The following is a 72,089-nucleotide window of genomic DNA, read 5'->3' as shown; positions in this document are numbered from 1 at the left end:
TTCTGAGGTCACCGACTGTGACCCCTCTGTTCCAGATACGATCGTTCTTCTGCGGTGAACCCGGCACCCAGGCAAGGGCGGACACACACACCAGGTTCCCACCCGACCGTATCTTTCCACCCTGTGCGTCTATGGCTGGTCCCGCGACCAGACCTCCAAAAAACTCCCACCAACTTGTGGGGGGGCACACCGCTTTCAGGGTCTCGTTACCTCGTGGAGTCGTGTGTCTCTTGCCTTAGCGAACCTGTCCCTTTTTATCCCCCTGCTGGGGTATCGCCTGTCCATCAAACTTCAAACAGTTCAGGGTTCAAAGCCACCAGTCTCTGACAATACTCGGAACCGTGTCTCCTTTCGGTAATCTCTCTCGTCTCTCTCTTATTAGCACCTTGCACGTTCCCCCATTGTCCTCTTATCAGCATCAGTCTTCTGATAACTGGTTCTTTTGTCACATTCCAAAGAATAATGACCCAAGAAAGAAGTTCCTCCATATTGTCCCAAATGGATAGTGCCTTATTGTGAAACAAAGCCTGTTACTTTTAGATATTTCTGATAGGGGTAAGATCCTTTCAGCATCCCCTTCCCCATTTCCCTCAGAATCTTATTTTGCAATAAGACCACCTTTCATTCTTCTAAGCTTTAATGCTAATTGCTCCAACCTAAGCAGGATTAACTTATAAGGCATCCCTTTCAAAATTTATGAATCTTCCCTGAAATGCCTTCAATGATACCTTTACTCTCCTCAAATAAGGATATTAAAGCTGTTTCAAGTTTCCATATATGCTCTCACGTATGCCTTGTAGCACATTTCCCCTTTATATGCTACTCCTTTTTCAAGGGAAAAGAACAATCCACTTGACTTCCAAGTTACTCCAACTTTCTGTGTTTCATGTAGGGAAGCCAGATCATTCTGCTGCACAGCACTCTCTGGCTTCTTATTTGAACAATGTTCTTTTTACTATTCATTTGACTAAATTGTAAATCTCATACATTATTCATTGCCAAATTATTACCCTTTTGCCTCACCTATATATTTTTTCTAACTCCTTGTGTCCTCTATGCAACTTGCTTTCTTACCTAACTTTTGTATTACCTAAAAATGAAGTTACAATAACAGTCAATCACTTTACCTGTTATGAGACACTCCCAAACTTGCCAGCTTCTGGGATTTAGACACTCTAACTCCCTGGAGTACAGATAGCTGGCTAGTTTGAGACCATGTCTCAACCCTTGCTTCAGATACTTCAGCACTTGGGTCCAAACCATCCTTGTCAAGCACTCTCATCGCAGTACGATTGAGCCAACATAGACCCAGCGGGATATCAGAGTTTTTCATCAGCTGTGGCCAGCAACAGTGAGAAACTTTCAAGACAGAGCCTGGAGATACAGGACCTCCAGGTCGTCGTGTGCCAAGTATTGCAGGGAGGAAGCCAAAGTTGCTCAGGTGTGCTGTTGGTCGCTCTGCAGAGCAGGCCCATCTTCCAACCCTGAAAGAGATTCGATAGTGACCTGGGTTCTTGCCACGGATTCCTCATCCAATGCTCATTAGTATTTCAACTCCAGCTGTCCCAAGACCCTTCAGAGCGGGGAAAGGTGGCATTCATTATCTCTCTTTTGACTGGGAGAGCCCTGGCCTGGCCCAGCACACATTGGGAATGTATTCGGAGGAATTTATGGTTGCCATGAGGAAGGTGTTTCATCACCCTGCTGGAGCCTGCTGAGCCTTGGACCACCTGATAAAGATTCGACAGGGGGAAAGGTCAGCAGTCAATTACACGACTGAATTTTGGACCTTGGCCAAGAAGAGTGGTTGGAACGGGAAGGCTTTAGCCAAGGTATATCACCAAGGACTCCAAGATGAGCTGAAGGATGCCCTTGCCTTGGGAGAGCCAGCAGAGAATTTAGAGGTTCTGATTGACTAGTCTATCCGTCTTGATAATCCTCTGGCAGAACGAAAGTGGGACCTCTTCAGGAGATCGAAGGGAGCTGGTCCGAGCCTGGCCCTTACTCATTGCACTTCCACTCCCAGCCTTGGACCATGACCAGCCCAGAGCCTGTTCAAGATCCAGTTGAACCCATGTAAGTCAGTTGCACAAGACTCTCCGCCAATTAGAGGACCCGGCGTCAGAGTCAAGGCCGCTGCTTTTGCTGTGGGGAAGCAGATCACCTGCGGGCTGAATGCCCAAAGCTGCAGCCACCTGGAGAACTTCTATGACTGTCCAAAGTCAGGAAGACTGTGACGTTAGCAGCCTCTGTGTCCAGTCCCACAGATTCTTGTTTTGTGCTGAAGGTTCACATAAAGATTTTTGCGGACGCTGGGGCAGTGGGTAACTTCCTGGATTTAGGAACTCTCTTGTGATGGTGCCTACTAGCTACTGGGCAGGTCCAGCAAAAGTCTGTGGTCTTGCAGAAGAGGATAGGGGATCATGTGGAGGACATTATTTTCTACTTTATCGTCTCTCCACTCATACCCATGATCCTCGGCTACACTTGGCTGTCCCAGCATAACCCATCCGTGAACTGGAGGGAGGGGAGTATCCATGCTTGGTGTAGTCATTATAAGAGGTTTTTTTTGCAACCTTCATTTTGAGGTAACCTGAGGCCTTCTGGGGACCTAGTCCTGTCTTCAGGTGCGAACAAGTCGGTTCCAGCCATTGGGACTGTGCGATTCTCGACACTGTCTAGTCGGGATCCCACAGGAACTAGGGAGGGGGAAACTTTAGTTCAGGAGAAGTCCAAGGAGATGCCCAAGCGGTCTAGGAAACCTGCCGCTAAGCTTAAGGAATCCAGCTACCAAATCATGGAAGGGAAAGACTCCTTTACCCGATTCTTGAAGCCTATTCCCAGAGGGGCAAGAACCCTCTGTAACACCTCACTGCTGTTGCCTGAGGATACAGACAGGGATTTTGGACTTTTGATTTGGCCACTGTTTCTATGAAGGAACTTCTTGAGCGTAGGGAGAGGACTAAGGTCTGTCAAATCACCCCTGTCACCTAAGAAGTATTAGGAGTCATCCTCGAAGGATGGTCCAGAGGAGATAGCAACACTCAAACTGCTCCCTTCTGTCTACAAGGAAAAGGCCTCGTCTCTGCCACTTCACTGACCTTATGACTGTGCTATAGCCCTGCTGCCTGGTACTTGTCTCCTGCAGGTTCGATTACACGCACTCACAGGCCAAGAGAGAAGCTCAATGGAAGAGTATATAAAGGAAGCTCTTGCCACAGGCTTCATTCAGCCTTCCACCTCACCCGCTGGTGCAGGCTTCTTCTTCATACAAAAGAAAGATGTGAGCCCGCAACTGTGCATTGATTATTGGGGATAAAACCACATAATGGCCAAAAATCACTACCTACGTCCACTCATGAATACTCAAGAAGCTCCAAGGGGCAAGACTATTCACAAATCTAGACTTATGGAGTGCATAAAATCTGGTCCACATTAGGGAAGGGTTCACTATACTGAGATGGCACTACTGGTTATGCTTTTTGGTCTTGCGAACACACCAGCCGTTTTCCAAGCTTTTTTATAAGATGCGCTCCGGGATACTCTCCATGAGTATACCCTTATCTACTTGGACGATACCCTAATCTTCTCAAAGTCCATGGAGGAGCACATCACTCACATCAGGGACATTTTAAAGAGGGAAATAGACCATGGACTTTACGTCAAGTTGGAGAATTTCGTGTTTCACGTGATGACTATTTCATTTTTGTGTTTCATCATCTCCAATGGGAATCTCAAGGTGAACCCGACCAAGTCCCAAGCAGTCAGAAAGTAGCCACCACCATCCAGTATCAAACATTTCCAATGAATCCTGGGGTTTGCAACCTTCTACCAGAAGTTCAACAGGAACTTCAGCTCGGTGGCAGCTCTGCTGACGGCACTAAGAAATCCCATGGGTTCTTATGCCTGGATGGCTGAAGCAGAGGCTGCCTTTGCAGAGTTTAAACAGCCATTCACAGCAGTTTCTCTAACTCAAGCCTTCCCTTCATTGTGGGGGTGGACATCTCAGGCATTGGAGAGGGTATCGTCTTGTCTCAACGATCACCTTCGGACCGTAAACTGCACACACATGCTTTCTTTTCCAGATGACTATCCCTGGCAGAGAGGAACTATGCCAGCAAGCCTTTCTTCTGGGTTTTACCCGTAGTCCAGCAGCCAGATAGGGTGGACCAACCAAGACTGAGAATGCACCCAAAGACGCCTGTCCTTGGAAAGACCTGGGGAGTTCTGTGACTATTTGAAGTGGGCAGAGGTCGCCCACAACACCATATGGCACTTGGCTCACAGGATCTCACCTTTTGAGTGCCAGTTTGGTATCCTCCACCTCTCTTTCCAGAACAAGAAGCTGCGGTTGGGGTCCCTGCAGCCAAGAGTTCTCATCCAAAGCTGCAAGCAAGGATGGGTTAGGACAGGAGAGATTTTGCTGGCCTCTACCTGGAAAGCGGGACCAAGATGAACCAAAGGAAAAGTCAGGGACCCACTTTATAGCCTGGGCAACAGGTTTGGCTGTCCACTCATGATTTGACTCTCTGAGTGGAATCTAAAATGTTGGTGCCCAAGTTCATTGGACCCTTTAAATTCCTGAGGAAAGAAAACCCAATGGCGTACACCTTGCAGCTCCTCAAAACCCTGAAGATCAAATCCACCTCCCACATGTCTAAATTAAAACCTGTCTGCATCATCAGCCCTTTTGACACCCAGATTTATCAAGGGGGGACAGGTCTTCACAGTGAAGAGACTTTTGGACTCGCATACTGTTCAAGTTGTTTGACAGTACCTCATGGACTGGGAGGAATTTGGAACTGAGGAGAGGTGCTTGGTGACTGAAAGAAATATCTTGGATTGGCTGTCATCCACAATTACCATTACCGCTTCTCCGAGCAATCACAGGACTATCGTAGGGGAGAGGGTCGTTTTACGAGATCCGCCCAAACATGCCAGCTTCCGGGATTTAGACACTCTAGTTCCTTTTTTAATCTTTTCATTAGTTTTCAAGTTCATGTACATGATAACAATAGTGATATAAAGAGATTGGAGTTACATTATTAGTAATAAACATATACAAGAGAAACTACAAACAGTACAAGTGTAATAAACTTCCAAATTCCAAATATAATTAATCATGAAGAGAAAAAAAAATAAAAAGAAAAGGATATCACGAAGAAAAACCACCAAAAGCCGAAAAAAAACAAACAGAACAAAACGGGGCTGAACCAATATATTAGATCGAATACATTCATTAATGTCATCAACTACACTCCTCTATTCATATATTCTAAGTTAATAAAAAGGATTTGGAAAAGGTCAAACTACATCATATGAAAATGTTGAATAAATGGCTTCCAAGTCTCTTCAAATTTAACTGAAGGATCAAAAATGACACTTCTGATTTTTTCTAAATTTAAACATGATATAGTTTGAGAAAACCATTGAAATGTAGTAGGAGGACTGGTCTCTTTCCAATTCAATAAAATGGATCTTCTGGCCATTAATGTAACAGATGCGATCATACGACAGGCTGAAGAAGATAAAGAGCTATGATCCATCATCGGTAAACCAAACATTGCCGTAATAGGATGGGGTTGTAAATCAAAACGCAAAACTGTTGAAATGGTATCAAAGATATCTTTCCAAAATTTTTACAAGAGAGGGCAGGACCAGAACATATGAGTCAAAGAGGCCACATCAGAGTGACATCTGTCACAAATAGGATTTATATGGGAGTAATAACGAGCTAGTTTATCTTTAGACATGTGAACCCTATGCACTACTTTAAATTGTATCAGCGTTTGTTTAGCACATACAGAGGAAGAGCGAACTAATTGAAAAATTTTCTCCCATTTCTCTATAGGTAGGTGAAGTTGAAGTTCCATTTCCCATTCATTTTTAATTTTATCAGATATATCTGGCTGTATTTTCATAATTACATCATACATAGTTGCCATTAATCCCTTCCAATAAGGATTTAAGCCTAAATTTTTTTCCGTAATATCAGTTGGGTATGAAATCGGAAATGGTCGGAAATGTAGGCAGCATGGTATTTAAATTTGTAAATATCTGAAAAAATGGGATCTGGGCAAGTTATATTTATTAGACAACTGCTCAAAAGACATGAAACAGTTATTCAAAAATAAATCACTGAAACGTGTTATACCCTTCATTTTCCATATCAAAAAAGCTTGATCCATAACAGAGGGTTGGAAAAAACAGTTAGATATAATAGGGCTTGATAATATAAATTTGTTCAAACCAAAATCTTTACAAAATTGGAACCATATTCATAATGTGTGTTTAATTATTGGGTTAACCATTTGTTTACTCAATTTAGAAAACACAAAAGGCAGTGAAGATCCTAAAATAGAAACTAATGAAAACCCTTGTACAGAGTAATTTTCGAGGTTTACCCATTGTGGACTTGGAATTATATCCCAATCTTGTGTACAAAATATTAAATATCGAATATTAATTGCCCAATAATAGAATCTTAAATTCGGCAATGCTAAGCCACCGTTTTTCTTGGACTTCTGTAGATATTTTTGACTTAACCTAGGATTTTTATTCTGCCATATATAAGAGGAAATTTTAGAATCAATAGTATCAAGAAAAGATTTAGGAATAAAAATTGGTACCGCTTGAAATAGATACAAAAATTTAGATAGAATAATCATTTTAATAGCATTAATTTGGCCAATCAGTGATAGAGACAATGGGGACCATTTAGTAAGCTATTGTTTAACCTGACTAATTAACGGTAAAAAATTGAGGTTGAATAAGTCCTTATGCCTCTTAGCAATCTTAACCCCCAAATAAGTAAAATAGTCAGTAATCAATCTAAATGGTGAAAATCTATAAATGGGAGCCTGCATATTTAATGGAAAAAGTTCACTCTTGCTAAGATTCAATTTATAACCAGAACAACTACTAAACTGAGCAAGCAAAGATAATACTGCTGAAATGGATTTCTGAGGGTTAGAAATATATAATAGTAAATCATCTGCATATAGTGATAATTTATGTATCTCATTCCTACGGGTAATACCAAATATATTAAGAGAGTCACGAATAGCAATAGCAATAGCAATATCCATGGTGATAAAACTGGGAAACTACTGGCTAATCAACTGAAATTGGCTATGGTAATGCCAGATTGTTAAGATTCGTAAAAAAGATGGTACTCTGACGGTTGATCATGATGAGATAAATAAATCCTTTCAAGAATTTTATATTTCTTTATACCTATCAGAATTTCCTAATGATTCCACTATAATGCACGAATTTTTAAAGAAATTGAATGTTCTAAAATTACCACCCAATGAACGTTTAAAATTAGATGTACCTATTACGGTAGAAGAAATAAAGAATGTTATTTCCTCGATGAACTCAGGTAAAGCACCTGGTCCAGACGGTTATGCAGTAGAATTTTTTAAAGTCCTTTTCTACTATACTTTCTCCTTGGTTATGTAGAATCTTTAAGGATGCATTATCTATAGGTAAATACCACAATCTTTTTATCGAGCTTCTATTTCTCTAATTCTTAAAAAAGATGAGGATCTTACTGAATGTGCATCTTACAGGCCTATATCTTTGCTGAATGAGGATTCTACGATTTTTTCTAAAATATTGACAACAAAACTGGAGAATGTATTGCCTCAAATTACTTCTGTTGATCAGACTGGATTTATTAAAAATTGTTACTCTTTCTTTAATATTAGGAGATTAATGAATATTGTTTGCACTTCTTCACCTAGAACTCCAGAATGCATCATCTCATTAGATGCTGAGAAAGCTTTTGATAGAGTCAAATGGACATATCTGTTTAATGCGCTTGAGAAATTCAATTTTAGTCCTATATTTATATCTTGGATTAAATTGATATACCTTACTCCTTTGGCTTCGGTATTTACCAATAATCAAAGATCTCCCTTTTTTCAGTTATTCCATGGTACTAGGCAGGGTTGCCCTCTTAGTCCATTATTGTTTGATATTGCCCTGGAACCATTAGCTATTTCTATTTGTGACACTCTATTTCCTTGGAATACAGATAGCTGGTATGGCCCTTTTAAGGATTCAGGACAGTCCTGCAAATTTCTTAATTGTTTTTTGGGTGCCAAAGATTGACTATTTAAGGAACACTTGAACTGAGTTTTGGTGCTCAATTGTAAAATCTATTTGTGATTTCATCTAGCATTTGTTTTGTGCTCAGTTTTCAATCCAGTTTGAGACTGTGTCACAATCCTTACTTTGGATTGTCCAGCATTTGGGTCCAAACCATTCTCACCAAGGACTCTTGTCACATTATCTTAGTGATAAATATGGATTGTGAATAGTTGAAATATCAGCATTGATTCATGTGACAACATACAGTTGCAAATTGCAAGCTTGAAAATACGTCTATTCAACATTCTCCCTAAACATTTTTTCTAGTGGTGGTGACAGAAGACCCTGCAGATTGCAGATGCCAGAATCTGGGGTGTTCAGCATATTGAACAATACCTCTGGCAGAAAATGAATTGTCATAATTTCAGGTTGAAACCCTGAGTTCTTCCAGCAAGTTGATTGTTGATCTAATGATTATGATTGCATTCTGTTCCTCTCTTATTTTGCTATTGATGTAATAGGGATGATTTTAGTATTTTCTGCCAGGAAGGCAGATAACGTATTTGTTCAAACACTGTTAATTTCTTTATATACCACAATTAACCCCCATTATCATCATTCTAAGGGACCTTAATTTATCTTGGCTACTCTCTTTCTTGATGTATATTTGTAAAAGCTCAAAATTATATCTGGCTCCACCCAAAGTAAGACCATAAGATCATAAGATACAGGAGCAGAATTAGGCCATTTGGCCCATCTAGTCGGCTCTGCCATCTCATCACAGCTGATCCAATTTTCCTCTCAGTCCCAATTTCCTGCCTTCTCCCAGTATCCCTTCATGCTCTGATCAATCAAGAATCTATCAGCCTCTGCCTTGAAGATACATAAAGACTGGGACTCTACAGCTGCATGTGACAAACAATTCCACTCTCTGGCTAAAGAAATTCTTCCTCATCTCCATTCTAAAAGGGCACCCCTCTATTCTCTAGTCTTAGACTCTCACCATAGGAAACCATCTTCTCCACATCCACTGTATCAAGGCTTTGCACCATTTGATAGATTTCAATGAGGTCGCCCCTCATTCTTCAGAATTCTAGTGAATACGGGCCAAGAGCCATCAAATGCTCTTAATATGACAAGCCATTCAATCCTGGAATCATTTTTGTGACAGTCCTTTGAACACTCTCCAGTTTCAACACATCCTTTCTAAGATAAGAGGCCCAAACCTGCTCATAATACTCCAAGTGAAGCCTCACCTAGGCTTTATAATGTCTCAACATTACATCCTTGCTTTTATATTCTACCCCTCTTGAAATGAATGCTAACATTGGATTTGCCTTTCTCACCACAGACTCATCCTGCAAATTAACCTTTAAGTATTCCTGCACAAGGACTCCCAAGTCATTTTGCACGTCTGTTTTTTGTATTTTCTTTCCATTTAGAAAATAGTCAACCCTTTCATTTCTTCTTCCAAAGTGTATGACTGTACACTTCCCAACACAGTATTGCATCTGCCACTTCTTTGCCCATTCTCCTAATCTAAGTCCTCCTGTAGCCTCTCTACTTCCACAACATTACCTGTCCCTCCACCTATTTTCATATTGTCTGAAAACTTTGCAACAAAGCCATCAATTCCATCATCTAAATCAATGACAAAAACGTAAAAAGAATTAGTCCCAACATAGACCCCTGTGGAACACCACTAGTCACCAGCAACCAACTGGAAAAGACTGGGTTTATTCTCACACTCTTTGCCTCCTACTAGTCAGGCACCTCTGTATCTATGCCAGAATCTTTTCTGTAATACCAGGGACTCATAGTTTGTTAAGCAGCCTCAAGTATGGCACTTGTCAAAGGTTTTCCGAAAGTCCAAGTACACAACATTAACTGATTCTCCTTTGTCTTTCTTGCTTGCTATTTCTTCAAGTAATTCCAACAAATTTGTCAGGCAAGATATTCACTAGAGGAAACTATGCTGCCTATGGCCTATTTTAACACGTGCCTCCAAGTACCCTGAGACCTCATCCTCAATAATTAAATCCAACATCTTCCCAACAATTGAGGTCAGACTTACTGGCCTATTGTTTCCTGTCTTCTGCTTCTCTTCCTTCTTGAAAAGCGGAATGATATTTGCAATATTCCAGTCTTCCAGAACCATTGCAGAATCCAGTGATTCTTGAAAGATCATAACTAATGCCTCCACAATCTCTTCTGCCACCTCTTTCAGAACAGAGAGGTGCTCACCAACTGGTCCAGGTGACTTATCTACTTTCTGAACTTTCAGTTTCCCAAGAACCTTCTCCCTAGTAATGGTAACTTCAGACACTTCATCCCTGGAACAAAATTCCAGCAACTTACTGTGGGAAGCTTGTGGAAGGCTATCCAAAACATTTGACCCAAGTTAAACAATATAAAGGCAATGCTACCAAATACCAACAAAGTGTATGTAAACTTCTGACCCACTGGGAAAGTGATGAAAGAAATAAAAGCTGAAATAAATCATTTGCTCTACTATTATTCTGACATTTCACATTCTTATAATAAAGTAGTGATCTTAACTGACCTAAGACAGGAAATGTTTCCTAGTATTAAATGTCAGGAATTGTAAAAAACTGAGTTGAAATGTATTTGGCTAAGGTGAATGTAAATTCATGACTTCAACTGTACACGCCCTATCCTTGGATTTTATGTTGGCTTTGACTTCTTTAGTTAGCCATGGTTGTGTCCACTTGCCTTTAGGATACTTCTTCCTCTTTGGGATGTATATACCCTGTGTCTTCTGAAGTGCTTCCAGAAATTCCAGCCATTGCTGCTCTGCCATTATCCCTGCCAGTGTTCTTTTCCAATCAATTTTGGTCAACCTCTCTCTCGGGCCTCTGTAATTCCCCTTACTCCATTGTCATACTTATATATCTGACTTCAGCTTCTCCACAAATTTCAGGGTGAATTCAATTATATTATGATCTCTTTCCCCTAAGGGTTCTTTTACCTTAACTCTCTAATCAATCAGGTTCATGGCACAACACTCAATCCAGAATACACTGGCTGATCCCCCGGTGGGCTCAACCACGAGCTGCTCAAAAAAACCATCTTGTAGGCATCCTATAAACTCCCCCTCTTGGAATCCAGCACCACTCTGATTTTCCCAGTCTGTCTACATATTGAAATCTCCTATGACTATAGTACCATTGCCCTTTTGGCATGCACTTTCTATCTTAATTTGAAGACCACATCTTTACTTCTGTTTGGAGATCTGCATACAGCTCCCATCAAGGTCTTTTTACCCTCGTATTTCCTTACCTCTATTCACAAAGATTCTAAACCTCCTGACTCTATCTCACCTCTTTCTAATGATTTGATTTGATTTATTACCAAAAGAGCAACACCTCGTCCTCTGTCTTCCTGTCTCTCCTTTTGATACAATGTATATCCTTGGACATTAAGCTCCCAGCTATAATCTTTCTTCAGCCACGAATCAGTGATGCCTACAACATAGATAGAAACATAGAAAATAGGTGCAGGAGTAGGCCATTCGGCCCTTCGAGCCTGCACCGCCATTTATTATGATCATGGCTGATCATCCAACTCAGAACCCCGCCCCAGCCTTCCCTCCATACCCCCTGATCCCCGTAGCCACAAGGGCCATATCTAACTCCCTCTTAAATATAGCCAATGTACTGGCCTCAACTGCTTCCTGTGGCAGAGAATTCCACAGATTCACCACTCTCTGAATGAAGAAGTTTTTCCTAATCTCGGTCCTAAAAGGCTTCCCCTTTATCCTCAAACTGTGACCCCTTGTTCTGGACTTCCCCAACATCGGGAACAATCTTCCTGCATCTAGCCTGTCCAATCCCTTTAGGATTTTATACGTTTCAATCAGATCCCCCCTCAATCTTCTAGATTCCAACGAGTACAAGCCCAGTTCATCCAGCATTCATATGAAAGTCCTGCCATCCCAGGAATCAATCTGGTGAACCTTCTTTGTACTCCCTCTATGGCAAGGATGTCTTTCCTCAGATTAGGGGACCAAAACTGCACACAATACTCCAGGTGTGGTCTCACCAAGGCCTTGTACAACTGCAGTAGTACCTCCCTGCTCCTGTACTCGAATCCTCTCGCTATAAATGCCAGCATACCATTCGCCTTTTTCACCGCCTGCTGTACCTGCATGCCCACTTTCAATGACTGGTGTATAATGACACCTAGGTCTCGTTGCACCTCCCCTTTTCCTAATCGGCCACCATTCAGATAATAATCTGTTTTCCTATTTTTGCTACCAAAGTGGATAACTTCACATTTATCCACATTAAATTGCATCTGCCATGAATTTGCCCACTCACCCAACCTATCCAAGTCACTCTGCATCCTCTTAGCATCCTCCTCACAGCTAACACTGCCACCCAGCTTCGTGTCATCCGCAAACTTGGAGATGCTGCAGTTAATTCCCTCATCCAAGTCATTAATATATATTGTAAACAACTGGGGTCCCAGCACTGAGCCTTGCGGTACCCCACTAGTCACCGCCTGCCATTCTGAAAAGGTCCCGTTTATTCCCACTCTTTGCTTCCTGTCTGCTAACCAATTCTCCATCCACATCAATACCTTACCCCCAATACCATGTGCTTTAAGTTTGCACACTAATCTCCTGTGTGGGACCTTGTCAAAAGCCTTCTGAAAATCCAAATATACCACATCCACTGGTTCTCCCCTATCCACTCTACTAGTTACATCCTCAAAAAATTCAATGAGATTCGTCAGACATGATTTTCCCTTCACAAATCCATGCTGACTTTGTCCGATGATTTCAGCGCTTTCCAAATGTGCTGTTATCACATCTTTGATAACTGACTCCAACAGTTTCCCCACCACTGACGTTAGGCTAACCGGTCTATAATTCCCCGGTTTCTCTCTCCCTCCTTTTTTAAAAAGTGGGGTTACATTAGCCACCCTCCAATCCTCAGGAACTAGTCCAGAATCTAACGAATCAATCTAACATCATACATACCAATCTACAACTGTGCTACAAGTTCGTCTACCTTATTCTGTATACTGTGTACATTCAAATGGAACACCTTCAACGCTGTATTCACCCTTTTCGATTTTGTCTGCCTTTTACATTGTAACTCATCCTGTTGACTGCAATTTTTCCAAAACAACAGCCTCTCCTCACTACACATAGCCTCAGTTTGTCAACCAGCTGTCTCATCTTTGGCACTATCATCCGCCTTTCCTACGATACTTCTTGCCTTAAAATACTGTCTACGCAGTTCAAGACACTAGTCGCACCATGCTCAACCTTCTGATTCTTAACAACACACACAAAATGATGGAGGAACTCAGCAGGCCAGGCAGCATCTATGGAAAAGAGTACAGTTGACGCTTTGGGTCAAAACCCTTCAGTAGGACTGGAGAAAAAACAAGCTGAGGAGTAGATTTAAAAGATGGGGGGTGGGGTAGAGAAACATCAGGTGAAACCTGGAGGAGGAGGGATGAAATAAAGAGCTGGGAAGTTGATTGGTGAAAGAGACAGAGGCCATGGAAGAAAGAAAACGGGGGAGGAGCACCAGAGGGAGGCAATGGGCAGGCAAGGAGATAAGGTGAGAGAAGGAAAAGGGGATGGGAAATGGTGAAGAGGAGGTGGCATTGCTGGGAGTTTGAGAAATCAATGTTCGTACCTTTCTCAAACTTCCGGTAATGCCCCCACTTCACTGAAATATCAACTGTACTTTTTCCCATGGATGCTGCCCGGGCCTGCTGAATTCCTTCAGCATTTTGTGTGTGTTGCTCAGATTTCCAGCACCTGCAGATTTTCTCTTGTCTGTGTTCCTAACTTTGTCTGGGCTCTTACCAGCATCTGCCTCTCCAACCACTCCATTAACTGTTCAGGCACTCTGCTTCCGAACCCCCTCTAGCTGTAGCTTAAACCCCATTATGCAGCACTAACAAACCACCCTGTTGGGATATTAGTCCTCGGTTTGTGTTAGGTTTTCCAATCTTCTGGGTTACTATAGATGCTCTACAGGCAACAATTACTGTCAACTTCCTTTTACTCAAGAATTCTTTTCCTTTCCTGTTCAATGATGCTGTTTAATTCTGGGTTTTTCATGCTTTTTCCAAGTCTTACCTGCTGTATGTTCTCCTTTTCATTGTCTATTTGAGGCTGAAATAGGTAGATATTTAGAATCATGGGTAATGAGGATTATGGAAAACTGATGGCTTGACAGGCTCTTAATTCATATGATTTTTAATTTATTATTTATTATTCCTCTTGTCCCTGATTTTAATAGCTTAAAACCATTGCAATTCTGCTCACTTTGTAGTTCAGGTGATGCTCATTTCGGTTTACCTCTTTGTTCCAATATCAGTGTCAATACTTCAGGAAACGGACCTCTTTTTTCTCTTATTACCTCTTAGCTAAAGTCAAAACTTACTGTCCCTACGGTTTTCCTTTTTAATTCACCAAGGCTATCAAGCAGATCACTAGTAAGAGCTGTTTAAAAGAAATTACTGAGGCCCTAATCCAGAATATGTCAGAAATGCTTAGAATGTCCTGCAACATCTCTGGAGATAGAAACAGAGTGAACGTTTCTGGAGTGCAAAATGATCTCAGAAAATGGAAGGCCATCAGTTGGAAGCATTGCTTCTGTTTTTTTTTTCACACTGCAGCCTGACCTGCTGAGTACACCCAGCATTTTTATTTTTAACAGTTAAGGTTGTAAAGGGTAACAGCCCAATATCAATCCTCACTGTATTTCCAAACCAAGTAGAATTATTGTCATTAATAACAACCTTCTACCAACTTTTTCCTTCTTCATCACTTTCCTTTTTATTCCATAGTCTCAACTTTTGCAACCAAATAATATTCAGAAGTCCTTAGAAAGTGTATTTATATATTTGTATATACAAACGTTTGTACAATTTAGAAATTTGATTGTGATATATATATTTCTAATAACTAACGCAAAGTTAATTAGTCAATTATATTCATTCTTCTTTGCCCTCTGCCAATTAACTAGACTTTATAATTGTTGAGGATTTTTCATAAATATTGCTAGTCCCTGTACTGTTGTTTTCATTTATCCCATGTAATACTTTGGAGTCTTTTCTTTGGAGTTTTATGCTGGACATAACAGCTAAAAATTATATCTCTTCCCAGTGGCATTAACACTATGTTGTAGTAGCTCAGCTTCTGAAATTCAGCTCCATTTATAACTTGTAATGTTCTCAGTCCCCAGGAATTTTTTTTTCTGTTTAAATATATATCTGGAATTTGTCTTACTTCAGTATTTATAAACCCTTGTAGACTTCTTTCACTCTCCTCTGAAAGGACTGCAGCAATGCTGTTATTAAGCTACTCTGTCATTTCCTTTTCTATGACTAATGATCTAATTATGTTTATTTTGAGTGCTGTCTTCATAATGATTAACAAACAGAGAGAAATATAGCACAGAATGTAATCATTGTACATCACAACAATGGCTCTAAATTATTAGCTGTATTTATTAGTATTAGAATTATCCAAGGATCATGTGATTGAGGATAAATTCTGAAGGAGTGTGACCTCATCAATACTGCATTGCCAGACCGTTTTGCAAAATGAAAGATTTTCTTCAAGTGAAAAAAAAAGTGTGAAGCACAAAGCAGATTGCTGGTCTGTTACCGGCCAGGTTTTGGTAGCAGACGGATCAAATTCACTCCCATGAAACACAGTAGAAATGTAGACTATTTTTCCTATTCTCACATATTAGAAGCACAAGAGATGAAGAATGAAGTTAACATGTCACTAAAAATTACATCAACTTGTATTACCTGTATCTCCTGAGGAAAATAATTTACCTAACATAGGTAATTTTCCTCAGGGGACTGACTATTTGGGGAAAATCCTAGTAGTACATGTAATTATCATCTTCTACTCAGAGACCAGTGCCTATTTTCAGATTTAATCTGTCCATTAATTCATTTGGAAGGGGGATTAGCAGAGCAAATAACACAGCCAGCTCCAGCTGTGAATAAGGAAAGCCTGAGCCACAAAATCAGAATCAGAATCAGAATCAGAATCAGAATTAGGTTTATTATCACAGACATATGTTGTTTACTTGCAGCAATACAGGTGATGACAAAAATCATTACATGCTACAATAAATAAATAAATAGTGCAAAAGCTGAATACCATTTAGAAGTATGATGGCAGAGAGAAACAAGTTGTTCCTGAAACACTGAGTGTGGATCTTCCAGGCCCCTGTACCCCCTCCATGATGGCAGTAATGAAAAGAAGGCTAGTCTCGGATAGTGAGGGCCTTAATCACAGATGCTGCCTCCTTGTGGCACCACCTTTTGAAGATGCTCTAGAAGGTGGGGAAGGTTGTTCCTATGATGTAGCTGGTAGAAGCAGTATAGATCCTATGGCCACAATGTTATGCCATCCTTTTAGTCTACTCTTTGATCAATCTAATCCTTCCCTCTACACAGCCCATAACTCTCTATTTTTCTTTTATTCATGTGCCTATCTGAGAGTCTCTTAAATGTCCCCAGCATATCAGCCTCCACATCCACCCCTGTGAGTGCATTCCAGGCACTTGCCACTCTGTGTGTGTAAAAAAATACTCCTTCTGACATCTCCCCTAAACTTTCCTCCACTCACCTTAAAAGGGTTATTGTGGTGTATTAAAATTTTGTGAAATATTAGATGAAAGTGAACAGCTCCAAGTTGGCCTGCTGCGTTCACCAGCAACTTTGATGTGTGCTGCTTGAGTTTCCAGCATCTGCAGAATTCCTGTTGTTTAAGCTCCAAGTGATATGTTAACTCTTTGTGAGATCACAGCATGAAAGGTGTCAAGATGTCTGTTAAACATTGTTTAAAACTGGTAAACATTGTTAATGTCTAATGTTTGTTGATAGCAGCTGGAGACTTCCTTGGCCTCAATGCACAAGTGGCATCAGGATGTCTGGCAATGAACACAAATTGTTTGAATGAAGGAAACCATGCTGACTTAGTGGCATGAGAACAAAGACCAAACAGTTTCCCTGTCTCTGTGTGTCTCTCAATGCTTATGGATTGAACCATTAGTTAATAAGGCATCTTTCCCTTGGTTCTTGGGACTTTGCCTAGGCCAAAGTATTGTGATCGATAGGTGCCTAGGACGGACTCAGGTTGATTTCACAAGTCGAAGTTCGGAGACCTCCTGACAACAGCAATAATCAAGTCCCCCGACAACGGTGACAATCAAATGATGGCTGAGAATTGTGAACACTGAAATCTTTAAGGATATGATTGTAATTTACTAGGTAGTATTTTTTGTGGTTTATTTATGCTTTCTATTCTAATGATAACAAATTAGGCTTAAGTTACTTTGTTGTGCTTGTATGTTTATTGCTGCATTTCGTGAACATTCAAATTGTTTTGGGTCTTTTGGGTCTGATCAGCTCAGCCCATTACAAGATGTCCTCTGATATTTTGATTTTGCATATTGGAGCCTTCACACCAAGCAGTGATACAAAGGGTTAGAAGGTTTTACACCGAAGAAGTCTTCAATGATATACCAAAACTTTTCAAACTCCTGACAAATTAGTGCTGCACTTGAACATTGCAAGATGATGTGAATTCTGTCACAATCTATTGTCCTGCTAAGCAATTTGAGATCAGAACATAGCAGCACAGACTTGAACAAGCTAAGTGAATATTCTTAAATAGCTCTGCACTTTGGCTGTGGATTAGGAAAGGGAAAGGATTAGTTACTGATAGAAGTATATGCACAGACAAGAAGAAAGGATTGATCATGGAGGTGAAGTGATCCTTTAGGTGCCAATCTAATACTTCTCTGGTGATAGTAAAATTATGTTAATTATATAATTATGTCAATCCTCTTTTTGTCTTCTGCTGTGGATAATCAACCTAACTAACACACACTGCAATCCAATATAAATCATAGCTTTAATTTGCATAGATTAATGAGTATTCCACATGATTTCAGCAAATGCCTCTGCCATCCAGGGGAAGGCTACATATCCAGGAGAATATTGAACTCCTCAGTAATGAATAAAATAGCAGCAGTCATAGAGTTAGTACTTAAACAAGCTTTATGTTCATGCCACAAGCATTTCAATAGTCAAAAGAAAACATTCTGCTTTTTACCCAGAGGTCCAGACAAAATTTAAGAAGCTGTGTCAATTTTTCCCCTTGGCATTCAGATTTAAAACGAAATTTAGTCAATACAAGCTGAATCAAAATCACTGAAACAATCTTTGACAATACTTCAAGATTTTCTGTTTCTCCAAGCTATTTATTCTAAGTCTTTGAAAACATTTGGCGAACGTTAAGGGCCTGAATTTGATCTTGTGTGGTACTGCAAAATGGCCAATCATAAATAAGTAGTTTGTTTTCTCAGCTGATATTCTTCATCATTTATGTCAACAGTAGAGGAGATATAGTCAACTGTCAAATGGGTTTGCTGTTTCCATTTGCCTATTTAGTGCTTCTGACCAAGATCAAACACATTCACTGAATCCTCTGCTCAACTTGGGAATCTACTGTTACCAAATATGCTCCTAGACATACATTGGTTTCTCAGAGCAAATGACTGATACTTGTTTCTTCCAGTGAATTGCTATAATGTTCTTGTTCATAACAATGATTCAGTGTAGCGTTCCCTTTTCACAGTTCTCATACCAACTTACTGTAATACCTATATTTCTCACTGGACTTCATCCCAAAGTTCTTGCTTTTTGCTGTGTTGCAGCAATTTCTTCTACTGATTTGGTATGGCACTCAATTCACATAGCAATTCTGTGTCACTTCCTCATTATAAACAGAGATCCACCATCCTGGGCGTGGTTATTTGGCAATTCACAACTATTCTTGCACATCTCACTTGTACTTGTTCTGATCCTACTTTTCAATCGCAGGAATTTGACATATTCATATTTCTTAGAGAATTCATTGCATGCTCTTCTTTTGCTGGAAGACATTTCCAAAGTTCTTGTGTTTCTTGCAAAATTCATATTTGATTTGTATTATTCCATTTTTTCATTGAGCTTCCTCATACCTGCAACACTAAACAGTTCTGTTCAATTTGGGAAATTTGTTTGAGAAGGAAATTGGGTAGATCAGAAACTATTTTACACTTAGTTTGAGGCCTAAGCACAATGAGTTGATAGGGTCAAGTTGACGGAGTTAAACCATTGGGGATATATCAGATGATAGGCAGGTGGGATATGAGGAGAATCTAAGTAGTCTCAGTCAGAGGAATGATGACTGTCACTCAGGTATGTGGCTGGGAGGATTGGTAATAAGAGATCCACTTCACTGTCAATCAACACAGGTGCACCTCAGGGATGTGCTCTTAGCCCACTGCTTTACTCTCGCTACACCCATGACTGTATAGCTAGGTATAGATCAAATGCCATTTATAAATTTAGTGATGTTGTCGACAGAATCTCATACGATGATGAAAGGATGTACAGGAGTGAATTATACCTACTAGTGGAGTGGTGTCGCAGCAACAATCTTGCACTCAATGTCAGTTAGGCCAAAGAGCTGATTGTGAACTTCAGGAAGGGTAAGACAAAGGAAAGTAGAACAATCGTCTTAGAGGACCAGAAGTAGAGAGAGTGGGCAGTTTCAGGTTCCTGGGTGTTAACATCTCTGAGGATCTGACCTAGTCCCAACAGAAGCCAAGGCAACGGTTATGTTTCATCAGGAGTTTGATGAGATTTTGTTTGTCAAACGCTCAAAAATGTTTACAGATGTACTGTGGAGAGCATTCTGACTGGCTGCATCACTGTCTGGTATAGGGGAGATACTGCACAGGATTGTAGCAAGCTGCAGAGAGTTGTAAAATTAGTCAGTTCTATTATGGGTACTAGACTCCATTGTATGCAAGACAAATTCAAGGACTGGTGGCTCAGAAAAATTGCTTCCATCATCAAGGACCCCCACCACTCAGGACATGCCCCCTTCTTATTGTTACTATCAGGAAAGAGGTACAGAAGCCTGAAGGCACACACTTAACAATTCAGGGAGAGCTTCTTCTCCTCCGCCATCCAATTTCTAAATGGACATTGAACCAATGAACATTACCTCACTACATTTTTTTTATTTTATAGTTTCTTCTCGACTTATTTTAATTTAACTCTTTAATATACATATATATACTTACTGTAATTCAGTTTCTTTTTGTTTATTTATTATGTATTGTATTGTACTGCTGCAATTTTATGACGTATGCTGTTGATATTAAACCGGATTCTGACATTGTTGTCGAGGAAGGAATAATGAATAATGCCCAAAGGAAGTGAAGGAATAGGCAAGAAGTCCACGATATGAAATGTGAGAGGTGATAAATGGAAGGATGTGAACTTCAGAAGAGGTGCGAGAGTGGAAATCCAGAGTAAATAAGAAAATAAAGGGAAGGGTTGTAGAGGATGATCTGGTTAGAGAAGGAACCACAAAATTTAATAGTAAACGCAGGTGATTCTGCAGATGCTGGAAATCCACAGCAATATGCCCAAAATTCTGGAGGAGCTCAGCAGGTCAGGCAGCATCTATGAAGCAGTCAATGTTTCGGTCAGACACCCTTCATCGGGACTTGAAAGGAAGTGGGTATAAGCCTGAATAAGAAAGTAAGGAAGGGGAAGGAATACAGGAGATAGGTAAAACCAGGTGAGAGGGAAAATGAGTAGGTGGGAGAGGGGAATGAAGTAAGAAGCTGGGAGATGCTAGGTGGAAGAGGTAAAGGGCTGAAGAAGAAGGAATCTAATAGGAGAGGACCGTTGACCATGGGACAAAGGAAAGGAGGGCCACCAGTAGGTGCTATTCCTCCAAATTGAGTGTGGCCTCATCATGGCAGTAGAGGGATGGATATGTTAGAATGGGAAGGGGAAGTTGAATTGAAATGGGTGGCCATCGGGAAATCCCACCTTTTGTGGCAAGCAAGGAAAAGGCGCTTGATAAAGCGGTCCCCCAACCTATGTCAGGTTTCACCATTTTAAAGGAGGCCACAGTAAGAGCACCAGCTGACCCCAGCAAACTCACAGATGGAGCCTGAATTGTTGTGAAGGAAGATGTGTAGAGGCAGTTGTTTAAGTCCATCACCCCTACTGGGGCTTTGGACTGATGGTAGCTCACCGGAATCCTCTATCCAGGGCTAGACTTTCAAGTTGTTTCCAGGTGTAGCCTATGTTCTTGGTGTCTTTCTTTGTCAGGAATGAGGTCTTTGGAGCTCCTGGTGGCATTTCAGAGGCTCTGAGTTTTCACAGGATGGGTTTGCAAGCCCCATGCCCAATTCTCCTCCTTTCACAGCTGGACTTGGGACTGTCCATGTAGGGAAACATGTAAAACTTATCCCACTTGCAGGAATAAGTGCCAAGAGAGAGGCCAGTGGGTAGGGGTGAGTGAACAAAGGGGTTACATAGAGAGTTATCCCTGTGAAAAACAGAGTGGAGGGGAAGGAAATATATCTTTACAGTAGGATCCCATTGTAGATGGCAGAAGTTATGGAGAATAATGTGCTGGATATGGAGTCTTGTGGATTGGTTGGTGAGGACAAGGTAATCCTATCCCTTTTATGGTGCTGGGAAGATGGGTAGGAAATGGCGGAAATCCAACTGAGGGCAGTATAAATGGTAGTGGAATGGAAACTCTGTTCATTGAAGTAGGACATCACATATATTCTGGAATGGAAAACCTTGTCCTAAAAAAAGATGCAGTGGAAATGGAGGAGCTGAGAAAATGGACTAGCACTTTAACAAGTGATAAGGTGGGAAAGGTATAATTGAGATAGCTGAGAGAGTTAGTAGGTTTATAAATGTTGTCAGTAGATCATCTATCTTCAGAGATGGAGACAGAAAGATCAAGAAAGCGGAGAGAAGTGTCAGGGATATTCCTAAAAAGGTAGGGGTGAAAGATGGAGGAAAATGTGGTGAAATTCATAAGCTCAGCATGGATGCAGGAAGTAGCACCAATGCAATTGTTAATGTAGCACAAAAAGACAGGCACAGCTGAGGCTGAGGCCCGTGTAGATACACCTTGAGTTTGGAGAAAGTGGGGGGAGCTGATATACCTCAGATAAATATTATGTGGAGATTTGTGGCAAATATGATTATATGATATATATGTACAGTATCTGAAATACATCTTATGGAAATGTTTGTTTGATGATGAAATTCAATAGAAAATAAATTACACAAAAAAAATTGTTGAGGGTGAGGACCAGTTCTGCCACACGGAGGTGGTGGAGGTGAACTGGTCAGGTCTGTTGTCTAGAATGAAGTGGGGAGCTTTAAGGCCTTCCTGATAGCTGAACATAAGTTATAGGGCCTAGGCATCCACAGTGAAAGTAAGGCAATCAGGGCCAGGAAACTTAAATTGATTGAAGTGAATGAGAGTGTGTGAACTGTTAAGGATATATGTGGGAAGGGAATGAACCAAAGGGGGCAAAATGCATTCATGGAATGTGGACCCAAGTTCAGTGGGGCAGGAACAGGCAGAAACAATGGTCCTACTTGCAGAGTTACATAGGTTTGTTGGTCCTGGGTAGGAGATAGAAACAAGTAGTGCAGGGTAAGGAAACAATGAGCTTGGTGGCAGTAGATGGGAGATTGATAAGGTTGGTGATGGTGTGGGAAGCTTAATGGGATGGGTGTATGGTGGACAAGAATCCAAAGTCTGTAGAGAGGGAAGAAAATAATTGGGAAATCCATAGGAAGAAATTGGAGGTGGTTCAGATGTAGGAAATCCAGGGATAATGAGGGAGCAAAACAGTGGACAGAAGAGAAGAAAGAAGCAAGATTAAGAGGGGCTTAAACAGTATCTTCCTTGTGGGATCAGAAAATGAATGATTTGAGTATCGGGTGCACAAGAACAGAAATGTTGCAAAGCTTGGTGGAGCTATCTACAAGCCTTCAAAATCAGAAACTGTCTCAGCAAGAACAGATATCAATAATTGACAACTATTTCTGTTGCACTGATGGTGTAATTCAGTTTCTCCTTTATATCTTGAGTTATTATCATCACCTCAATATTCTATGCCTGGCATTCATTTGGTTTATTCATGCTGCTACATCCTATTAACATTGTTTCTTTTCATTTCTCATTTCCCTTTGTAAATAGATTTGTAGTTGTGTGTCTGTGTGTGATTAAGACTAAGAAAAGGATTTGCATATTAGAGATAAAGTGAAAAATAATTGACATACCTTTGCAGCAAGGTCCCCATCTGGCTTGTCACATTCAAGCAGTATTGTTTTACACCAAAGCATTTATTTTGCGCAATAACTTTTTCCTGCTCTTTCCAATCGATAGCAAAATCTTTGTACTTTCTTGTGCTCAATCATACTTTAATGTGCTTTGTTGGTGATATTAGATTCTAAAACAATTTCTTTTTGTAAGGATGTGGAATATATTCATAGTACTTTAATTAAAGGCCAGAGTCATCAATTTATCTAATTGTTAAGAGCGGTTTCCAGGATAATTTAATCCCAAAGGCACGATTAGAAAATGACTTAAAGGAATACACGGGGGCTTTCCAAGAGGAAAGATATAGCAACCATGCACCTAGCTGATTCCAGGTAGGTCATATGAAGTGATGAAATAAACCGTGAAGATATATCAGTACTATGGAGGTAAGGCTGGCAGCATCTCAATCTTTCTATCCATTGAGATCTAACTCTGCTTTGCTGAACTAAATATCAGTTCAGGTTATCACCAATGGGGGTAAAATGTTATTAGTCTGTGGGTTTGCTGATGCATGAAAACATGTCTTATCTTTGCTTTTTGATCAACAAGAGGCCACAGATCAATGGAATTCTCCAGCCATAATGGATTTCTAATATAAACAGAGTGTGAGAAAGTAAGATTTATGTTTGCATGCGTAATAAATTCTAAAAAGCAATTACCATCATAGATTCTCTTTAAAAAGTAACTGCTTGAGAACTGATTTATAAATCCCTTCGATTGCATTTCCATGCAGGATGTTCATGGATCTAAGTTGCAGTGCAAGGCTGAAGTGTGCAGGAGAAGCCTGTAATAAATAGCAACTTATCCACTACAAAAAGATAGCAACTTCTTGCAGTGAAAATTTTTATTGGCATTCTGACGAAAGCAGTTAAAGGTCAGCAGGGACTTACAACTGTCTTTATTTCTGAGGGACAAAGTCAATTAGGTTATTTGTCCTTGTCTTAAGTTTCTTTTATTTGTCACCATTACTGCATTTCACGTTTCCTTTCATTGCCGACGATGGGGGCGGTCATTTAATCATTTGTTCAATTGTAAATATCCACCAAGGAGTGTAATAAGAGTGGGTCTCATTTTTTTACCTGTATGTGTGATTGAAATAAATAGATTTTTATATTAGCATTACTTTTTATATTTCTCAACATCCAGACAAGAACCAGATTCAGGAATTTCTCCTTTCTACACTCAACAACAACACAGGATGTTGGAATTTCATTGATTGATTTCCTTCAGCCAAAACAGGGCAGTTAAAATTGCATCTTTTATTAGTATGCTCCTACTCCACAATTTTAAGCCAACTATCCAGAAGACACAGCTGCAGCAGACAGAACCTTCGTTACTGCATGCAATCACAGTGTCAAGATCTACATACAAGCTAAATTAATGGAAGGACAACACATTCATTTTTGCACTGTATTTCTGCCGTGTGTTCACCGCACAGTCCAGCTCGATGGTAAAGAACAATGGGATTCAAAACGTCTATTCTTATGAAACTAGCAATTCAGTCCACCACTGGTAAATTGCTAACTTCCCAGGGAGACTCTCTTTTAAAGAAGACCTTTAAGATTTAAAAATTAGCTTTACTTGTTACATGTACATTGAAACATACAGTGAAATGTGTAGGCAACCAACAAGATCTGAATATGAGCTGGGGGCAACCTGCAAGTGTCACCATGCTTCCGGTGCCAACATAGCATGCCCACAACTTGCTAACTATTACTAATCTGTACACCTTTAGAACGTGGGAGAAAACCAGAGCACCCAGAGGAAACCCACACAGTCACAGGGAGAAAATACAGCATTGGGAATTGAACTCCAATCACTGCCACTTTAATGTGTTATATTTGCTACTACGTTTGTAACTGTCTCAGAGACATGTTTCATTGAGATGGTTATTTTATATGTTTTTGTCATAAATTCATGATTTTTAAAAAATTTTACAATAGTGTTTGATTAAAAATTTTGTGCTTTTTATGTAAGGTTTTATTTAATGTAGAGTGTAATGGGTCACGTGACCAGAGTTTAATAAGAGCATGACTGTGGCATTATGGGTCAGAACTAACATGAAAGCAGAGAAAGACATATGGCCCTAAAATTTAAAAGAGAGCAGTTTGTGGAAGTCGGCCATTTTTCTCAGAGGTTGATCGGGACAGGACTACGCAAGCGCGTGCAAGTCAGTCTGTGAGGCAGCGGGAGTGTTTAAAAGAGAGCAGTTTGACGGAGCAGGCGACGCTGTAGCAGGTGACGGAGTAGAGCGAGAGAGAGTAGGAAGGCTTTGTCTCGAGAGGCTTCGGCGAACAGAGGCTGAGGACGAGCTTCGCTCCAAGTGAGGTAAGGCCGGGTAAGCTCCTTTAAAAGGAGAACGGTCTGCAGCGGTATTTTATTTGAAGCAAGGAAGGCGGCGAGGCTGTAGCGTATTGGGTAGGTCATGACAGCTGAGATCGGCCCCGTGGTTTGTTCCTCCTGCAGCATGTGGGAGATCAGGGATACTTCCAGTGTCCCTGACGACTATGTGTGCAGGAAATGTGTCTGGCTGCAGCTTCTGGCAGATCGCATTGAGCAGCTGGAGGCTGTGATCGGCTTCATACTGGAGCATCCGCGATGCTGAGAAAGTCGTGAATAGCACGTTCAGTGAGTTGGCCACACCGCAGGTAAAGGCTACACAGGCAGAAAGGGAATGGGTGGCCACTAAACAGCGTAGCAGTAGGCAGGTGGTGCAGGAGTCCCCTGAGGTCATCTCCCTCCTAAACAGATATACTGTTTTGGATACTGTTGGGGGAGATGTCTCAGCAGGAGAAGGCAGCAGCAGCCGAGTTCATGGCACCATGGGTGGCTCTGTGGCACAGGAGGGAAGGAAAAGGAGTGGGAGAGCTATAGTGATAGGGGATTCGATTGTAAGGGGAATAGATAGGCGTTTCTGTAGCCACAAACGAGACTCCAGGAAGGTATGTTGCCTCCCTGGTGCAAGGGTCAAGGATGTCTCTGAGCGGCTGCAGGACATTCTGGAGTGGGAGGGTGAACAGCCAGTGGTCGTGGTGCACATAGGTACCAACGATAGAGGTAAAAACAGGATGAGGTCCTACAAGATGAATTTAGGGAGTTAGGAGATAAACTAAAAGGTAGGACCACAAAGGTAATAATCTCTGGATTACTACCAGTGCCACGTGCTAGTCAGAGTAGAAATAGAAGGCTATTTCAGATGCATACGTAGCTTGAAAAATGGTGCAAGGGGGAGGGATTCAAATCTCTGGGGCATTAGAACCAGTTCTGGAGGAGGTGGGACCGGTACAGACAGGACGGTCTGCACCTGGGCTGGACTGGAACCAATGTCCTAGGGGGAGCGTTTGCTACTGTTGTTCAGGAGGATTTAAACTAATGTGGCAGGGGGATGAGAACAAGTGCAGAGAGACAGAGGGGTGTAAAAAGAGGGTAGAAGCAAAAAGTAGTAAGGTGAAAAGTAAAAGTGGCAGGCTGGCAAATCCAGGGCAAAAATCAAAAAGGGCCACTTTTCAACATAATTGTATAAGGGCTAAGAGTGTTGTAAAAGCAAGCCTGAAGACTTTCTGTGTCAATGCAAGGAGCATTTGTAACAAGGTGGATGAATTGAATGTGCAGATAATTATTAATGAATATGATATAGTTGGGATCACAGAGACACGGCTCCAGGGTGACCAAGGATGGGAGCTCAACATTCAGGGATATTCAATATTCAGGAGGGATAGACATGAAAGAAAAGGAGGTGGGGTGGCATTGCTGGTTAGAGAGGAGATTAACACAATAGAAAGGAAGGACATTAGCTGGGAGGATGTGGAATCGATATGGGTAAAGCTTCATAACACTAAGGAGCAGAAAACGCTGGTAGGAGTTATGTACAGGCCACCTAACAGTAGTAGTGAAGTTGGGGATGGCATTAAACAGGAAATTGGAAATGCATGCAATAAAGGAACAGCAATTATAATGGGTGACTTCAAACTACATATAGATTGGGTGACCCAAATTGGTAAGGGTGCTGAGGAAGAGGATTTCTTGGAATGTATGCGGGATGGTTTTCTGAACCAACATGTCGAGGAACCAACTAGAGAGCAGGCCATTCTAGACTGGGTATTGAGCAATGAGGAAGGGTTAATTAGCAATCATGTCGTGCGAGGCCCCATGGGTAAGAGTGACCATAATATGGTGGAATTCTTCATTAAGTTGGAGAGTGATATAGTTAATTCAGTAATAAAGATTCTGAACTTAAAGAAGGGTAACTTTGAAGGTATGAGACGTGAATTAGCTAAGATAGACTGGCAAATGATACTTAAAGGGTTGTCGGTGTATAGGCAATGGCAAGCATTTAAAGATCGCATGGATGAACTACAACAATTGTTCATCCAAGTTTGGCAAAGGAATAAATGAGGGAAGGCAGTGCACCCGTGGCTAACAAGGGAAATTAGGGATAGTATCAATTTCAAAGAAGAAACATACAAATTAGCCAGAAAAAGCGGCACACCTGAGGACTGGGAGAAATTCAGAGTCCAGCAGAGGAGGACAAAAGTCTTAATTAGGAAAGGGGATAAAAGATTATGAGAGTAAGCTGGCAGGGAACATAAAAACTGACTGTAAAAGCTTTTATAGATATGTGAAAAGAAAAAGATTGGTTAAGACAAATGTAGGCCCCTTACAGTCAGAAACAAGTGAATTGATCATGGGGAACAAGGACATGGCAGACCAATTGAATAACTACTTTGGTCCTGTCTTCACGAAGGAGGACAGAAATAATCTTCCAGAAATAGGAGGGGACCGAGGGTCTAGTGAGATGGAGGAACTGTGGGAAATACATGTCAGTAGGGAAGTGGTGTTAGGTAAATTGAAGGGATTAAAGGCAGATAATTCCCCAGGGCCAGATGGTCTGCATCCCAGAGTGCTTAAGGAAGTAGCCCAAGAAATAGTGGATGCATTAGTGACAATTTTTCAAAACTCTTTAGATTCTGGACTAGTTCCTGAGGATTGGAGGGTAGCTAATGTAACCCCGCTTTTTAAAAAAGGAGGGAGAGAGAAATCAGGGAATTATAGACCGATAAGCCTGACATCGGTGGTGGGAAAAATGCTAGAGTCAGTTATCAAAGATGTGATAACAGAACATTTGGAAAGTGGTGAAATCATTGGACAAAGTCAGCATGGATTTGTGGAAGGAAAATCATGTCTGACGAATCTCATAGAATTTTTTGAGGATGTAACGAGTAGAGTGGATAGGGGAGAACCAGTGGATGTGGTATAGTTGGATTTTCAAAAGGCTTTTGACAAGGTCCCACACAGGAGATTAGTGTGCAAACTTAAAGCACACGGTATTGGGGGTATGGTATTGATGTGGATAGAGAATTCGTTGGCAGACCGGAAGCAAAGAGTGGAAATAAACGGGACCTTTTCAGAACGGCAGGCAGATACTAGTGGTACCGGAAGGCTCAGTGCTGGGACCCTAGTTGTTTACAATATTTATTAATGACTTAGACGAGGGAATTAACTGCAGCATCTCCAAGTTTGCGGATGACACAAAGCTGAGCAGCAGCGTTAGCTGTGAGGAGGATGCTAAGAGGATGCAGGGTGACTTGGATAGGTTAGGTAAGTGGGCAAATTCATGGCAGAAGCAATTTAATGTGGATAATGTGAGGTTAACCACTTTGGTGGCAAAAACAGGAAAACAGATTATTATCTGAATGATGGCCAATTAGGAAAAGGGGAGGTTCAACGAGACCTGGGTGTCATTGTACACCAGTCATTGAAAGTGGGTATGCAGGTACAGCAGGCAGTGTTAAAGGCGAATGGTATGCTGGCATTCATAGCAAGAGGATTCGAGTTCAGGAGCAGGGAGGTACTACTGCAGTTGTACAAGGCCTTGGTGAGACCACACCTGGAGTATTGTGTGCAGTTTTGGTCCCCTGATCTGAGGAAAGACATTCTTGCCATAGAGGGAATACAAAGAAGGTTCACCAGATTGATTCCTGGGATGGCAGGACTTTCATATGATGAAAGACTGGATCGACTAGGCTTGTACTCTCTGGAAATTAGAAGATTGAGAGGGGATCTGATTGAAATGTATAAAATTCTAAAGGGATTGGACAGGCTAGATGCAGGAAGATTGTTCCCGATGTTGGGGAAGTCCAGAACGAGGGGTCACAGTTTGAGGATAATAGGGAAGCCTTTTAGGACCGAGATGAGGAAAAATTTCTTCACACAGAGAGTGGGGAATCTGTGGAATTCCCTGCCACAGGAAACAGTTGAGGCCAGTTCATTGGCTATATTTAAGAGGGAGTTAGATATGGCCCTTGTGGCTAAAGGGATCAGGGGGTATGGAGAGAAGGCTGGTACAGGGTTCTGAGTGAATGATCAGCCATGATCGTACTGAATGGCAGTGCAGGCTCGAAGGGCCGAATGGCCTACTCCTGCACCTATTTTCTATGTTTCTATGTTTCTAAAATAACCTTATTCCGCATGTAGTCCAAGAAGCGCACACAGTACTTGTTTTTATTTGTTTTATATTGTGTATAATGTTGTTGATGTGCCTTTACATGGACAGTGTGATATGTTTTTAGTGATTTTATTTGATCTCAGCACACTTCTGTTGTGCTGACGTGTTTTGGGCCTGTTTATTGGCGGACACTAGCTTGAGAGACTTTAGAAGACTGAGAGATATATGTTTCAGATCTTTTATGTCTTTTATTTTCTTGCAGTTTTCACGGTGTCTGCTAAAGAAAGAGAGAGGGAGATAAAAATCAGTATGATGCGTGGCCATTATTTCATTGGACCAGAGTAGTTATAGTGAAAACATGCAGCCAACATAGCCAAGAGTTCAAAGTAAGAAGCGCTGCCTGTCCGGGAAGAAGATAGGAGGAAGCACGGTCGCTGGGGCAGCATGTGGCCGGGGAAGTTGTTGGAGAAAAGGCTTGTCGATTCAGGGGAGAAAACGGGAGTGTCGACTCCTGACACTGTCGGGTTGAGAATACCGCAATTTCACCAAGACAGAACAACGTTTACCAGCGTAGGCTACAGCTTTGCAAATATCTTCTCTGCAGGCTTCACAGTGCAGTTTCTGTTTCATTCCCTTGCTGTCTTCAGGCAGGAAAGTGCGGCTCTGCGGACGGCGTCAGGTTTGACTGTGCTATCTTTACAACCTTATGGACATTTGTAAAATACTTGTTAAAATACTGGTTTATTGATGAGAAAAGTAATTGATTTATCATTATAGCCTAATTGTTGTTCCTGCTTCACTAGTGGTATTGTTATGAATGTTCTAATCGTGTTTTTGATCTGAGAGTTCAAACGCATAATCAAAAGGAGTATTACAAGGTTTATTGAGTAAACAGTTACCAAATATTAGTACTCGGATTGCACTGATAATTACATAGTTGCAAAAGGTTATATGCATATTCGGCAATAACTTGGTGATAGACACGGTGTTTTTTCTAAAACATGCTCAATGGGACTAAAATCTCCAAATCCACTGTTTGTAGCCACCACTCAAGCTGTTTATCACAACAGCAAAGCATTACAGTAAAAAAAGCAGAGTGTGCTGCACTGTTTGCTGCAAAGCAGGCCGAAATGGAGATGGAGGAGGCTCTCGCTATACAAAGGCAAGAACTTAAAAGACTGGAAAATCAGAGAGATCTTCAAGTAATAGCTGCAAAGCTTAAGGCTAGCTCTGAAGCTGACACAGGGGAGGCCTTGGAGGAAAATAGAACAGCAAGCAGTGAGCCGGTTAATTGTCCTCCAAAACCTTATAAAGAAATTAAAGGGAAACAAACATGTAAGAACAATAACAATGCACAAACAAACAATACTAACAATGAAGCAAAGTTAGTACAAGCCCTACATGACACAATGGTTTTCACCAGACTTCCTACACCCGAGCCTTCAGACTTCTCAGGGGACCCACTTAGATTCTTAGTGTGGAGCACAAGTTTTAAGGCATTGATAGAATGGCAATGCACAAATCCAGCTGACAGGTTGTTCTACCTTCAAAAATACATTAGTGGTAAGGCACAATCTGCATTGGAAGGAAGCTTCGACAGAAAGGACGATGAAGCCTACGACCAGGCATGGGAGGCTTCGAATGCTCGGTATGTTCACCCCTTTGTAACCCAGCATGCACTTAGAGAAAATCTGAAATACTGGCCAAAGATTGGCTCAAAGGAGTCAGTTAAACTGAGACAATTCAGTGATTTTCTGACAGCCTGTAACAATGCCATGCCATACATCAAAGGGCTTCAGGTGTTAAGTGACTGTGAAGAGAATCAAAGGATACTCCAAAAACTCCCTGATTGGGTAACCTCTCGCTGGAGTCGTCAAGTCACAATGCATTCGCGATAAACGGAGGAACTCCCTGATTTCAAGGAGTTTGATGATTTTGTGGCACAAGAAGCAGAAACCGCATGCAATCCTGTAACATCCTTTCATGCCTTGAAGCCTACTGAAGAAAAGTCATCTAGAGACGTGAAGCGCACAAAGGCTAACGCGTTCGTTACAAATGTGAAAACGCCGGATAAATCAAGTACAGCGATGGAAACATACAGTGCCGTGGAGAACAGCTCAAAGGATTCAAATAGATCCAAGAAGGTAAACACTTCGTTTTCATCTTCAAACCCAGTCACATGCAGGTGCTGTGGGGAAAGCCACTCCTTCCACAAGAGCCAGAAGCTCGCCTTATTGCCTGTGGAGGACAAGAGAAGGTTCATATTGGACAATAACCTGTGCTTCGGCTGTTTTAGGAGAGGACACAATTCAAAGGATTGTAAGAGCAAAGCTACTTGTGGCATATGTAAGAAGTATCATCCAACAATACTTCATGAAGACCGTCCTTCTGCTGCAGCAGACACATCTTCTCATATTATGCAGGCAGAAGAAAACACGTCTTCCCTTTCTTGCTGCGTAAACAAAGGTGATAGTGGGAGCACATCCATGATAGTGCTCGTATGGATTTCTTCAATCACCACCCTTAAAACAGAGACCTTAGTGTATGCCCTACTGGATATACAGAGTAGCAACACTTCTGTAGACCAAGAGGTATTTGAGAAGATGGGGGCAGGATCAGAGCCAGTCAAGTTAAAGCTTACCACTATGATGGGAAAAGATTCCATTGTTCAGAGTGGAAGAGTTAGAGGGTTTTCCTCGCAAAGTTTCATCAACTTGCCACCTGCCTATACCAGAGATTTCATCCCACTCGAACATTCCCGCATTCCTACCCCGGAAACGGCCAAGAAGTGGAAACATCTGAATAGAATAGCACAGGAAATACCAGAGCTGATGGATTGCGAGGTCGGACTCCTGATCGGCTGCGACTGCGCAAGAGCGTTGGCACCACGACATGTCATCACAGGAGGTGACGATGAACCGTATGCTATCAGGACTGACCTGGGTTGGAGCATTGTCGGCAGCTCACCAGGGGTCGCAAAGTCAACAGAAGTGACAGGTCTGTGCCATCGTGTATCTGTCAAGGAACTTCCACCATTGACACCAGCCACTGTCATTAGAGCCCTTGAATTAGACTTCAGAGATATAAACCCTGGGGAAAAGAGCATATCACAAAATGACATGCAGTTCATGCAATTACTGAATGAAAAGATACACATCAGGATGCAGATGGGCATCTGGAAATGCGCCTCTCCTTTAAGACGCGCCCTCAACTGCCAGAAAATAAGTGGCTGGCTCTGGTGCGGCTGAAGCACCTGAAAGGGAAATTTGAGAAAAATTCTAAATTCAAGGATGATTATGTTAAATTAATGGAAGATGTCTTCAAGGATGGTGATGTGGAGAGAGCTGAAGATCAAACCAAAGCAGGAGGTGTGTGGTATATTCCTCACCGAGGAGTCTATCACCCTAGATAGCCAAGAAAAATTCAGGTTGTGTTTAATGGTTCTGCTAAGAATGATGGTACGACTCTGAATGATCACTGGCTAGCTGGACCTGATCTCACAAATGGGCTGACAGGAGTGCTCTGCAGATTCTGTAAACACCCAGTCGCAGTCATCTGTGATGTAGAAAAAATGGTCCACAGGTTCCATGTAAGCCAAGAGGACAGAGATTACTTACTGTTCCTGTGGTGGGAAAATGGTGATACAAATTCCGAGCCAAAAGACTACCATATGAAGGTCCATCTTTTTGGAGTAGCATCCTCTCTTGGCTGGGCAAATTATGGAATGAAGTATCTTGTGAGCCAAAATGAAAAAGAGTATCCAGTAGCAGCAACTTCATTAGAAATTTTTTTTATGTCGATGATGGCCCCATCAGTGTAGAATCTGTGGACACAGCCATCAAACTAGTGAGAGAAGCACAAAATGTGTGTTCAAACAGGAGATTATATCTCCACAAGTTCATCTCCAACAACAGGGAAGCCTTGGAGTCAATTCCGTACAGTGAACGAGCTGGTGGAGTTCAGGATGTGGATCTCAATTATGATGAACTCCCAGTCCAGACCGTGCTGGGAGTAAAGTGGAGTTTGATCAGTGACACCTTCTCTTTTAAAGTCACCCTAGATGAGAAACCATTAACACAGTAGGGAATCCTCTCGACTGTAGCCTTTGTGTTTGACTCACTAGGCTTCCTAGCTTCCTTCCTCCTACTAGGAAAGAAAGTATTATAGGAAATGTGCCAAAAGGACATTGGATGGGATGAACCACTGCCTGGAGAATTAAAGCCATGATGGGAGAGCTGGCTAAATGATCTAAAGAATCTGCAAAAACTCCAGATTCCAAGATATTTCGCTCCTGAAAACCTAGGGAAGGTCCAGAGAATTGAACTGCATCACTTTTTGGATGTGAGTAGCTATGGGTACAGTCAGTGCTCATATATCCGAGTACTGAGTGAAGACAAAGTGCATTGCTCCTTAGTCATAGGTAGGGCAAGAGTTGCACCCACAAGAGTTGTAACCATACCAAGGCTAGAGTTAACGGTTGTAGTGGTCTCCTCAGCAGTTAGCAGTATGCTAAAGCAGGAGCTGGAGCTCAGAACTGACCAAGAGTATTTTTGGACAGATTCCCAGGTAGTTTTGGGCTACATTAATAATGAAGCCTGAAGGTTGCACGTTTTCTTTGCAAATCGAGTCCAAAGAATCAGAGAAGCAACTGATCCAGCACAATGGTACTATATCAACACTGATCAAAATCCGGTAGATCACACTTCCAGAGGCCTCAAGGTGGCAGTGCTGATTGGTACAAATTGGCTTACTGGACCCAAGTTTCTGTGGGAAAGAGAGATTGTCATATCAAAGTTAACTCCAGAGTTTCTGGTGGGCAATACTGAAGTCAAAATGATGCAAGTCCTACAAACAAAGGTGGTAAAAGAGGACAATTTCTTAAAGAGACTCAAACGGTTCTCAAAATGGCATACGGCATTGAATGTGGTTGCCTGGATCCAGCAACTAGTAAAGAGAGCTAAAACAGCAAAACCCATAAATATCGAAGACAGAAGAAGGGCCAGTCTCATGCTTGTAAATTGGCACAAAGGGATGCTCTCAAAAAGGAAATGCGAATACTGAGTCCTGGCAAACTGCCACACAGCCATCCATTGTTCCAGCTTGACCCAGTATTGTAAGATGGTGTCCTCAGGGTGGGAGGGCGATTAAAGAAGGCTTCCTTATCTCGCGACTTGAAGCACCCAGTAATCCTACCAAGAGCTGGTGTCATCCATTCTTGAACGTTCTATTCACAAATTAGTTGTACTTGTAGAAAACAACTAAAATGTGTTCCAATGGAACTAATTTCTAAACACCTACCTGTGTGGAGAGTTTAAAGTATCAGTCTTGATCTCAGAGTTTGTTACAAATACCAATTAATTGGTTCTGGAAATTACTAGATTTATTCAAATATTTGTATAAAAGTTATCATAAATCAGAGTAATTTGGTAGGAGTGTAACTGTCTCAGAGATATGTTTCATTGAGATGTTTATTTTATATGTTTTTGTCATAAATTCATGATTTTTTAAAAACCTTAAAATAGTGTTTGATTAAAAATTGTGTGCTTTTTATGTAAGGTTTTAATGTAGAGTGTAATGGGTCATGTGACCAGAGTTTAATAAGAGCATGACTGTGGCATTATGGGTCAGAACCAACATGGAAGCAGAGTAAGACATATGGCCCTAAAATAACCTTATTCTGCATGTGGTCCAAGAGGCACACACAGTAATTCTTATTTGTTTTATATTGTGTATAATGTTGTTGGTGTGCCTTTACATGGACAGTGTGATATGTTTACAGTGATTTTTATTTGTCTTCAGCACACTTCTGTTGTGCTGACGTGTTTTGGGCCTGTTTATTGGCGGACACTAGCCTGAGAGACTTTAAAAGACTGAGAGATGTATGTTTCAAACCTTTTATGTCTTTTATTTTCTTGTAGTTTTCACAGTGTCTACTGAAGAAAGAGAGAGAGAGAGAGATAAAAATAAATCTTCAAGGACATCTGTATGATGTGTGGACATTATTTCATTGGACCAGTGTAGTTATAACGTTACCAGGTAGCCGCAATGATAACATACTGTCCCCTAGACCAATACTAATGAATATAAATGGTCCCAAGACACAATAAATAAGAACAGAGAAGTTCTTCTGGATTCCTCCATGATTTTTATTCTTCAGTCTCCACTGCCAAAGCAGATTAAAGGTTATTGTTCGAGCAGCAACAAGTGAGTGTTTGTTGTATGAAAATTGGTTATTGTATTCCCCTGTATTTCTCTTATGATGACCTAGGACCTTTGATTTTAGTTGCCAATTTACCAACCACAAAAAACAATCTTCAACACATTAATAATGGGACCTTGAGAGGTTGGTGATGACTGAGAAACACTTTGGATCCACTCCAATTTGCCTACCTGTGCAACAGCTCCATAGTAGCTCCACACTACTGAGAGGAAACGTACATCATCAAAGTTTTCCATCATCAAAGCCATGCTTTTTTCTCTCAGCAACCATTTGGGCAGGAGATACAGAAACCAGAAGTCCCACACTGCCCGATTCTCAAACAGCTCCTTCCCTTCAACTTTATGCTTCTTGAAACAGCCTGCAAGACCCCAATGACACACTATGGCCACTGTGATCACTCTGCACTACAACAGATTTTTTTGTCCTATTGACATTCTTCCTTGGTAAATCTGTGTACAACTTATGTTTTATTTCTGCTTTCTTTCTGAATGTTGCTTATCTAATGCTGTGTGTGCCTGTGATGCTGCTGCTAGTAAGGTTTTGATTGCACTTGTGCATTCATATACTTGTGCATGAGACAATAAACAAGACATTAAGTTTGACTTTTCATGTCAAAGTCAAATAACAAGATATAAGATTTGTGGAACAATCAGTGTGTACGGTGAAGTGGCAATAAACATTTTATTGGTACTAAAATTATGGTTGAAGTATTGCAAATTTAATAGAGATGTTGAATGAATAAGAGATACCTGACTGTTGAGATGGAATCTGAACTATAGCAGAGGTAGAGATAAGGTGATTTATTGATGGATGACAATATCATCACCTGTTATCACATAAATCAATAAATCCAGTGTTTTGATTAGCTAAACTGCAGAAGTTATTTTCCTGCAACAAAATACCAACTTCTATGTTTGAGAAATGAGCTCTATACGTATTGTTATCATTAAAGCAATATCTCACACTAATTGTAAGTCTCTACCATTCTTGGCCGAATCTTCCACCAGACTTTTTCTGAAGGATGTGGATGGTCAATATATGCATGAAATGGCAGTTAAACAGCCAAATGAACAGACAGAGAATGGAACAATATTAACTGTGTGCAAGCAGATGAGATTAGTTAAATTTGCATGGTTGGTCCAAACACCATGGGCTGAAGTGTCAATCTTTAAGGACAATCATCATTCACAGATGTCCTCTTCTCATTACTACCATCAGAGAGTAGGTACAGGAGGTTGAAGAACCACACTCAACACTTTGGGAACAGCTTCTTCCTTGTTGCCTATCTATTTATTTATTTACCAATTATTACAACTTTTGTCTTGCACACTACCGCAGCCAGAAGGCAACATATGTCAGTGATAATAAATCTGACTGTGATTCTGAACAAAATTGAACTGCCGCTTTCACATCACAGGTTGAGAAGGTGAGATGGGAAGAACAATGTTCAAAGATTAAAGTACATTTATTATCAAAGTATGTATACAGTTTACAACCTTGGGATCTGTCCGCTTGCAGGCAGCCACAATACAAACAAACACAATGGAACCCATTTAAAAAAACCCACACAACTAGACCACCAAACACCTAATGAGTGAAAAAAGAATAAGTAGCACAAATTATGAAAAATAAACAAATAACGTTAACCGTAGAGTCCCCAAATGCATGCCACTTCTTCAGAGTCAGTTCACTGCTGAAGTGCTTTGCTCAAATTGCGCAAATAGTGAAAAAAAAGAAGTAAACAACAACACAGGGAACATGAACTACAGAGTCTCTGAAAGTGAGCCCACAGCTGCAGAGGTGGGTGGAGCCCGTACAGAGGCCTGATGGCTGCACCTTCTGCCCACCAGCTGCAGAGAGAAGAGACTAGTCAAACGCAGGCAGACAGCACTGAACATCAGTTCGTTTCTGCTCTTGTCCTTGTCAATTTTAAACTTGCTCAGCACTTTATAACAGGAACCAACCATGGATTCCTGTTCTGCCATTAGGAATCGATGCAACATACTGTACACCCCCAGAAATAGACATAGATGCACTCTCCACTGTCATCCGTGCTGAATCTCCCAAGATTGCAGGCATGCCAAATCGTTTATTCAGCTCAAAAATATTGTGGTTTTCCAGGGGGTGTTGGTCAATATCCCATCCCAGCATTCCCAGTGGCCAGCGCTGTTTATTCTTCTTGTTTTAAAATGCATTCATGGGATTATGGTGGGATGTTCAAGTTCATTTATTGTTACCTTTTAGCTCGGGTTATCCAGTAATTTGCTTGTGTGTTTGGGGGTCACCCTGACTATAACTGGGGGGGGGGGGTGCAATAATATCCTCCTCCATCTGTATATGACTGCATGGGTTCTCTCCCTGGTTGTAGTGCTCAATCTCCTTTTGTGGAGGAATTAAGGTGGGGGGGGGGGTACATGGGAGGCAGGGTTTGAGGGTCGGCACAACACTGTGGGCCAAAGGGCCTGTACTGTGCTGTACTATTCTATGTTCTATGTACTTAGTGCAATAAAGATGTAGTCTGAGATAAACAAGCTTTTCTTGTCTGTCAGTATGGACCAAATGCTCGCCACATTGGTGTCAGGACTGCGATTAGAAACTGACAGCGAGATTGAAAAACTATGCCATCTGATTGAGCGCCTTAACACCCTGGGAATAAGTTGAGGGGCTGAGCAGTATACCTCCTCCGCATCACTGGGCCAGACTTCCGGAGATGAGATGCCCATCCGGAGGGGGGACCTGGGAACCGGGCATTGTGCCTTCCCAGGGAACCCTGTCGAGGTGAGTGTACCCAGGCTCCCTAACCCAGTGGACTCGGTGGAGCACATCACCTGCCTCCCCTGTGGACTGCACCAGGAAACCCAAGACTCTGCAGTCATGGGAGGACAAGTAACTTGGCAGACACCACCGACACCACTAGAGCACGAGGAAGAACAAGGGGCCTCAACAACTCACACCACAATGTCTATCCTGAAGCTCCCCAAGTACAATGGTACCAACCGCCTGGAGTCTTACCTAGCGCAGGTCAAACTTGCTGCATGGCACAATGGGTAGAGCTCGTTGGCACCAGAGGAGAATGCCCTGTAGGACCTCCTCGACCTAACGCTGACTACAGGGCTCTCATAATGACAGTGGAGCGGTGTTTTGAGCAGAGACCATTGGAGGAGGCAATGAGGGAAGAATTGAACAGCAGACAGTTCCTTGTGGTAGAAAGCCTTAGAACATTCATAGAAGATCTCAGCCACTGTACTTGGCATGCCTGCCCCCAGTTCCCTCCTGCGGCCCAGGAAAAGCTGGTCCTCTACACCTTTGTAAAGGCACTGATGCCAGAGTGCCTTCAGCAGTATGTTCTCCTGACATCACCATCATTGCTGGCTGAGGCGCTGGCAGAGGCAGAGAGGGAAAGAAAAGTTTTAGCCCCACAAGGCACTTGACCATCACCCCAGACACCACGACCCCGTGCTTGTGTCACCGAAATGGAGGGGGAAACTCACGAGGAGAAGGCCCTGGGACAGGTCTGAACAGTGCCACATGCCTTGGAGCGATCTCTGTTACTGGTGTAGCGGGGCAGGCCATGTGGCCCAGGACTGCCCTGCACTGGCACCACACCACAGCCCAGCGCAGCCATTGGGAAATGGTGAGCAGGCAGCACCACCCAAGTCCTCCAGCAGAGTCCCTCTATTGTTGCCCCTCCAAGGCGTATATGTGGATTGCATTGTGGAGAGCATCAGATGCCGTGCGTTGGTGGACATGGGATCAACCATCACCATCATCCATCCTGGTGTCCTCCCCAACACAGACCAGCGATCCCCGCCTGTGTGTTCAACAATGGCAGTACAGCCCCTTCAGTCACCAGCGATTATGCAGCAATGAGATTGAAGAGGTGACTGCGCATTGCAGTGGGGGAAAGACAGTGGAGCACAAGGTGCGTCTAGCTGACGTCCGGGATTCCTGCATCATTGGCCTGGACCTGCTGTCCCGCTGGAGGTCTGTGTGGATGTGCTGCGGGCAACACTCTACCTCAGCACTGAAGCCATGGCTCTTTGCTGGGCAGCTCCAGAAAGTGGACCTGGCAGCCATAGCAACAACCACCACCGTTCTCAAACGGCCCACGGCAGTGCAGTGCACCCCTCAGTGGCCCAACACAACACAGCAGAATGAAGGGCAGACGGCGGTGGCAGCACCTCAGGTGGCTGTCAGCAGTGTGGTAATCCTCCCCACCTTTGACCAGTACAGTGAGTGATCCCATGCTGGCCCAGATGAGGGGATGGCCGAGTGCAGAACAGCCCAGAAAGCCAATATACAGGTTGAATCTGTGGTAAAGAAGTCAAATGCAATGTTGGCTTTTATTTCACGGAGAATGGAATATAAAAGTAAGGAGATAATGCTGAGCCTTTATAAGTTCGCACTTGGAGTATTGTCAACAGTTTTGGGCCCCATATCTCAGAAAGGATGCGTTGTTATTGAAAACAGTCCAGAGGAGGTTCATGAGGATGATTCTGGAATGAAGGGGTTGACATATTAGGAGTAGAGGAGCATTTGGCAACTTTGGGCCTGTACTCACTGGAATTTAGAAGAATGTGGGGCTCTCATTCAAATCTACAGCATGTTGAAAGGACTAGATAGGGTGGATGTGGAGAGGATGTTTTCATTGGTGGGGGTTTCTAGAACTAGAGAGCACAGCCTCAATATTGAGGGGCGACCTTTTAGAACAGAGCTAAGGAGGGATTTTTTTAGCCAGTGAGTAGTGAATCTGTGGAATGCTCTGTCACAGACTGTGGTGGAAGCCAAATCCACCGGTACATTTAAGGCAGTAGTTGATCGTTTCCTGATTGGTCAGGACATCAAAGGATATGGCGAGAAGGCAGGTGTATGTGGTTGAGTCGGTTCAGTGATCAACCATGATGGAATGATGGAGCAGAATCAATGGGCTGAAAGGCCTAATTCTGCACCTCTGTCTTATGGTCTTATGGACTACAGGCCTCTTCCACATAGTCTCCCTAAAACAATCAAGGTCAGGCAGGAACCTTGCTAGAGGAGAGGCAGTTATTTGTAAGCATGAGCATTAGGACAAAGAAGCAACTTTCTGTTGTGGTGAAGGAGGGATGGAGTGTCTTAACCATCTCTGCAAAAGACAGTGCGTCAGGTGGGGTGGCATGGTAGTGGTTAGCACAATGCTTTACTGTACCAGCAACCCAGGTTCAATTCCTGCCACTGTCTATAAGGAATTTGTATCTTCTCCCTGTGACCGTGTAGGTTTCTTCTGGGTGCTCTGGGATTTTCCCACAGTCCAAAGTCCTACTGGTTAGTAGATTAATTGGTCATTGAAAATTGTCCCTCGATTTGGCTAGTGTTAAATCGGGGAGGTGCTATGCAGCACGTCTCAAAGGGCTGAAGGGCCTATTCCACACTGTATCACAATAAATAAATAAATACCTACATGGCAAGAACCTTGGTGACCATGCAGTATGTTTTAATGCACCCAATGAGTGGGGCCCTCACAGTACGAATCATGCATGGGTCAACTTGCCAATGCTGAATTATAGACAAAAATATGATAGGTACAAAAGAGGAAAATATTAATTTTAGTCTAACAAACATATGTCTCCATTTTATCAGATGTCCTGCTTTGATAAGTATTGACAGTTCCTCTAAGAAGCTGCTATGAAAAAGGAAGAGGGGAAGAAAATGTTAACTTTATGTCATCACTAAGGCTCTGGGAGCTGAGATGACTCTTCAGTGCTGTGGCCCCTACTGATGGCTCAGCTTGGGAGTGAAATAATGACATCACTGCGGGAGCTATCTGCCACTAGATATCAGAGAAAAATACCGTGTGATTAGCCTCATTTCTTTCAGTGACTTGACCAGCCTGAAGCTAATTGCAGCAAATCAGCTGCTGATATGATCCGTTTGAGAACCAGCACCACAAGTCCTGATCGAGTGGGCAATTCATTACAGGTCTAGTTAGCTCAACACTAAATTTTACCTTATCCTGAAAACTTATTAAAGAGAAGCTGAAATCTATATTTCTTCAAATCGAATTTGTCAGTGAATGGGCAACTTGTAATTCAAACTGTAAGAATTTGAATGAGAATCAGGTTTAATATCATAGGCAAACATCATGAAAATTGTTAACTTTGCAGCAGCTATACAATGCAATACATGATAAATATAGAATAAAAATCTGAATTACTGTAAATATATATGTATATTAAATTATTAAATTAAGATAACAATGCAAAACTGGACGTTAAAAAAACATTTGTGAGGTAGTGTTCATGAGTTCAATTTCCATTTAGAAATCTGGTGGCAGAGGGGAAGAAGCTGTTCCTGAAACGCTGAATGTGTGCCTTTAGGCTTCTGTACCTCCTTCCCGGAGGTAACAAAGTGCCATCCTAACACACAACTCTAATTTAACAAACTATGTTTTACAATGCTCTCCTACATAATATATTTGTAGCAGGTTCTGTTTTGAAATGCTGATTATATCTTCCTTATGTTGATAAAATTAGATTCATCCTTGGAGAAAATTTAAAGGAACAGAATCTTTACAAAATGTAGACAAATTACTTTTGTTTATTAAAAAAAATGATGCAGTGCCACAAATCAAGTTGAAATTTAACTACTTGCATACATTATCACCACAATATAGAAATAAAACTTGGTGCTGCTTCTGTCCAAAACAAACAAGTGGGGATAAATATTCAGCATTACAGCATTCTTCATTCAGCGCTTTGTAGGACTTGTCAAAACTTTATCGTGTTACTCTAACTTTGTGGACCTGAGGAAGGAAGTGTTGATATTACAAGAGCAAGCTTATTTTGCCTTTTGCATAATAAAACAACTCAAGCAAAAAATTTTGGGAGAAAGATTAAGGAAAATAGCAGACGGTGTTGTCAGAAATGTGAAAATTGTCAGGACTTTGGTTAGAACTGAACATCTGGAATGCGTGATAAATGTGGAAGTGGGTGTATACTATGGTGACAATAGTCTTTCTCATAGGCTGTTTTGTATGCTTTGTTTGTTGGTGAAAAATGATCTTTTTATGTGCAATATTATTGGCTTTGCAACACCTTCACCCTATATTCCATTGGTAAATAGCCACACGTGACCTATTCTCAATAGAACCCGCTGCACTGGAAATATTCTACATCTTTCACAGCATCAGGAGCCATTCAGACAAACATTAATACTGCACATAGTGTCATCACAAGGAGACTCCAGCATTAAGCACTCACAGAGCTATCTGACAAGCGTGATAAACTGCAGGGAACTGTATAATATTGTAGAAAAAGGAAACATGAGGTACAGATCACAATTAAATTACATTTTGGGAAAGGCCTTTATGCATTGGTGAACTCTGAGTGGAAGACATCTGCTGGGTGCTGCATATATTTACACAGACTCAAGTTCAAGATTTGCTTACTTACAGTATACAGTATATCCGCCTGCCCGAACATGCATACAATTTGACTTAGTTGTACAAAGGGGTGTATGGTATGACAATGGTGAAATATTTTTGTATAAATGTGTACAAATTACAGCAAGTTAGCAACATATTAAAACTCTATAAAAAGGAGTATGCTTGAAATTTGATTCAGGTGCTCAGAAATGCACAAGGTTTTCAAAAGTTCTTCAACTATTTCTTCGTATTTTTTTAAAGTGACAAGCAACTGAATGTCATTCCCAATGCATCTAGGAGCAGGATCACCTGACGTCATCCAGATTTTTACATGCTAATTGACAAAAAAAGATTTGTTCAACCAAGATGGGTGGCATACATTTTTAACCACTGTCTATGCTATTACTTTTGGTCATTGCTGAAGTCTGTGGTACAAATATCACCACCACCTCCTGGGATATGTTCATTGAAGATACCTAGTCTTCTGCAGTTTGATTTAAAGCCACTCATTGGATCACAACAATAGGTCAAAAAGAACTTAGTCGCTTAGATGGTCGACTAAGCTCAACTTTATTGAAGATTTATTGACCAGACTGTATATTTTTTCCAGAAATCCTTTTTCTTTTGTTTGGGCTGAATGTTTTTCTCAGGATGCTGGAACACCTATGGTATGGCACCCCTGATATTGATTCATGGAGTGAAGATAGAGATCTCCGCCAGCATCACACCATTTAAATGAGGCTGGGATCATGAGACTGGCAAAGTCTGACAGGAAGGGTAGAAACAGCTACCTCAAGCAAAAAGGTGAGCAGCCAGCTTTGGATGGGGAGCATTGGCTCTGCACAATTTAGATGAAAAAGGTGGGATAAGACCTTGTTGCGCAGTAAAGAAAGAGAAATGGAAAGATGCAGCAAGGTAGGTGAAACATAGTAAAGTCCCAATAGTACGATGTCTGAAAGGATCTCGCCTCCTTTACATTGGTAAGGCCCCTCGTAAGTTGGGCAATTGCTTCATCAAACACCTCCACTCCATCCCCCAAAAGCAGAACATCTCGTTAGAACAACATTTTAATTTTAATTCCCATTGCTGTTCCAATATGTCAGCTCATGGCTCCCTCTTGTGCCATGATGAACCCACCCACGGGGTGGAGGAGCAACACCTTATTTTCAGTCTGGGTAGCCTCCAACTTGATGGCATGAACATTGATTTCTCCTTCCAGTAAAAAGACATCTCTACCCTTCTCCTTTTTTTCTATTCCCTACACTGTCCTCTTAGATTTACTCATCTGCCTATCATCTTCCCCTGGTGCCTCTTCTCCTTCCCTTTCTCCCATGGTCCACTGTCCTCTCCTATCAGATTCCTTCCTCTTCAGCCCTTTACCTTTCCCATCAACTTGGCTTCACCTATCATCCTCTAGCATCATTATTTCTCTCCCCCATCTTTTTATTCTGGTGTCTTCCCCCTTCCTTTCCAGTCCTGAAGAACGGTCTCAGCCCAAAATGACAACTGTTTGTTCATTCCTTAGATGCTGCCTGACCTGCTGAGTTCCTCCAGCATTTTGTGTATGGAACTTTTTAATATTTGGTGATAGGTTTGGAAAAGCCTACAGAAAATATTGTTTGACTTGGAAGATTCATTGGCCAAGAAAGGTAAGATTTCATCAGGACCTCATACCAACATAATCATATTGGAAATTCTTATCCTCCTTCACTAATAATTTCTTCACAGTCAGCCTATAGCAATTTAAAAAGGTGATATTCTTTACTTTCTCAAGGGCAATTATGAATGTCTTCCCTAACAGTGATACCACATCCCAAAATATGAATTGAAAAGCCCCCACAGTAAGGGAATGGAGCTTAATAGGAGGCTGAAATATCCCATAGGAGAAATTATAGTTAGTGAGGTGAATATAATAAGCTAGGAGGCAGGAGGGACCAAATGGAAGGCAGATGAATTACTGACAAGAATTGTAGTGGGACAACCATTTTTAGATGAAAGCTACAAAGTCAGTTCAGAATGTCTTATGATACCTGAGGATGCATCAGCATTTGCATTAAAATAACTAGAATGGCAGATGAGTTTCTGAAGTCCACATAATTTGGCACAACAGCTGATAAATCATTATCATTGATTTAACAATCTAGATGACCGTCCCTCTGCAAAGGCTATGTGAATCCAAAGGTCTTTCGAGGTAAAATTTTCCTTTAAGCTAATGTACTTATGTCACAAATGTTGTTGGTATCCCCATAATAAAGAAAACAACTGTGACCTAGTTTTGTGTAGCACCAGCAATTCAAATACAATTTAGTGCTATCAATTCCATCATTAATTTGGTTTAGGGGCAATAGATAGATTTGCTTACAGCTTTTTTCCCAGTTAATAGATTATTTGTGTTAATGAAACACCACTGTACTCAAAGGCCTTTCATTGCTGTGACCATATATGAAAAAAGTTCCCAACATCAAAGTATAGTAGGTAATTGTGGAAAGTGGTAATATATGAATATATTTTAATTAAAGCACGTGAGCAGTATTTCAATATCACAGAAAGATTAACAACATACACTATTAACTAACTGGGGCCTATTCTTATAACCTAGGAAAAAATATCAGTTTAAATCATACAAGGACAGTTCATGCTGAAAGCTCTCCAGCTCAGTTCTATTATTAGGTGGATAACAAGATGGCAGATCATAAAGGAAGCCCAGCACAATCTTTTCAGGGAAAGTTGAGTTGGGACGAAATGCCACTTTTGTCTGTTGTATCCACATTGTGAGGTGACATTGATTTTTATACTGGGGTCACAAGCAGACTCAGAAACAATACTTATTAGTGAATATCAATGGAGTAAATGAATGATGTCATATGTTGATTTAACAGTTTCTAATCAAGCTTAGACTACAGCCCTCCATTGGTTGGGGTTGACCATGGATGTTGCCCCCCAGCTGCCTATGTGATAGGCAAGCCAGGGCAGTACTATATGGAGAGCAAGCAGGCTTCCCCTCTGCATGCAGCTGATGAATCTAAATGAATGGCAGAGACCGATACAGTTTGGCACCAGGGCCTTGCAGGAGTTGCCAGTCAGCATTGAACTCAACATAAAATTCCCTTAGGGACCCCAGGTCTGGAAATTTCCTCCGGAAATACTCCCGTAGTCTTCCCATGATTGGGTGTAGCAGAATGGCAGCGGCGGTTTCCTTCTCCTAGATGAGCTGCTAATCACGGCTGACGACCCCCATCTGCCCAAAGTGACTGGTTTTAAAATGTCAGTAACCCGCCTTTGCCTCTTCTCCTGGCAGTAGAAATGGTTCCACCATGCTTAGTAAGTAAGCCGCAGGTGAAGGCCAGGAGCTGAACTTGATTGTTAGAGGCTATTTGAGATGTATGCCATTAGGAGTATTTAATAGGTAGTGGGAGCTTATCCCCACTACCTTCCCCAGCTCTGACAATCTTAAGGAACCAAACTTAGGCTACTAATTTTAAATTTGCCATTGACACAAGAGGTACTGCAGATGCTGTGTGTCTAGAAAAACACACACAATGTGCTGGAGGAGTTCCTCCATTAAATTTGTCATTGCCTGGTTTGCATCTTTTAAATTAATGTGTCTTTATAACTTAAATTATGCTTGCAGTAATAAGAAAACATTGCTTGACATAGATATTAAACTGCTTGAAGTTATTTTACTGCAAAAAAAAGTTCTCATATTCCATAAATAGGGATGCTTTAACTATTATATTCTTCAAATGAGGTAATTTATAGGAGAAACTATTTCCTTGAATTGTAAGATAAGACATTTTAATGAAGTACATTAGTCTTCAAGGTGAGCATTAGTGTCGTCGACTCGGTGATAAGACTTCTCCTATTTGTGTCTTTTTGTTATACTGACATCAATAACTGGAGGTATACTTGTTTTTTTAAGGAAGTTAACTTAATTCTAGTTGCAGTGAGAGAAGTAAATGAGATGATTCTTCTCTGTCTGAAAGGGATGACTTGCTGTTATGAAGAACAGCCAATTTCTAAATCATGTTTAGAAATTGGCCCTACTTGTGGAACATTTTTGGCACCAACCTCTTGGAGTACTGATTCTTTCTCAGCAGCTGCTTTGCAGCTTGTAATCCTGCTTCTTTGTCACGGATGTGCTTGCATGATGTTCTAAAATTCTATCAACTCTGATGAAAAGCACTATAGATTAATTAAGAGCGCAACCCATTGGAAGAGAACAAATAAATCCCCCCTCAACAGAAACACACAAATTCATTAAAAGGTTGTCAGAATGGACCCCCTTTGTCATTTTCTTCACTGCAATTTTTTACTTTTCACCTATGATCGATCTTGAGTGGATATCAGTGCTTGAATGTTAACTGACATTCATCAACCTGATTTCATAATTTACTTCTACTGTATTTAACAAATACAAATAAGCAGTACAATCGAAACATACTATTTTCTCATATCTAACTCTCCTGATTCTAACCCCTTATCTCCTGGATTTGATAGATAAAAATAACAGACAGTATAATATCTAAAATATGCAAATATTGCTGTTTTTTGCATAAATAGGTACATGGTGGATTAGTAATATATTCTGCTATTTGCATTTACAACAATCTTGTCCTGAAATTTGCAATTTCGAGGGCAAGATCTCTTGTGTTTAGGACTGCAATGGTGTGTCCACACAGACCAAACAATGTACTCTGGGATTGGAACCCTACAACCCTGAGAGGGAGCTTTTTTGACCTGATCACACTGAAGATATCCAATTTAGAAAATGGTTTTTAAACCTAAGCCAGTAGGTTCATGTTGGGAATAGACTCACTTCCAGCTGATATTTTGCCTCAGTCGGAACCATCAGCAGTCTAATGGGCACTTTGGAGAAGCTAAAACTCAAATCCCGGGTTTTCCCAGATACATATCAGACAAACCCTAAATATTAATGATTTGGATGCGAGTACAGGAAGTCAAATGAAATCATTTGCAGATGAAATGAAAACTGGATATGTAGTTGATGGTAAGGAGCTTTGTCTACTGCAGCAGCATAATATAGATGAGCCAGAAAGTCAGGTGGACTAATGGCAGTTTGAATTTAAACTTGACAAGTGCAAGATGATGCATTGTGGAAGGACAATAAAAAACGTGCAGGACATATACAAGGTAAGGCTCTAGTGAATACTTGGAAACTTGAGGACTCTGGGGTCCAAGTCTATAAATCCCTGAAAGTGGCTGCTCAGGTAAAACTGGTGATGAAGAGCGTATACAGGATATCATCCTTCATCAGGTGTGGTATAGATTCTAAAAATTGGGATATGATGTCATAACTTTAGAAAACATTTGGTAGGCCGCAGTTGAATTCTCATGGGTAGTTCTGGTATCCTCACTATGGAAAGCATAGGATAGTGTTGGAGAGGATGCCGAGGAGATTCACCATGATAATATATGCATTGGAGCATTTCAGGTATCAGGAGTGATTGGTTAGTTTGAGTATGTTTTCCTGGTGAGGAGAAGGCTGAGTAGCAACTTGATAACTCTCAAAATTTAAATCCCCAAGGCATAAGTGATTATGGACCTAAAGTCTGATGTGCCTGTTTCTATATTGTACAACAGTATGACTCTGTGCTGTTGGGATATGTGTCAGATATGGGAAGTTCAGAATTAGTCATTTCATATCAAAAAAAGCAGCAAATTTCTTTAATGTGGGTGGTTGGGATAGTTTACTGCAACAAGAGTTAGTTAGTTGCTTAACAGTGCATGAACATCTATAAAATAAGGATTATAATTAATCATCCAATTTAAAGTTCACATGCTAATCACAGCAAATCTGTCTGGGGAGGTATAATTAGAATGGAAGGAATAAAAGGAAAAAGAAAGATCCAGTGAAATAACGCACTCTGCTAGAAATTTGAAATAAATTCAGAGTGTTGGAAATACTCCAGAATCTGCAGATTTATTTATTTTTGCAAATTGATTGCTGGAATTATTCAGACCAGCCAGTGTATATATGAATATATAGAGAAAAATAGAGTTAATGTTTGCAAGTTGATTACCTTTCATCAGCATTTGTATTGCAGTAGAAATAGATGATTGCTTGAAATAGTTGAATTCAGTATAAGTGAAAAATAAAAAAAAATGCAGATGCTAGAAATCTGAAGCAGAAATAGAACTTACTAGAATCCTCAACAGGTCCTATACATATGTTTAAAGTGCCTGTCCAAAAGCAATCAGATTTAAATTCCTGCATGGTTTTTAGTGGCACTGGAATAAATATGAAACACTTAAGAGATGAAATTAATATGTGGACATTTACAGTGCCTTGAAAAAGTACTCAGCCCCTGAAGCTATTTTCACATTTTCTAAATTTAAAATATATTGAAATAGGATCTTTGAAATAATCTATAAAACTTTGTGCATCATGTCAAATCAAAAGAAAAATTCCAAAACCTGTTAACAATTTACTAAAAACCATGAGACTGGGAAAGTATTCATCTCCTTTGTAATTATGGTGCCAACTTTCTTGAAGTGTAATACTGTATATTGCCTTACCAATCACCCAATTTGTTGATGTAGAAAACTGGAGGATCACCTGAATAAATACCTCCTCTCTCTTTAAGGTTCAACAATATGGTAGGTTTTCAGCAGACCGAAAACAAAGTGAAGACAAAGGAGAATTCAAAGCAAGTCAGGGAAATGATAATAGAGAAGCACCAATCTGGGGAAAGGTATTAGACTATCTCAAAGGCAGTGCAGTCCTTTGTGAAATAGTGGAAAAAATATAAAAACAGTGCCATACTGTCCATGTCAGGCTGCCCCTTTGGACTTAGTCACTGGAGAAGAATAGAAGAATAAGATAAGCTACTGTGACAGCAAAAGTCACTCTGAGTGAGCTGCAAAAGTCAGTAGCTGCCATTGGATATGAAGTTCATGGCTCCACAATCTCTAAGGCCTTGCACAAAAAGGTATTTATAGAAGAGTGGAAAGGAAGAAGCCCTTTCTAACAAAAATGCATATCCTTGCCCGTAGAGACTTTGCAAGGTGTCACTTAGAAGATAATGTAAAGATGTGGAAGAAGGTCTTGTGGTTGGATGAGACTAAAGTGGATCTTTTTGGCCTCAACACTAAGCAGTATGGGTGGTGTAAATCTAATACTATGCATCAGCCAGGGAATATTATCCCTACTGAAAAGTATGGTGGATGCTTTGGGGATGCTTTTCAGTAGCAGAGATAGAAGATGCATGCTGCTAAATACAGAAAGATCTTGGATACAACCCTCCTAGCCACTGCCAGAAGGCTTAAACTAGGAAGGAAGTTAGTCTTTCAACAGGACAAAGACACAAAGCACACTGCCAGAGCACCCCGTGGAGTGGTTCCAAATGAAGAAAATTGATGTCCTTAAGTGGCCCAGTCATTGTCCTGACCTTAACCCAATTTCTGGCAAGACCTCAAGACTGCTGTCCACTGCCACTCCCCAAATATTCTGGTACAGCTTGAGCAATTTTACAAGGAGGAATGGGCAAAACTTGCTCCTTCTCATTGTACAAAGCTAATAGAAACTACTGGCTGTAATAGCTGTAAGAGGTAATTATTGAGCAAGGGGAATGAATACTTTTGAATTGCTGACATTTTGGTTTTAGATTTTAATACTTTATAATTTTTTCAGATTTGGGACCCTACTGTAAAAAAACGAGCATGTGATTCACAAATAAAAATTCTCGGTTAAATTGATTAAAATCCCTGGATGTGTTACTGATTTATGTGAACAAGGGGAACAAAGGGTTGGAGCAGAATACTTTTACAAGGGACTGTATATCGGTGTCTTAAGGGTCTAATTAACTTGTGCTCTTGAGTCAAGATCTCATCTTCATGTAGGTGGGCAGAGGATATAACAATACTTAAGTGTCTTGACTGCTGCCAGGAAATCCAACATGGACCTGTGAGGTACTGATGACACTAACACATCAGCTGCATGTTAATGGTGTGGAAGCACTGGAATTTGTAAAAGCCACAGGCTTGTTTAAATCAAAAACTGTCCAGGTCCGCTGAGTGGGTTCAATGAACCCTTGTATTTGGGAACAAGAAAAAAACTGCAAATGCTGGAAATCCAAGCAACACACACAAAATTCTGGAGGAACTCAGCGGGCCAGGCAGAATCTATGGAAAAATAAGTACAGTCGACGTTTCAGGCCGAGACCCTTTGGTAAGAGTGGAGAAAGAAAGATGAGGAGAAGATTTAAGAGGTGGGGGAAGAGAGAGAGAAACATAAGGTGATAGGTGAAACTGGGAGAGAGAGGGATAAAATAAAGAGCTGGGAAGTTGATTGGTGAAAGAGATACAGGGGGAGATAGAGAGGGGATAGTCCAACAGGAGAAAACAGAAGGCTGTGGAAGAAAGAAGGGGAGGGGGGAGCACCAGAGGGAGGTGATGGGTAGGCAAGGAAGTAAGGTGAGAGAGGGAAAAGGGGACGGGGACTGGTGAAGGAGAAGGCAGGGGTGCAATATCAGAAGTTCGAGAAATCAATGTTCATTCCATCAGGTTGGAAGCTACCCAGACAGAATATTTGTTCCTCCAATGTGAGCGTGGTCTCATTGCGACAGTAGAGGAGACCATGGATTGACATATTGGAATGGGAATGGGAAGTACGACCCCAGAAGTAATTCCACTTCCCATTCCCATTCCAATATGTCAATCCATGGCAAAAAAAAGTCTGTTGGGGTCATAAACTGTGTCCAGTCCTCCCAGTGTGGCCTCCTGCATATCAGTGGGAACTGATGTAGATAGGGAGACTGTTTTGACGAGCACCTACACTCTGTTCGCCAGAAGAAGTGGGATCACCAAGTAGCCATCCATTTTAATTCCACTTCCCATTCCCAGTCTGATTTGTCAATCCATGGCAAAAAACCACCAAGCACATCTTTCCCTGACGTGCACTTTCTGCTTTCCACAGGGATCGCTGCCTACGTGACTCCCTTGTCCATTCACCCTCCCCACTGATCTCCCTCCTGGCAAGCAGAACAACTGCTACACCTCCTCATTCTCTACCACTCAGGGCCCCAAACAGCTGTTTTTCTTCATTTCATAAATTTATGATTATTTCTTTATTTTTGTATTTGTGCAGTTGGTTGTCTTTTGCACACTCTTTGAACACCCAGTCAGTGTAGTCTTTCATTGATTCTATTATGGTTAATATTCTATTAGGTATTTATTGATCTGCTCACAAGAAAATGAACATTGAACTTTGAATGAACACCCACTGAAGTACAGACTGTTTACTGGAAATTCAAGACAGTAATGGCATTTGGGTTACCAATCTAAAAAATACTGAGCATAATGTTCTTGTTAAATCCTAAAAGGTGAAATTTCCATGTGCAGAATTTACTGATTGCTAATGCAGAAGATTTGTTGAACCACGGCATTTGTCTTAAACTGTGGAGCAGCCAGGACACAGCAGTAAATCACAGAACTGGCTTAAAGTTCTGGCTTAACAGTTGCGTCCTGTTTCCAAAAACTTTATATTTTTGTTGTGTTAGAAAGGGTAACAAATAATAATAGGTCAAGGGAAAAAAAAATTAATTGAGGCAATGATCAGCCAGAGAGTGATTGATCAGGTTTGAGAGTCTGCATGAACTACGTATATTTGATAAGACAAAAGTATTGGTAAAAATTAGCAAACATTATATCAAATTTAAATAGAACCTGGCATCTTATGAAATCTTTAAGACATAGTTAATATAACACAAGCATGTCTATGTAAAATAAAGTGATTAGCAGCTGCTAAAACCAGAAAATGTCTCACATGACTAAATATTCTGATTGTTCCTTTGTGTGCCTGTAATAAATTTGAGTTATAAGTGTTAAGCATCTGCAAGATTGTCTGCAATTTGATATTATTAGTATAATCTTCTGTTTATTCTGGAAAATTGCCTTCTGTTGGCACATTAGTATGTTCTGAATGAATTCTATAGCAATATTTTCTTCTGATGTTTGTTAAATGCTACTTCATATATCAGAATTATCATTTTTGATCTTATCACCAATGGAATATTACTAAAGGGCCTATTTTATCGGATATGAAGAAACAAAAGTTCAGAAGCTTAGGGGAAATAATTTTCATATTGGCATTGTTACAGGACTAATATTCCCATGGGAGTGGGTGGAGCTTAATTAAAATATTCAAAATCAATCAACAAGTGTTGTCTGGACTTTAAGACCTCCTGAGTATTATCAATACTGTCATTATTACCTCTTCAACATGTCCAGATCAAGAAATGTTAGCCTTTTCCCTCTTTAAATACTCAAAAGCATTGGGGAACATTTTTTCACTGGCATGTAGAATTCTACTTGGCACTCGGATGGTGTAAGATTTCAAATACTGGCTGGGTAATCTTCTGGATTCTTCAAAGATTTCTTACAAAGTGCTCTTTTCTGCATTGTGATCATTCTAACAATCTCACTCTGATGGAAGAGGTCTGATGCAAGGAGTGAAAGAGCAAGAATTGTAAAGTGATCAATAGGTGAACATTTCCCTTCAGGAAGCTTGAGCCTTCTTTTCTACGGAGCAATATTCAAAGCACTTGTGTGTTTCTGCAGAAGTTTCATTTCCTTCAATAAAATATGAAACTCATTTAGCACAGAATGGTCCATTTGAGTCATTGAGCTGAACTTTGACGTAATGCTGGCAGTAGAGTGGTGACCAACTAGCATTTATAGAGTCACAGAGTCACAGAAAAGTACAGCACAGAAACAAACCTTTTGGCCATGCCAAACCATTTAAGCTGCCTGCTCCCATCAACATTCACCAGGACCATAGTTTTCTATACCCCTACCATATACGTAGCTTCCAAACTTCTATTTAACATTGAAATTGAGCTTGCATGCACACTTGTGCTGGCAGCTTGTTCCACACTCTCATGCCCCTCTGACTGAGGAAGTTTCCCCTCAAGTTTCCCTTAAATCTTTCCCCTTTTACCCTTAAGCCATGACCTTCATTTGTAGACCCACCCAACTTCAGTAGAAAAAGCCTGCTTGCATTTTTCTGTATGCCATCATAATTCTGTATGTCTCTATCAAATCTCCTCTCAATCTTCAACGTTCCAAGAAATAAAGTCCTAACTTCAGCATAACAATCTAAATTCTGTACTCAATATTTTGATTTATGAAGGCCAATGTACCAAAAGGCCGTCTTTATGAAAACTTTCATTGAATTATAGGCCTGTATTCCCAGATCCCTTTGTTCTACCACACTCCTCAGTGCCCTACCCTTCACTGTGTAAGACCTACCCTGGTTGGTCCTACCGAAGTGTAAGACCTTGCATTTGTCTGCATTAAGTTCCATCTGTCATTTTTCAGCCCATTATTTGAGCTGGTTCAGATTCCACTGCAAGCCATGATAGTGTTCCTCACTGTCTACTCCTCCCCCAACTGATCCAGTTAACCAATTTATCATCCAGATCATTGGTATAGATGACAAACAACAATGGACTCAGCACTGATCCCTGTGGTGTAAATTGTGTATATACTGGCAACTTTAGAACCTTGGCACATGTTTGTCCAAATACTGAAATCCTTAATTTGGTGGGTTCTAGTGGAGGAGCATCACTGTACTAAAATCCTATGCTTAGGCAGTGGCATTTTATATATAAGGGTTACTGTAATTCAGGAAATGATTGCACCATTTAGTACAAGTCATAGTGTTGTTATTTGCAAACTGGTTGCCTCTAATAAATTCAATATCTGAGACATGACGTACAACTTTATGGATCATAAAGGCAGGCCAGCAGGCTAGAATAAGTGGTTCTACCCCTCTTAAGTACTTCATAAAGATTTTGAGTCTGTTTAATCCTGGTGAAAGATTCAGAAGCTATTTTAGCACAATCAAGAAAAAAAAGAGGTAAATTAGATTTATTTTAATGATATATATTTACCATTGCATTTTCAAATTTGTTGCTATGAATTTTATAGCATATCTTTGAAAAAATGTAATGTTTTTTTCTTTTTTAACAATTTTGAATGCTTAAAAATATTGGGAAAACTTAAAATGATTTCAAAAGCTTGACATCTTTAATGGCCTATAAAACCGAGTAGATGAGTTTCTCGGACTTTAGGTATTTCAAGGTGGGACTTACTCGAGGCTGCTGGCCTGCCATTATGTTCCATTTAGTTTGTACATTAGGTCTACGATACTGAATTTGGTTTTCCGGATCCAGACCAGGCACACGTTTGGGAATCCCAACGGTGAGCTCAGATGCCAGGCTATATAATTAAATTTGCTGTCTCTCTCTATTTCTGATCCTTTGATGAGGACTGGCTCATGGACCTCCGGAAATCAATAATCAGCTCCTTGGTCTTGCTGACATTGAGTAAGAGGTTGTTAGACCATAAGATATAGGAGCAGAAGTGGGTCATTCGGCCCTTCGAGTCTGCTCCACCATTCTATCATGTTGTTGTGCGCCCCTCAGCCAGATTTTCAATCTTCCTCCTATATGCTGGTTCATCACCATCTTGAATTCAGCCTAGGACAGTGGTGCCGTCAGCAATCTTGAATATGGTATTGGAGCTTGCTTAGCCACATAGTCATCAGATTAAAGCAAGTAGAGCAGGGGACTAAGCTCACAGCCTTGTGGTACACCTGCATTGATGGAGATTGTGGAGGAGATGTTCCATATTCCTTTACTGTTTTTACATTTTCTATTAAACATCCATGCAATACTGTCAGCTTTTAGTTTTAAGATACTCTTTGGATGAAAATTTTAAAGAAAATACATTTTTCATTAGAGCAAACTAGTACAAAAATATTATTTCAACTGATTGGATACCTGCATTAAATGTACAACATAAACCTCACCTACCACAATAAATCATATCACATGTTATATGATCAGTGTAAATCTTTGAAACCGATTAGTCCTAGCTTCTGGCTCATTTTGTCTAAATTCCTTCACCTCCAACTACATATCACTTCAACTCAGCTTTTCTTTCCAGCTCTTCCTCTCCATTTTGACTCAGTGTCAATTTAACTATATTTCATTGGTAAAGAAATCTAAAGGTAGGCCTAAATAGAAAATACCACAAACTCATCACAACAGAGTGTCCAGTGTAGCCCGCCACACCTGATAACATCAACCTACTGGCAAATGCTAAAGGCTGGACAGGAAAGAAAATAACATAAATTTACCACTATTTATTTCTGCAAAGCGCTTGCGAGAAAAATGGTGTTGACACACTAGTTCATGTCAGTGTAATTTGCAGCTTATAATATAGCCTGTGAATTTTAACCAACAGCACTTTGGGCCAGATCTTGATCTCATTCCCTCCTGTCTGCAATCACTGATAGTGCCCCCAGACATTGTTAATTACCAAGTTCAGATGTGGAGATTCAGTCTCCCGTGTCTGAAGCAGCCTTGTCTGACCATATGCTGGTCATGTGGGAACACAAAGGGAAAACTCTCGAAGTATCCTTGACAGCCTTTGACAACTGATAATGCTCACTCAGCTTCCCCCATCCCCTGCAATTACTCCTCCATTCCATTCATATGAAAATGTGTTAATGTCAGATGTAAATGATAAAATGCAAATAAAAATTATCATTATTTTAAATTAAAATTAAAGTTAACAGAAACAGCTGTAAATAATTAAAAGCATTGGGAATGAATTCTCCAGAATTCAGAATAATGAGAGCAGATTTTCATTGAAGCATATAATATTTGTAAAGGGATTAACAGTCTGGACTGAACAGCCTAGGATAAGGGAACACAGTTGGAGGTTCTGGGGTATGCTGTTTTTAGACTGAGATAAGGAGAATTTTCTTCACTCAGAAGGTGGTGAACCTTTGGAATCAGTCATCTACAGGTATATCAATCATTTCAGTAACTCAGATGAGAAAGTACAAGCATAGCTAGTAAATTTGCAAATGACACACAGAACAGTACAGCCGCAGACATGCCATTTGGCCCACAACATGGTGCCAGTCTTATAGCCAATATATACAAAGTGTCCTCTTTCTGGGTATCACCCATGTCCTTCCATTCACTTCAAATTCTTGTGTTCAACTCTTAAACTCAACCAAACTGCTTGCTTCCATTACTTCCCCTGGAAACCTATTCCAGGCAACTACCACTCTCTGTATTAACTATTTTGCTTCTCATGTCACCTTTAAACTCCCCCCCCCAACCTTGAAAAAACATTTCTTCTGGTGTCTACCGTTGGGAAAATATTCTGATTGTCTACCCTCTCATAATTTTAAAAACCTCTAACAAATTTCCCCTCAACTTCCAACGCTCTAGAGAAAATAACACAAGTTGTCCAAATGTTTCCTTATAGCTCATACTGTTTAAAGCAGGCAGCATTCTGGAAAACCTCTTCTGCATCCTCTCTAGTCTTCACATCCTTTCTTTCAGAAATGGGTGACCTGCACTGCAACTCAGTACTCCAACTGCAGTCTGATTGATCTTCATATCGTTGCAGCATGACTTTCTTATCCTTATACTCAACACCCCTACAAATGAAGGCAAGTTTGGATATGCCTTCTTTACCACCTTATCCACTTGTGTAGCTACTGTCAGTAAATTATGGACCAGACCCCCAAATCCCTCTGTATCACAATGTTATTCAAGGGTCTACCATTAACTGTACACTTTCTCCTTTCATTTGACCTCACAAAATGAAACATTTTACACTTGCAAGGATAACGCACTGTCTGTCACTTCACTACCACATCTGTAACTAGTTTATATCCTGCCGTATGATTGGGTGTATTTTTAATTTTCCACAACTCCACAAATGTTAGTGTCATTTGCAAACTTGCTAATCTGGTCATCTACATTTCAACCAAATCATTGATATACCATAAAAGTCAGAGGTTGCAGCACAGCTTCTTGCAGAACAGCACTGATCAAGGAGCTCCTATCAGAATAGAAACATTTCATCTCTCTTTGTTGTCTTCTATGGGCAAACCATTTCTAAAAACATAGAACTTTACAGGACAGTATAGGCCCATCAACTCATGATGTTTTGATGACCCTTTAACCTAAGACCAATCTACCCAGCGGTTCCCAAAGTGGGTGATATTGCCGTGGGGGCAATGGGAGATTCTAAGGGGATGATAAAGATAAAGGCACTCAGTATCAAGGGGGAAGCTAAGGGATATTAGGGTTAATTTAAGAAATAAATTGTTTATTATAAGCATTTTATCCTCAGTACCTCACAACTGATTATGATTGTGTATTTAATATTTCAGTAATTGAGTAATATTGTAAATATTTTGTTTGACTTAACCATTTGTTGTTTAAATAATTCATTATAAAACTATGTGAATGGCATACATTATCAGGCCATCACTTTATTATGCACACAGCTCGCTAGCTGTTAGTACAACACTCTTACAGCTCTGGCCATTCTAGGGTTTGGAGTTCAATTCCAGCACCATTCTGTAAAAAGTTTCTGTACATCCTCCCTGTGGAATTGTGGGTTTTTCCCCATGCTGCAGTTTCCTCCCACAGTTCAAAGACTTATTGGTTAGAACAACTGGTCATAGTAAATTGTCCCGTGATTAGGTTAGGATTCATCGATTTTGTGGGGATACTCTGAAGGCATGGCTCGAAGGGATAGAAAGCCTATTTTACATGGTGTCACTAGAAGTAAAAACAAAATAAAGTAAAAACGAAACTCAGACAAACCTTCCCAGTACTGTGTTTCCTTTCGATTAGTTTTATGTTTTGGTGTTTTATGCTTTTATAATAGTGGTGACGATTAGGTTTTAAATGAACTCAAGACCTGTTGACATTCATGAAAAAAAAAATCACAGCACATTTCACAAGAGGAGAAAAAGGTTTGAGCAGGAAACGGAGAAAAACATGGGTTCATAAACAGTGAGCACCGTGATAATAATTATAAATTTAAAGAAAAGCGGAATGGCTGGCCACATTGGAAAGATAGACATGTTCAATCACACAAAGGACAACTGGCTGCTATATACAAAATGAATAGAGTGGAATTTTGAAGTAAATGAAGTAGCCAATGAAAAGACAGAGCCAATTTTATAATTTGCTTAGAAGTTTAACTGCTCCAACCAAACCAGCTCAAATTAGCTTTGCTGACATCATGAAAATAATGCAGGGACATTTAGAACTGAAGCCAGTGTTGGTTTCAGACATTTATGTTTATAAGTGGAATCAAAAGGGAGGGGAGTCCATTTCTCCAGATGTGCTGAATTGAAGAGATTGTCTAAGCATTGTTAGTTCAATGATGGACTTAATGATGCACTGTGAAATTGTTTAGTAAGATTTCACCGACAAGAAAACATCCAAAAACAGCTCTTAACTGAAACACAATTTACATTTAAAAAAGCAGTTAAAATAACTGCATCAATGGAAACAGCAGACAGGGATGCAGTTGAGCTGCAGTCAGGAATGAAAGTGAGTGTGAACAAAACTATAATGTCTAAACAGAAATCAGCTCAGCCAAACAAACTGAGTTACCATTGTGGCAGGTGCTCACATGCACTGGACATTGCAGGTTTAAAGGTGAAACTTGCAGAAAATGCAACAAAGTCGAAGACATACAAAGAGCATGTCAGGCAGACAAAAATAAATGGGCTGTACAGGGAAGAGAAAAAGGTAAAAAGTCAAATTACTGTTTTAAAGAGAATACCAATCTGCCTATTGTTGATGAAAAATCTGATAATGATGAGAATGACACAAGACTGGTTATCTTGGGATTTAGAATGTGAAGCTAACAGGAGACAAGCAAAATGGCTTACACCAGAAGTGAAGGGCAAATTAACTAAAATGGAATTCGATACTGGATGGGTGGTTTCATTCAACAAAATGAGTTTGAACAGCATTTCAAAGATACCGAACTGAAGCCTCCAGATATTGAACTAAGAACTTATATTGGAGAAAAGGTAACTCCTATGGGAATGGCATTTTTAACAGTGAAATACAACAACCGATAAGCATCATTGGGCTGAAGGGCCAGCATTGTGGGGGATGTAATTGGCTGAGACAACTACAACTTGATTGGAGATCCTTCTACCATTTGCATGCTACAGCCTCTGTAATAGTGTCAATGGAAAGTGAATTAAGAAAAATACTAGATGATGCTACAGCAGTATTCAAGGATGACATTGGAAATCTCAAACATATCAAGGGTAAAATAGTGTTAATTGAAAATGCAACACCCAAGTTTTACAAAGATCTTTCAATTTCTTATACCATCCGTGATAACTTAGTGAGCTAGATAGCATGGAGGCCGAAGGAATCCTTTCTAACATTGAGTGGAGCCCATGATTAGCCACACTCTTGAATTTTTAATCTTATAATTGTGTCATCCAAGAAACATAGCCCATCTTTGTATTTGTGCTGTTGATGTTAGTAGAGAATGCTTCTGTGGATTGAAAATGGACATGAGTGTTTGATGTTCAGTAATGAGGGTAAATTTTCCCTCATTCAAGCACTGGTTGAAATGTTTTACACCCCAAATCAGATTCAAGACCTCTCTGACAATCTGGGCATAATTTTTCTCTGCAGTGGTTGGGAAATGTGATGTAAAGGCTATGGGGAATTCACTTCTATCACTCATAAAATGTGACATGACTGCACCTATCCCAGAAGGCAAGGCATTACAGGCAAGCTTCACTGGACAATGTGGATCATAATATGTGAATCTGCTCCTCATAGTCTCTGCTGCTGTGGGTGGTGTGGGAAAGAGGGGGCCAAAGAATAGTCCCAATAATCTGATTGCCTGTTTCTGAGTTCCACCCATACCGACTCAGTAAAGAATCCCTCACAATGTCTTCTCTACTCTGTAGCTGTGATACTATCCATCATTAGTTATGCCACCATCCACTAATAGGTGTATAGATTTAAGAAGAGCATGGAGAGCAGACTATTCTTATCTACATATTGCACTCAATTTCTGTCTGCAGTTTTGAATAAGCTGTTTGCTGTGCTGAAGGTCCTTCACATATTGTATTATAATTTCAACTCCACAAATGAACTAATTAAAATTTTTTTTTACAAGTTCTTGTTATTTTATGCCACTATTTTTGATAGCGCTTAAATGAAAGTGAGTAAAACTCCATTTCAACAAGAATAGATTTTCTTACTGTTTTCTTGTGACATGGGCTAGTATTCTTTAATCATCTCTCAATGTTACTGAAATTCTGAATTTGTGAGTTTTGAAGAGAAATGTTGGCAGACAATTGTGACAATATTTAATTGTGTTTATCAATTGTTTTTTGAACATCCAGAAGAAAATGCAATGCAAAAATGTCAACTAAGTAAAGGGATAGCAGTACTTCAGTGAAAAGCTTCCAGAAGCAGAACAATATACCACAGTAACTTAATTCAATGTCAGTTCTTATTGAAATTTAAGATGTACTGCACATAATGACGCTGTGGTAAGTGACACATTAATGTAAATTAAGATGTTTGCTGTGTTTGGACCTCAAACCATGGGTACTTTTGTTGCACTGGTCTGACCAGACAAATCCCACTGATGAAAACTACAGGAGCACCTGTCTGCAAGTGGCCAAAAGACTTCCCTTTGCAGGCTCTGAGTGATTAGGAAGTTTATTGTAAAGTTTTGAGATGTGCTGTAAAACATAAAATCTGCAGTTCCACTCACAACTTGACAGCTTCCAACTCATTTTGCTGTCCTGTGCACTTCACAAAGGCATCAAACATGACTGGTTTGATGCTGCTCAAAGTGTTCAGAATCTTTTTCATTGAAGAGGAAAAGGAATATGACACAAATGCCATTTTCACAATTTAGCCGACCCAGATGATGGGGCTGGGGGTTGAGGCATTAATGTGATCATCAATCTAGTATTTTGATGTTATTTGCCTACTCCTTGCAGTTGATCCATTGCATCTAACACTGTTAGCTCTTCCAGGCAATACTTTCTCTCCATGATTATTAAGTGTATTTTTCACAACACATGTAGCTTTTGGTGAGAAGCACGAGAGTTTCATGTATTTGGATTTCCTGGGTTGGCACAGGTTTTGTTATGCTGTCTTTGCAATGACAGGAAAAGAAATAATGTGTGTTTTTTCACTATTATGCAATTAAAATTAATTTTTCATGAGTGAAACATAATAGGGATCATTTATTTTGCAGATGTACTTGACTGACAGAGAAAAGGGGTGGGGAGGACTCAAGCTATTTTTGTTCAGATCAGGGGAGGATGGAAGAGTGTAAGACTTGGTGTAAAGGGGAAGCTACAATTCTCATGCTTCCTTTAGCTCTACTAAGTCCATTCTTCAGCTCTTTCCTGGTAACTGTGTAACTGTCTAGAGCCCTGATGGATCCGATCCTCGCTTCGAAAAACCTTAAGTAAGGTTCTTTCTTCTTCTTGACAAATGTTCTATATCTCTTGTCACCCATGGTTTCTTTACTCTATCATTCTTTCCCTGCCTCAATGGGTCAAATCTGTCCAGAACCCCATTGTTTCCTAAACAACCTCCACACTTCTACTGTGCATTTCCTTGACAACAGACCCAGATTCTGCAACTTCTCAATCAGGATTGTGGGAATGATAGTGTTAAATGCTGAGCTGCAGTCGATGAACAGCATCCTAACATAGGTCTTTGTACTGTCCAGGTAGTTTAAGGCCATGTGAAGAGCCATTGAGATTGCATTTGCCGATCACCAGTTGTGGTGATAGGCAAATTGCACTGGGTCCAGGTCCTTGCTGAGGCAGGAGTTCGGTCTAGTCATGACCAACCTCTCAAAGCATTTCATCATTGTAGATGTGAGTGCTACCGGGTGATAGTCATTCAGGCAGCTCACATTATTCTTCTTATGCACTGGTATAATTGTAGCCTCTTTTTGGCAAGTGGAACTTAAACTAACTGAGTTAAAGCCCCACTCAGAGGATATCATACCAATGGTCATGTGCATTACTTGCCTTAATCAAAAGAAGAGAGACAGAACCTCCCACACATGCTCCCTATATACTCAGGGTATTTGAAACTGGACACCATGCAGCTATCCAATGGGAAAAGCAGTTTCAATGTCTAAACTAACTGATTACAACAGAAACAACTTTTGACAATCAGAATAAGACATGCCTCCCCCCACAGGACAAGGAGAGAAGGGAAAAGTTCAATAGGATCCTGAGGGGCAATTTTTTTCACCCAAAGGGTGGTTAGTAAATCTTCTCCATGGATTGTCACCTTGTCATGGTGGAGAAGCTTGTGTGGTCCTGTGATCTTGAGAGCAATGACATCTGGAGCTATGCTCCTGGTAGGGTCACCCATGGTAGTAAGGTCAAGGGTGAGGTCCCTGACAAAGAACAATCCAACCAAAACCTCAACGGTGGAACAGGTGGACGAAGTTACTTCAAACCCAATGACTGTGAAGGCTGCAACAAATCCATCAGCTCCAATTGTCGTGGTTTCCATGCCACTGGAATCTGTTGGTTGATTTGTGAAGTATTGTGTGCTTTTTGGAGTGCAACATCAAGTACATGTTAATCAAATACACGCACAGGCGTCTTCACTCTGTGGGCCACTTCTTCAGAACGAAGACCATCATCCTTGACCTCGAGGTATAGCCACGACGACGATGACAGTAAGTAAATGGAATGAGCTGTCAGGTGGAGAGATTAAGTGGTTCATTAACAACATGTCAAAGGTACTTGGATAGGAAAGGTATAAAGAGATATGGGCCAAATGTGGCTAAGTGGAATTCGCTGAGATGGGAATCCTGGTCTGCATGGGCTAGTTAGGCCATAGCAGCCAAGTCAATACTCTATGATCCTATGTAATTGTCACCCCAGAGGACTGTGGAGGTTTGGTCATCATGTCAATTCCAACAGAAGTTAACAGATTTCAAGATGTGAAAATAATCAATGGTCATAGGAACAGTGCAGGAAAGTGGTGCTGAAGAAGAAGATTGTCATTGATCTTACTGAATAGTGGAGCACGCTTGAAGGGTCCTTTGGCCTATTCCTGCTGCTATTTCTCTTCAACTTTCTGCTATGTCCAATAATCCAAAGCCCTATTATTTCACTATGCCTGGGTGAGACTAGAAGCCACTCTCCAAAGCTAATTTCAACAGGATGCAGATCTGTATTTGACTCCATAAGTAGACCAACAGCAACAACATTGACAAATGATGTTGCACACAGCATCTAGTGAGTTTTGGACTTCTCTGCTTGACAGCATTTGTGTGGAAACCTGAGAGCTTGTTTTGTTTTTAAATGGTTAAATACCAGAGTTCACTAATGAGTTGCAAGCAATAGCCAGCAAGACCTGACCCCAAATATGTTTCCTGGTATTCTTACTTTAGAAAAATCTGTACATCAAAACCAGTATAGTATTAAATAATAATGTGTAAATGATACTGCACAGTGGTATCTAAACCACAAAATATTGCAAATAGTGATACAATTCAAAAGAAGTTAAGCAAAATAAATTTACAAGATGGGAGAATGATTTTAAGTGTTGCCAAATATCAGCTAGCAAAATCAAGGTTAAAATCCAGAAAGAGTGAATAGGTTGGTCACCTGAAACATTTAATTGTTTCTCTCCCCACAGAAACTGCCTGATCCTGCTGAGCATTTCTAGCCTTTTCTGTTCTTCTTTTGGTATTTATTCATGATCAATATTCAACAATTAATTCATATTTCAATTGTTGCCTTCATCTATTAATCAAACCCGCAGGATTTTGCTTTCTTCTCTTCTTCCCTTAAGACACAAAATTGCACATCTCTTGCTGAATTACATATACTTTCAGCAGATGTCTTGTATTTGATGCTGATATTTTCCAGACACAGTATTTGATCCAGTAAAGATGATTTAAAAAAAAATAGGACAGAAGGCATCAGTGGAGGCTTTGCTGAAAAGCATGCAAAGAAGGAGAGGTAGTTTGAGTTAGTACTTCTCAGATCCTGACTCTTCCTTTTCACTGTCTCTGCCAACAACCTCTCTTTACCTACAGACTGTCAGTTAATTCAGCCAAATATGTTATAGTCTGAGGCAAGGCTGACTAATACACCCATATCTGTGAGGAAATGGTTAATCTAAATATCTTAGTGTCAGCAAAATGTTCTGAATCTATCACATCAACAATGTCTAGCTTAACAACTTGAAACCAACTTGCAATACACCAAATGCTTATAGAACCACCTTAATGGACAGACAGAAGAAATGAATTGGTAATTGATCTTTTACAGAGTGAATAAGCATGTTCATATCAGTAACACATTGTACTTTCTGCTTCTGGGTATATGCTCATCTATATGATAGTAAGAGGGAGCATTATCTGGAGTACTGAACTCCAAATTAACAATCAGATCAGCGATGCACTTTAATTGATAGTATACTCTGCATTCGCACAGTACACAATGAATGCATAGGCTTAAAAAGCTCACCATTATGATGCCTGTTTTGATTCATGTAGTTCTACGGACACTTCTTCAGGACTCCAAAGACACTTGTATTACTCAAGATGTAGTTCTAATTTCCAGCTGGTATTATCTATGCATAAACAGCAAATCTTCACTTTGTGAATACTAAATCAAACCAAACGAATGCAATATTCCAAGAAGCATTTGTCTAGTTTCATGTAGCTTCAGCTATAACTCACAATTGTTACCTATCTTTTCATGGAAGTCCAATTGAGATAGTCAAATTTAAGAATGCACTGTAAATTGAAACATAACATCATAACAGAGAAGAGGGGGAGGGCGTTTCAAGTACAGTATTGTGCCTCTTTGTCTCGATACAAGTATAGACCATCAACTAAAAGTCTATATCACACAGCCTCACCTGTGGGTGGTATATGTAGGTGAAGGGAAGATAGCGTGGGTAGAGGAGGAGTTGGGTTGAATGTGGAAGGAGGAGAGACAAAAGGGACGAAAGGGAGTAGGAAGTTCGAGAGCTCAATATTCATAGGTTGTAGACTATCCAAGAGAAATATATGACCCTGTTCCTCTAAGCTTGTGAATCACCTCACTCTTGAAATGGAAAAGACTGAGGACAGATATATTGGTGCAGGAATGGGGAGGAGAATTAAGCTGGCCACCAACTACCATAGCTCTCCATGGCTCCTATTTGCTAACCATCTTACTTCTTGATTTGAAGTTGATGGTATTTATGAGACATTGTGGTTCTTGGCCTTTTCAGTGAAAAAGGGGTTGGGTAGATTTACTGTAGTGCAAGACATACATGCAATATTCTGACTTCTCTAACTGATGGCTCTTACCTTCTCAATGGTGGTTAGTCTGGCAGAGCCCCTTGTTAGCCAGCATATTACCCACCTTCTGGCCTCTCATCCACAAGCAAATCAGATCCTTTACTGAGCTTACTCTCCTTCACTTTGCATTGGCTGCCACATCCCTCCCCTCTGAGCAATCCAGGTTTTGCTGAGACTTTTCAGCACATCAGGATCAGTATGGCGAGAGTTATCAGACTGATTGAGGCTTCATGAAGGAACCAGATCCCTGGGATCTAATGACAGCACTACACATTTTTGCAGACCTGGGTGACTTCTTCCAGTTCAACAGCAAAGCAGTTTAAATTTCCTGCTCTTGTGTATTTTTTGGCCCTTTTCAATGTGGTTGGGGTCTTGACAGAGCCCATGATCTATGGCTGCGCTCTAACTAGGTTCTCAACAGGTGGGGGTTCTTGCTCTTTGGAACTCGCCAAGCAGACTGTGCTTCCATCTATCCAGGAGCTGCTTGGAAGATGTGCATTTCTGGGTACGGTCTTGTGCACAGCTTGATTCCTTGCTGATGTCACCAACTGAAGCATCACAGGAGATCGCAAAATTGAGACAGTGGGCGCAGCTGTCAGAGGTCTCTGCACTTGAGCGAAATCTATCCATCTCTCTCTCTTTCAATGGTGAGTGAGAGTCTGTTGGCTCCAAGTTGGGGTAACTTGAATGCAGATTGTAACATTGAAACAGCGAGCTGTTGGCCTCCCCTTTCACTGAGGCAGGAGCAATATCTCTCTCTCCCTCATTAATGAGAGAAAGTGCCTGTTGAGATGTCAAAGCATTGGATGGACAGAAGTTTTTGTGGACTCTAGATCATGGTCTCCGGGGGGCTTGCTATTGCTTGCCTGGTGGTTGGCGGGGTGGGGGGCTGATGCTTTTGCTGAAGTGAGGAAGGGGGAAGGTTAATGCTTTTACTGTTGCTTGTGCTTGGGAGGGGAGAAGGGACTTTGGGGTTCTAATATTTTTCTGTCATTCATTCTTTGGTGTTTTTTCCTCTGCTTCGTGAATGTCTGCAAAGAGTAAGGATTTCAGGTTGTACAGGTTGACTCTGTGGTTAAGAAGGCATACGGTGCATTGGCCTTCATCAACCATGGGATTGTGTTTAAGAGCTGAGAGGTAATGATACATCTTTACAGGACCCCGGTCAGGCCCCACTTGGAGTACTGTGCTCTGTTCTGGTCATGTCACGACAGGAAGGATGTGGAAAGTATAGTAAGAGTGCAGACCAGATTTACAAGGATATTGCCTTGATTGGGGAGCATGTCTTAGGAGAATAGGTTGAGTGAACTCAATGTTTTCTCCTTGGAGTGGCAGAGGATGAGAGGTGATCTGATAGAGGTGTATAAGATGATGAGAGGCATTGATCATGTGGATAGTCAGAGGCTTTTTCACAGGGCTGAAATGGCTAATATGAGAGGGCACAGTTTTAAGGTGCTTGGAAGTAAGAACAGAGCAGATGTCAGGGGTAAGTTTTTACTCTGAGAGTGGTGAGTGCGTAAAATGGGCTACCAGCGACGGTGGTGGAGGCGGATACGATAGGGTCTTTTAAGAGACTCTTGTATAGGTACATGGAGCTTAGAAAAATAGAGAGCTATAGGTAATTTCTAAAGTAAGTATGTGTTCGGCACAGCCTAGTGGGCTGAAGTGCCTGTATTGTGCTGTAGGTCTTATATGTTTATCTATGTATACTGTATACATTCTCCGATATTAATTTGAATCATTGAACCGTTGAAATTACGGTCACAGAACATGCCATCACAATTCCAAGAAGAGTTGCTCTGATGAATTATACTGTACGATTGAGACTCTATGAACCCATTGCCAGCTTGGTCATTAACTTCAAACAAATAGCAAAACTTTGGTGATAATTAAAATGTTTCTTGGAAGCGAATAAAATTGTCAACATTTTATGGAAGGTATTTACTGGTAATTTTTCTACAAAAATTAAAATCTTCAAAAGTACATGGACTAAGGCCTCAAATACTACAAATAAAACAATAATTTATCTTGTCTTTTGATCTCCGGCATCAAAATTGATGATTCAATAAAATTCCTTGAGAATAGGCAGTAATCAAATTAGAAATAAACTCATGAATCTAAGAGTAAAGCTATCACAATAATGGTCAGAGAAGCCCAAGTAGGGCTGCTTAATAGGCATAAATCAAAGAAGAAATAACATCAAGATTCAACAGCATCTGATTGTTTTGTTATTATATGTTTTTTTAGCAAAATCATTTACAATGGAATAAGATTTTTCCAATTTTGTACTATTATTTTTAATAAAAAAGAGTTCTAATATATTCTTTTATGGGTTCTTGCAAACTAACAAAACATCTCACATTATGGGATAGCTATTGTGTAAAACCAGATGTGAATATACTCCTTTCACTTGCAAAAAAAATTAATAAACCAATTTATGCAGTGATAAAATATATAATGAAGCTATTTGAATACCAGGTACTTCGTGTTATTCCTTAGGGATACCAACTCACAACCTTTAGTCATCCATCAATGATAAATGCAAGAGGGTAAGACTTATTTATTGCATTAGAACCTCAATTTTGTAGCAATGTCAAGTGCGCTTGTGATTACTGAACATACAATGGCACATAATATCCCGAGGAGATTGCTCACAAAAGAGCAAAAAGAACATTTTCGCATAACTCTTTGTGCCATTCTGCAGAATCACTGAGACTCAACCATGAAAAATAAACATTCAAATTAATTCATTTCTCTTGCCACTAATTTCACATAGAAATATATACTGCTATAACTTGTAGTTCAATGTGTTATTTACTCACAATGGCATGCAAAATCGTTGCTGTCAATGTATATTGGTCTGAGTCTGTTTGCCTTGCCTTGCACCCTTAACTCCTGATTGGGTCGTCGGGGCGCCCTCATGTCAAGCTTTGCACCAGTCTGTCCCATCTGTTGCGGTTGTGTGCCAGAGCCTGGGTCACCGCAAATGTTTTCCCTGTCCACTCTTTAATGTTGTCCGTCCACCTTTTCCTCTGCCTACCTCTCCTTCTTTCCCCCTCCACAGTTCCTTGTAGAACGGTCTTTGCAAGGCCGCTGGATCTTGTTACGTGGCCGTAGCATCTCAGCTTTCTTTTCTTCACCATTGTGAGAAGGTCTTCATGGGGGCCAATGTGGTGCTGGATGGTCTTGAGGACCTGCTCATTTGTGATGTGGTCCAAGTATGAGATGCCCAGGATGTTGTGATAGCATCTCATTTCCAATGCCTGTATCTTCCTCTGTAGCTCTGCTGTGAGCGTCCATGTCTCACATGTGTACAGGAAGATGGAGAATACCAATGCACACAGGAGTCTGATTTTGTACTTCATGGTGATGTTGCTGTCCCTCCATATTGTCTTGACTTTAGATAGTACAGTCATTGTCTGTGCAATTCTTGCCAGGACTTCTGGTCTTGATCCTTCATCACTGATGATTGCCCCCAGGTATTTGAACTGCTGCGCTGTCTCAAGTTTCTGACCATGGACTGAGATGTCTGTTGTGATGGTACCATTGGCATTTGCCATGAGCTTGGTTTTCTAGGCACTTATTTCCATTCCAAACTTGTGGAGGCTCTGTCAAGATGGCTGACCAGGTTGGCCAGTTCGTCCTCTTTTCCTGCAAGTCTATCAATGTCATCAGCAAATCTTGCGTTTGTGATGTTCCTCCCTCCGATGCTGACTGTGCCCACATGAACTTCAAGGGCATCACTCAGGATTTGTTCCAGGAAAACACTGAAGAGAGTAGGGGAGAGGAGGCAGCCCTGATGCACTCTTACAGAGGTAGGGAACCTCTCCCCAATGGTGCCCTGAGCGAGTACTGCACTGGTTGCCTTGGCGTAAAGCTGATGGATTGTATGAATCAGCTTCTGCCCTATGTTGACTTTCTTCATGGTGGCCCATAAAGCATCATGCCAGACTCTATCAAACGCCTTCTTGAAGTCTATGAAGACGTGGTAGAACTCTCTCTGGTACTGAAGGTGTTCTCACAGAGGGTGCGAAGGTTGAAAATCTGCTCAGTGGTGCTTCTGCTCTTACGGAAGCCTGCTTGTTCCTCGACTACTGTTTACCATAATGTAATTCTGTAGGTTCTTCGAAGACATGTAGTGTATGCATTAGTGCATATGAATGATCCTCAGGAAATAGTGTCTATGGACTGATGAGGTCAGATCAATGACGCAAGTTTATATTTAAAGAATTAGGAAACTAAAATGGATGAATTAAATTATGGCAAGATGGGCAGAGTAGGTGATGTCACTTTATCTATGGGCTCAAAGACTTCAGCTCAAAGTTGATGAAGTTAAGGTTGAAATTGAGATTCAAAGGTAACAAACCAAGTTTGTCCAAACTTTCACCATAACCTATAGTCTCTAATCCAGTCAGCATCCTGATAAATCTCCTCTGCACTTTCTCCATGGTCTCCAAATCCTTCCTATAATGTGACAACCAGAACAGCATACAATACTCCAAATGCAGTCTGACTGAAGTTTTATGGAGCTGCAGCATGACTTCCATACTATGACGCAAAACATCCCTATATCTCTACCAATGAAGGCCAGCAAGGTACTACCTCGTCTCACTGTATGGCCTCTTTCAGTGAACTATGGACATGGATCCCAAGCTTCCTCTATGCTTCAATGCTATTAAAGAACCTACCATTAATTACATACTTTTCTCCTTTTACGTACCTCCTAATATGCAGCATCTCACACTTGCCGAGATTAAACTTCACCTGCCTTGTTGGTAGAATCTCTGGTGGTGACAAGAGAGCATATAGGAGTGAGATATGCCAATCAGTGGAGTGGTGCCACAGCAACAACCTGGCACTCAACCTCAGTAAGAGGAAAGAGCTGATTGTGGACTTCAGGAAGGGTAAGACGAAGGAACACACATCAATCCTCACAGGGGGATCAGAAGTCGAGAGAGTGAGCAGCTTCAAGTTCCTGGAGTCAAGATCTCTGAGGATCTAACCTGGTCCCAACATATCAATGTAGTTATAAAGAAGGCAAGACAGTGGCTATACTTTATTAGGAGTTTGATGAGATTTGGTATGTTAACAAATACACTCAAAAACTTCTATAGTTGTACCATGGAGAGCATTCTGACAGGCTGCATCACTGTCTGGTATGGAGGGGCTACTGCACAGGACCAAAAGAAGCTGCAGAAGGTTGTAAGTCTAGTCAGCTCCATCTTGGGTACTAGCCTACAAAGTACCCAGGACAGCATCAGGGAACGGTGTCTCAGAAATGCAGTATCCATTATTAAGGACATCCAGCACCCAGGGCATGCCCTTTTCTCACTGTTACCATCGGGTAGGAGGTACAGAAGCCTGAAGGCACACACTCAGCAGTTCAGGAACAGCTTCTTCCCCTCTGCCGTCCAATTCCTAAATGGATATTGAACCCTTGGACACTACCTCACTTATTTTAACATACAGTATTTCTGTTTTTTGTATGTTTTTAAAATCTATTCAATATACG

Source organism: Mobula birostris, chromosome 8 (genome assembly GCF_030028105.1).
Source record: "Mobula birostris isolate sMobBir1 chromosome 8, sMobBir1.hap1, whole genome shotgun sequence".
NCBI lineage: Eukaryota > Metazoa > Chordata > Chondrichthyes > Myliobatiformes > Myliobatidae > Mobula > Mobula birostris.
This window is presented reverse-complemented; position numbering follows the sequence as displayed.